This window comes from Neltuma alba, unplaced genomic scaffold (genome assembly GCF_004799145.2).
Source record: "Neltuma alba isolate B1F8T4 unplaced genomic scaffold, ASM479914v2 tig00010519_pilon, whole genome shotgun sequence".
NCBI classification, from domain to species: Eukaryota; Viridiplantae; Streptophyta; class Magnoliopsida; order Fabales; family Fabaceae; genus Neltuma; species Neltuma alba.
The window spans coordinates 475,936-548,024 of NW_021635394.1; the positions used below are offsets into that span (position 1 = coordinate 475,936).

The 72,089-nt window shown below is 36.1% G+C and overlaps 1 protein-coding gene across 2 annotated transcripts; it reads left to right on the forward strand.

The window, feature by feature from the left end:
- Window positions 1–18,298: 18,298 nt before the first annotated feature.
- On the forward strand, window positions 18,299–57,540 carry LOC114756871 (1,4-alpha-glucan-branching enzyme 3, chloroplastic/amyloplastic). 2 transcript variants are annotated; one of them, XM_028945806.1, is made up of 21 exons: window positions 18,300–18,668; window positions 19,009–19,080; window positions 19,356–19,420; window positions 19,862–20,521; window positions 22,013–22,185; window positions 22,279–22,368; window positions 29,525–29,600; window positions 30,025–30,132; window positions 31,043–31,133; window positions 31,312–31,413; window positions 40,640–40,742; window positions 43,252–43,389; window positions 43,513–43,584; window positions 43,689–43,793; window positions 44,013–44,090; window positions 44,161–44,271; window positions 44,611–44,691; window positions 47,954–48,058; window positions 48,311–48,396; window positions 48,526–48,580; window positions 57,138–57,540. In XM_028945806.1, the coding sequence occupies exons 1-21, from the start codon at window positions 18,394–18,396 to the stop codon at window positions 57,168–57,170; spliced, it is 2,679 nt and encodes an 892-aa protein (XP_028801639.1). In that variant the 5' UTR covers window positions 18,300–18,393; the 3' UTR covers window positions 57,171–57,540. The 2 variants fall into 2 exon arrangements, with proteins under 2 accessions (XP_028801640.1, XP_028801639.1); XM_028945807.1 differs by lacking the exon at window positions 44,161–44,271 and having other exon boundaries at window positions 18,299–18,668.
- Window positions 57,541–72,089: the final 14,549 nt, after the last annotated feature.

The following is a 72,089-nucleotide window of genomic DNA, read 5'->3' on the forward strand; positions in this document are numbered from 1 at the left end:
GAGGCTCTCCTATTTTTCTCATATTAAATTTTGACCTATAACTCCTTCTATTTAATTTTTTCCCGAAATTAGCCTTTTACTGATATAATTCAACTTTAAATATTTTAAAGCTAGCCTCTGCACTTCTAGAGGTCAGATATAATTTTAAAATTTATAACAATCTCTCAAATAATTTTTCTCATTTTTGTGTGAATTATTGAGACCTCTATATATTTAAAATAATTCATTTGGCTAATTTTTTTTAATTAGCCAAAATTATCAATAATTACAGAAAATTTGAAAATAAATTATTTTTTCTCTGTCTGCACCTTTCAAGCCTCAAATACTATTCTAGACTTTTTATTCTATTTTTCATAAATTTCATAAATTTTCAAAAATTTCAGGCATAATTTTCAATTTTGCCTTCCCTTGATCTAAACTTTTCAAAATGACAACCTGGTCCTTCCTTAGGTTTTACTTCAAAAGTTGTTCCATTCCTAGTTCTTCTACACTACTTGACCATTTGTTAGTCCTAAATTTATCATTTTTCAGATAATAAATATCAAGATATGACAATATTATTTATACTACGCATGTCATTGATAGTAAATCTTCAATCTATCCTACAGAAAATGATAAGGTTAAAACAAGTTCTGAGCATCTCAATGACAAGTTATGGAGCAAGAAATGACAACAGAAAATAATAACAAGCCTGCTTAAATTTTGGAAATCAAACATTCCAATTGAACTTTAGCACTTGGAATTTTCACTATTATTCAAATTGCATTGATAATGTATTTTGTGGTTTATAGAGCAAGCTACATATAGGATGGAGAGCAACATGACTTGTACTACTCACTTGCACAGACAAAAAGCTAAAAAGAAGCCACTTACATAATGTCTATATATACAAAATCAATATCAGCTTAATCGGTGGGAGACTCTTAAATTAGAATGAACCTAGTCTATCATTTTGTGCCGTGTAAGTGGCTCTTAAAACACTTATCAAAACAAGAAGTAATTAAAACACTAGTTGAATTCAATACTCAAGGTGATTTGCTTCACAAATCCTCTTGCTTTGCTGGTTGCTTAGTAGCTAAAATAACATTTTATCACCATGTAAATTGTTACGATAAGTCACAAGTTACCACAAGCATTTGAGTTAAGGTATAGGAGAAATTGACACCAAAGTCTAGGTCCCCTTCAATTCTCAAAAGCTTTCCACTAGCTAAGAAAGTAACCATATAAATATAAATAATATTACTCATAATGGTAGTAGACCAGATCCTTTTTCTTGCTCCCAAAACATACCAAAAAATACTATATACGGTTTATATAGATTTTCTCATTCCTTTTTATCATCCACCGTCCCATTTGCTTCCTAATAATTGAAGGGCACAGTGACTATGGCCAGTTTGGAAAACGATAGCAATATGGATGCTAACAAGCAAAACTTCATCTTAAATATGATAATTATATAAATAATAAAATGGAAAAATACATTAATAGAATTCAAAAACTCCAATAATCCAATCAGCTTGCCCTTTATATATAAATCCCAAACAACTTCCATTGTCATTACTTTATGGAACTTGAATCGGAATTCTCTCATAGAAAGAATTTCATCATTTAAAAGATGTAATGTCAACGAACAAATTACTCAAGATCATAGCTTAAAGAGAGTGTTAAACTAGATTCTAAGTCCATCTGCAGGCATCCCACACTTATTAAAAAATGAACTTCTGAAATAGAATAATAACAAATAATTATATCTCCTAAACAATGAATCATAGCTTGAATGCTAAAGAATTCAATTCCACTAACCTCCTATACCCATACTTATTTATTTCCCAACAATTAAACAAAAACAACTTCAAACGTTGCAAATCTAATAACATTTCTTTGTGATTAATCAATGAATTTTGAATAGTTTATAAGCTAAAATCGTACAGAACATAGGATCAAATCTGAAATATATTATTTCTATTCTAAATTTAGCTACCTTAAAAAGGTTGGCACATGTTGTTAAATAGATTGAATGCCAATTGGCATGTTAAAATGAGGGCTTCAATTCCCTAACATACAGTTTTTGAAACCATAAATCAAAGTTGGCATTTGAAAAGACTCACAAGTTTCATCGACTCTAGCATCCCATAAAGACACAATTACTTAGAGAGTATAGGCCTAAATAAAGCAAAGGCAATATGAAATCTTAAGTTCCTATCAGTTAATAGAGTTTGAGATAGTAATCATTACCTAAAAAACAGACACATATATAACTAATTAAATCAATTAATGAATAATCAATAAATTTCAAAACACCAATGTTCTACTCTAAATCATTCCATACCTCTTCAACCACTTGCCTGCTGAATTCTTTCCCATAATATGAAATTCTTAAAGTAAAAAGTACTCATTTAAGTTTTAAATCACTCCCCTCTCTACTAAAAACCCACCATAGTTGATAGGATAGCAAATCATTAAAACTTAGGAAACTCCACAATAAGATTGTACATTAATTTATTTTTACAAGACAGCATTTTGCCGGTGTCTAAAAACACTACCGAAGAAGAAACCAAGTCCACACAAACATACAAAAGAATGATACATCACTTCATATTATTTCAAATACACATTAGATTCAGATATTTCCATGTATACAAGTGATAAAGACGATGGTTGAGAGTCAAAGAGAGAAAATAACCTAACTAAACACGATGAGTACAAATCTCAAAGTATGTGAAAAAGCCAACAATCTTACACAAGTGATAAAGGGTCGTGACGAGGACCAATGACTAGAGTGACAAAATGACTGGAGAGCATAACGGCAATAATGAGGGAAGTGATGACAGCAAGTGACTACTAATGGAGAAGTGGAGAATGCAAACTGCAAACCGTAAACCTAGACTTTTTCTTTCATTTTTACCTTTTAAATTAACAAGGGAAAAATGGTAAATGAATAATTAGAATCTCCCTCCCTCATGTCCCACAGGACGTGAGATTAATTTGAGGATTTAGTGGGACCTAACAGTAATAATTTCTCTTGCATAAGACTTGAGTGTAATTTTTCCTTTCTTTTTCGTCTGTAGTAGTTATTGGGTGTGATGGTTATCAGTAGTGCGGCAAGGGCAAATGCATGATTGTACAAAAGATAAAGTATCAAATAGGCTTGGCTTTCCTAATTTGAGAGCTTGGCTGTGAGGTGCAGATCACAAGGATAAGAACAATGCTATATTTAGAAGATAATATAGAATAATTAGATAAATAAATAATAATGTGGTTATTCTTTTTTCTAAAAAAATTATAAAGGAAGGTAAAGCTTAAGAATAAAAAGGAAAAATATTAACTAGGGTTAATATACTTCTAATCAAATATAATCTAATAAGTTCTCAACGCAAAAGAGGAGGGTTTTCTACTATGAACTCGTTATAAGCTTCCTTCACAAGCCAACGGATATACTAGAAACTTTTATTATAAAAATAAAAAAATACTGTGATTTGTCTAAAAGGGTATTTGGAAGCCTTATGAAGCATTTTAAAAAATATTTTTATGCAAGTCAAGATAAAATTCTTTTCATGTATTTACTTCATATTTCATAAAACCATTTCTAAAAAGCTAATATAATCATCCTCTAAACCAATAGTTTAAGACCCAGACGGTTCAAAAGGTCAAACCATCAATTGGAGGATCTGTTAGGCCATTTTATTGGATTCAACCGTTCAGAGCATTTAGCCGTTTTAGACCTTTTTGAGTTGCCCTTTGAGTCAATAGCTGCTATCAACCTGTGAACCAAAGCGATTTTTCAATAACTGGATGGTTCAAACTCTAGTAGAAAAATAGAGCTTACAAAAGAAGAAATAGAGAATAAAATATGTGGATTTAAAGTACTTACAGAAATGATATTAAGTTTTGAAGTCTCAAAAAATGCATCATTGAAAATCCAGTAGCAAAGACAACCAGAAGAGTGCACAAATGAAGATGATGAAGAAGAAGAAGCGAATTTGAGAGTTAAGGGGGGAAAAAAAAGAAAGAAAGAGAAAAGTATGCAAAATGAAGGGATAAAAGCCTAAAATGAAAGGAAATGATGGCAGATATTTTGAGAAGAGACTCTTTATTGAGCAATGAACAAAAAAGTGCATTGTGTTAGTATCCATGAGATAGAAGAACTGAAGGTCGCTTCATTTCTTCTTTGTAGCATGACTTGCTCCTCGTCTAATGTGAATTTTTTTTATTTTTTTTCTTTTATTAATAATTGAGTAAGAATTTGAAAAAATGAAATTATTCTAATTTTTTGGAAAAATTAATTCTAAATTCATAAAGGTAAAAGATTAAAGTATACTTTTAAGGGAAAATTACACACAAGCCCCACAGAAGACAATTAAGTCTGAAAAAGTCCCTAAAGATCCCTAAATACTTTCTAAGTCCCCAGGGACCTCAAAGTAAAACAATTAAAATTGTGAAATTACCTACTTACCCTCACTAATTGAAAAAGAAAAAAACAAACGAAGAAGAGCTGATTGGCTTCAGTTAGTATGCTGGGTTTTTAGCATGCACGAGGAAGAGAATCTTCTAAAAGAAGAAACAGAGGTTTGCGTTGGTGCTTTATTATTGCAAGCAAGCTATATTTTTTCTTCATCTTCTTTGTAGGTCTCATCATTAACAACATTTCTCCTCTTTCATATACAACCAGTCTCAAGTTTAATGTTGGTTTGAAAAGTTAATTAGCTGTGGGTGTATGGGTATTAAGGATGTGATTCAACTCACTACAACTATCAAGGGAGGCTCATTTTAGTCATATTTGGTTTTAATCATCTTAGGTGTAGTTTTGTTATGTGTGGCTAGGGTTATAAAGTAATGCTCTATTTTTTGGTGAATGATGTTCTGTTTGTCAGTCATTGATGCTGTGTTGCTGCTGAAAATGAATGGAAAATAACAAATTTTTATTGTTGTAACCCCTGTAATGCGATGGTTAAATGTGTTTTTAATGGGTAAATCAAAGGTTGTTAATATAGCTATATGACTTGTTATTAACAAGTGATTATGATAGGTTGATATGAAGAATGGCAACATCAAGTGGAAAGCATTTGTTTTGTTACCTCCATATAGGAGGACAATTTATTAATGGTGTGGAAGGTAAAACGTAGTATGTTAGAGGTGATGTGAGAACAAGAATAATAAAGGAAGGCACATCATAATGAAGAATTTATAACAATAGTAGCATCAATTGTGGGAAAAGAAAGTAATAGAATGGTTATGAAATTCACAGTAACCTTTGATGGCTGTACATTTGTGGACCTCGTAGATGATGAAGGAGTGGAACATTTGATTAACTTCAATGGTGAGAGTGGTCATGTATATATAAGAGAAAATAGAGATCAAAATTGACAACTAACAAGGGATGTTCTAATAGAGAGCAACATGTGTAAGTTGTATTATTTAAATTTTGAAGTAATGTTGGCTATTATTAATTGTTGTGCATAAGTTGTTATTACAATGATCGAAGGTTGTCATTAACAACCCTATGACCTATCCTGTTATGTAGGATGGAAGACTTGTTCAGAGGTTCAGATGCATTGTCTATGTCTCCACCCAATGTGGTTAGTAAAGACCCACTATTATTGCCATGTGGTTTAGAAATGATGAAAACCCCAATTCTAGAAATGAATCCAACAAAGTAGAAGGGTTGGGTTATTGGAAAAGGACAAATTTTTTCTAATGCAGTAGCCCTTAGGGAAGCACTATATAGGTACAGCATTACTGAGATGTTTTCATACAAATTTGTGAAGAACAATCAACAAAAGATCATTTTGAAGTGTATGGCGGAGGGATACCCATGGTATATGGGTGCATACTTAATGGGACAAAGACAAGATTCTGAGTTCTTAATAATAAAAACATTAAGAAGTGAGCATGTGCATTATGCACAGGACAGCTTGGTCGTATCTCACTCTAGAAGGTCAAACTTAACAACATCAATCATGATAGATTCTTTGAGGTATAATATAGACAAGAATGCTAATGAAATTAGAAGAGATTTGTACAGAGAATATAGGGTGCAACTGAATTATAGTCAAGCAAATTTCCATTTAAACGATGGGATAATATCACCACTAATATTACAGAGTCGTTTAATGCCTAGATTTTAAAGGAGAAGAAGCACAATGTGTCAGTTCTCATACATGAGCATATGGAAAAATTAGCAAAGAAGATGGTTGCAAGCAAAATGGCAATGGGAAATTGGATAAATGGCGTTGGGCCAAATATTGAGTCCAAGTTGCAAGAAAAAGTAGCAAGAATGGAGAATATACATAGTGTATATTATGGAGATAACTGAGTTCAAGTTCATACTACATCTCCTACTAGAATAATTTGTGTCATTTTGATCTCACGACATACAAATGCACTTGCTTAGTATGGCAAATGAGTAGAGTACCTTGTGTTCATGCATGTGCAGTGATAAAGCTACTTCACAGTAGTATCTATGAATTTGTAGATGATTGTTATAAGTTGTCAGCCCAAGAGAAGATATGTGCAAGTAGTATGAGGCCAGCTGCGACACATAATTGTCCACATCCTAAAGCTTTCACCATTACACAAATAATGACAGGAACATTTTTACAGTCACCAATTACTAAAAGACCCTCAGGGAGGCCAAAGAAAAGAAGGATTGAATCTCAATTTTAAAACAAGAAACTTTACCACTGTGGAAGATGTCATGAGCTAGGCCACACTGTGAAGACTTGCCAAAACCCCAATCCAAGTCGAGCTTTGTTGGTGGCTTGTTTATATTCCTTTTGATGAATGCTTATGACAAAATTGTTTTGCAAATATCATAACCTACACCTCGAGTTCTTCGTCATTATTCACACATGCAACCCATATGCTTTTTTGAATAGGTTGTCAATTTGGTGTAGTTACATTGTACATATATATATCAAGTGGTAAATAATATCAAGTGGTAAATAACATCAAGTGGTAAATAATATCATATATGTATTTTGATGTAGTTGTGAATATATTGTAATGGACCTGTCACCAGACTCCATGGAGGTTGTCATTGGCAGTCTGAATTATGTTACTGATATAAAGTTGTCAGGGGCACTGCCTAAATTGTTAACTACTTGTGTTCAGGTTGTAAACAACCCCCGTTGAGGTTGTAAATGAACTTACATTGTAAAAATTTGGTGTAATCTTATTACCGACAGTTAAAGCTGTTAATGACTTGAATGCTCCAATTTTTTTTTATTGAGGTCGTTATATGTGCTGACATACAATCTATTTAGAAGCTATGGTACCCCACAGAGCGAGTTGTCAGGGGCATTGCCTAGGTTGTTAACCACTTGTGTTCAAGTTGTGAACAACTCTCGTTGAGGTTGTAAATGAACTTATGCAGTAAAAATCTGGTGTAATCCTATTACCAATAGTTAAAGCTGTTAATGACCTAAAAATACTCCAAATATCTTTTTGTTAAGGTCGTTATATGTGCTTACTACTATCTATTTAAAAGTTGTGGTACCCCACAGAGTGAGTTGTCAAGGGCACTGCTCAAGTTAATTGTTAACCCCTTGTGCTCGGGTTGTCAGTAACTCTTGTTGAGCTTGTCAATAGATGTGGCAGAGAGGAATTTCCTGTCTTGTCAAAACACATGAATGCCATTACAAAGACTTTATAACTAGTAAAGGATGTCAATACACATTAGCATATCTTACCATTCAGCTGTCATTATATGGTCAAATAATGAAACAAAATTTGAACTTTACATTCAGCTATCAGTATGCTATCAACTTAAAAAAACTAAATACAATATAATCTATACTTGTCATTTATTTCTTCATCTTGCTTTGGGGTTTTCTCATGGCAAAGACAAAACTTGATCACCATGTAGGTTGTTCCGATGAGTTACGAGCCACCACAAGCACCCAACATTCAAGTTATGGATTTCTTGAGGGGAGTACTTAGGCATTGTGTAGCCGTCATCACCATGCTTTGTACTGTTCCACGTTTGTAACTAGCTCAAAACATGAACCCTACAAGAGTCCCTGCAAATGAAAAACCAGTACTTTAGTCAATGAACATTAGCTCCAAAAAGCTCAAACGCGCCAACTTGCAGTGCACAACAACAACTTATGTGTCAAGTTATGAGGAAGCATTAACAACCTTGACAATAGCCAATGACAAGTAATCAGCAGGCATCAACAACCAGGACAGTTACACAGATAAGCAACCATAACACATTAATAAGTAATAGAATGAATGAAAGTTGTGCATATAATCCCTCTTGCCATGAATTTCTTAGAATCTATCTATCCTTTCCTAAACCCTTGCTTCCTCTTTGGTTTCTTTCCCCATTTTGATTGCATCTTCTTCCTCTCTTTGTATTCTCAACATGATCAAATTATCGACCAATAAATCAAGGGCATAGAAATGCATAGTTCTCACATCTAACACATAACAGAACTAATGGTAATTGAAAAGGATGGGGCCAAATATGAAGTCACTGTCTCTAATGTTATATCCTAAGTGCTCCGGCAAGATTTCATGTTCATGGTTCTCCACGCTCCACCTAAGAGGATTAGTGGCCATTGTTTGCATCAACTCGGGTAAAAATATGTGCCTACTGACACAACCATAGTTCTGTTTCTCATCTCCCACCAAAGTTCTCACCACCATAGACATGAACTATATCACAAACACAAACAATTAGTCATAATCATAATGACATTGCTGCTTCTGTATCTATGTAAACAACTGTCTTACCCTATCATTCATCCATTTCCTGTCTTGTAGGCAACAAAGCTCAGCATGTGTTAGGAAGTACCCATACATTTTACAATGTATGTATACCAAAAGAAACAATCAGCAATTTAGTTGTATGTCTAAAATTATTGTCAGTCTGTTGTTCCAATTAGAATCAGTCCCAACACTTATTTTCCACCTTTATCTTCATCACATCTTGTTGTTAACATCCAAAATAATTCCTCTTTCTCATCAAGTTTTCTCTTGCTCCATGTTTTTTTTCACCTCCTCTAACTAGGCAGATTTGATTGCACAGCTTCTTGCCCGTGTTGATCTTCTTACTTCCATTCCTGTTGTGCTTCCTTGTTCATTTCATCCTTTCCCTCCTCATCATTGCCTTCCCCCTTATCCTCTTCTGCTATGACATCACTAGACTTGTCTTCAGTTTGTTCTTCTCCATCATCCTCTAATCCAGAGTCATTCCCTTCTCTTTTCTCTTCATGTTGATATTGACTGTCTTCTTTAGGCGGAGCACTTTTTTCTTCTTCTTTATCATCTTTTTCTGGTTCACTCCCTTCTCCTTCCTCTTCATGTTGAAATTTACTTTCTTCTTCAAGCGGACCACTTTTTTCCTCTTCCTTATTATCTTTTTCGGGTTTACTCCATTCTTCCTCATATATTGAATCTTTTGGGCTTCCTTTACCTTCTCTACCAGTATCTTCATCTTCATTTGAGTTATCTTCATCATGTTTGCTACTTACTACTTCCACCACATCTTCCTTGTCACTCTCATTCGTTAACCTCAACTGCAGGGAATCTAAATATTCTCCAATTGTCGACGCCAACCCTTCAACTATGGTCACCAACCTTTCACACGTTCTCTTTATTTCCTACAAAATAATAGTAATTAAAGTAATCATTACTCCAAATTGTACACCATGTAGTAAGCCTCTGTCACTACTCTTTTCTGATTTTACTCTTACCTTCACTTTTTCCTGATCCCAATAGATAATGACATTCTCATATTTTAAAGCCTTTTCTTTTCCCAAAGGAAAGTGTTGTAAGCAATAAATCTGCATATCAAGTAAATAATAACTTAGGTATACAATAATCACAACATGCAAAGAGGCCACTAACAACATACACACCAGCCAATTGCAACCTACACAGCATCCAATGGCACCCTATATTTCTGCCATTCACACCATGCACAGAAGCCAATCAAAACCCACACTTAACTAATGACAACATGCTACGCATACAGTCACAAACCAACATATCAGCCAATCACAACCTATATTTGAGCCATTGACAACATGCATAGAAGTCAATCAAAACCCACACTTAACCGAATGACAGCATGCATAGCATACAGTGACAACCTACACAGCAGCCAATCACAATCTACATTTGACCCATGAAGCCAATTAGAACCCACACTTAACCAGAGGATAGCATGCACAACATATAGTGACAACCTATATTTAACCCATTCACAACATGCATAGAAGCCAATCAGAACCCACACTTAACCGAATGACATCATGCATATCATACAATGACAACCTACACAGCAGCCAATCACAATCTACATTTGACCCATTCACAACATGTATAGAACCTAATTAGAACCCACACTTAACCGAGGATAGCATGTACAACATATAGTAACAACCTACACAGCAGCGAATCACAACCTACATTTAACCTATTCACAACATGCATAGAAGCCAATTAGAGCCCACACTTAACCGAATGATAGCATGCACCTCATACACTCAAAACCTACATAGCACCCAATCACAACCTATGTTTGTGCATTCACAACATGCACAGAAGCCAATCAGAACTCATACTTAACTGGCGGACAGCATGCACAGCATACAGTGACAAACTACACAGCAGCCAATCACAACCTACATTTGACCCATTCACAACATGCACAGAAACTAATCACAACTCATCCTTAACAGAATAACAGCATGCACAACATATGCTCACAACCTACATAGCAGCCAATCATAACCTACATTTGTGCATTCACAACATGCATAGAAGCCAATCAAAACCCACATTTAATTGGAGGACAGCGTGCACAGCATACAGTGACAACCTACACAGCAGCCAATCACAACCTACATGTGACCTATTCATAATACACATAGAAGCCAATCACAACTATACTTAACCGAATGATAGCATACACAACATACACTCACAACTTACACAGTAGCCAATCACAAACTACATTTGTGCATTCACAACATGCACAGAAGCTAATTAGAACCCACACTTAACCGAATGACAGCATGCACAATATACAATGACAACCTACATAGCAGCCAATCACAACCTATATTTGTGCATTCACAACATGCATAGAAGCTAATCAAAACCCACACTTAACTAAATGAAAGCATGCATAGCATATAATGACAACCTACATAGCAGCCAATTAAAACCTATATTTGTGCATTCACAACATGCACAGAAGCCAATCAGAACCCACACTTAACCGAATGATAGTATGCACAATATATAATGACAACCTACATAGCAGCCAATCACAACCTCTATTTGTGCCATTGACAACATGCACAATAGCCAATCACAACCCATACTTAATTGAATGACAGCATGCACATCATACAATGACAACCTACATAGCAGCCAATCACAACCTTTATTTGTGCCATTCACAACATGCACAGTAGCCAATCACAACCCATACTTAACCGAATGACAACATGTACAGTATACAGTCACAACCTGTACCTTACCCAATCACAACCTATGTTTATGCCATTAATAGCAGCCAATTACAACATATACATAAGTAACTGATAAACTAATCGAGGCCAATGACATGCACAACAGCCAATTACAACATATACATAAGCAAGTGACAAACCAACAAACGACATTGACAACATGCACATCAATGAATTATAACATATACATCAGCAAGTAATAAAGCAACAGAGTCTACTAATAATATGCACAGTAGCCAATTACAACATATGTAAAACCCTTTATACCAAAACATTATAAACTCGACATAAAATCACTACTATGGTAGAAAAGGAAAGTTGTTACAACAAACTACCATAGTAGAAAAAAATTTACATAATTTTAGAAATTAACATTTAAACTCGGTTCAAACTCAAACTCTGTTGCATGCAACTAAAAATCATTCATGAACATCCACTAGGCTCCGAGCCTCCGGCCCGGATAACAAAAGACATTAACATCAGCCCATCCAAAAGGTTTCCAACAAAATAAATCAAAGTTTCATAAGACACTAGAATTGGCCTCTGGCCAACCAAAATAAGGAGATAACATTCCCTCCAATTTACAATAAGGCCGGGCAATCAAAATATTTCAAAAGGGGCTCTAAATGTGGCAATATACAACTAGCCATACATATACAAGGGCTAGAGGCCTAAAGCGAACCCATAACTTCACCACGGCGAACTAATCCCAAAAGGGATTACTTGCCCAGAAAACCTTCGCCGCGGCATGCCCTAACTTCGCCGCAGCGAGACCTTCCTGAGAGAGAAACCTCGCTCACCTGAACAACTTCGCCACAGCGTCCCTCTGATTTCGCCATGACCAAACCTTCCCGAAAAGACATTCCCTCCTGGAACTCCCAGTTTGTCGCGGCAAACAAACCCTGAGAGGGATTGTTCACCTATTCCTTCAACATACCTCAATCCCAATCCAAACACCAAGATCAAGGTTAAATCACTAATCTATCCTCAAAATCAACCAAAAAGAGGCTATTAAAACCCAATAAAACTCAGAATGTTACAACATATACATCAACAAGTGACAAACCAACAAAGGCCAATGACAACGTGCACACAAGACAATAACAATCTTCACACGAGCCAATCACAACATACACATAGGCACTTAACAAAATGACAACATAAAGAGTAATAAATGATAACATACATAGCACCCATCGATAACAGCACATTGCACATTGACAATACAACTAGCATCAAAGTAAATGAATCATCCCCACACTTACTATTAAAAACTACAAGCAACCTCCCATATTTTTGTCTCATAAGCTTTTCCTTTCTTTTTTTCCTTTCTTGAACTCTGTAATTGAGTTGCAAAATTCTCTGAAAATAAAGCTGCTCCAATCACGCTGTCCTAAACTATCATTTATCGCCACCATGACCTTCAATACTTTATCACTGACCCATACACTAGAGCCAGGACACAAGAGGACTCCTAATGCATACATAACAAAAAGGAATTCAAACTTTTCATCCTCTTTGTCTTCAATCAACCATCTTCCTATTGTTTTATATGGCACTTTCCCATAGTCACTCCTTAATTCCTTAAATGTTTCATCTTCATTCTCCACATTCATTTTAATTTCTTTCCCCTTAAATGGTAGACATTAGTTGATTTACATCTCTGGGCTCTATTTGATGCGTCTTCCCTTGAATCAAAATTTTTTTTCAATTCACCACAAAAATCTCTATAAATTTGTGAGTAGCATATTTCAACCAATTTATCAAAACCAATTCTTTTCAGCCTTTCCATCTTATCTTCACTTTTCTTTAAGTGCTTGCAAACTTCCATAAATTGTCTTGGAGCACACCGTGTGTGGAAGGGAACAATATAATTCTTCCCTTTTGGTGGGACTCTCATTTCTTTAACCCTTTCATTATATTGTTCTCTCTCCTCTTTTGTTAACTCCCCCAAGCCTTTTTCACAGAGTTACTGTCCTCTTCAAAACACTTGAACTTTTTCTTATTCTTCTCATAAAATTCCTCAGTAAATAGTATGTATTCCGAGAAGTTCCTATGCCTTTGTTCATCTTTGCTCTTACTCTTTTTAACCATTTTGTTCAACTGTAAAAAGGAAAATAAATACTGTCATCACATTATAAGTTTCCAACTGCTTGTCACTATCTCAACCAATTACGATGTTCATACTAGATAGAGAAGTTTAGGCTTGACTTTTTTTCATATTTTTATTTCATATTTTCTTTTGTAATAAAATCTAATAATATCTTTTGCAAAATAAAAAGGACAACTATGTTCCACTTTACTTTCAATATACCATGTATTTTTATCTTCAAAATATGATATACAATAACTTGTAACAGCTTACTTCTTACTTCTAAATTATCGATGTTTCACAAATTTTATGATAGCTTTAGGATATCCAGCTTCTTCTACCCATATAACATACTAACTCAATAAACTGAATGTTATCCTTGATATATATATAAGGAATCGAAACATCATTATAAGGAACCCAAAAGAATAATTTCTATAATAAAGCCAAAAATTGCCATCTATCAACACTGGAATACTAAAAGCCAGATACCTAAGCAAAAATTACAAAGCATGGGCAAAAATCGTGGTTGCTACATTTGACATTCTTACCGTGTGGCTTGTTCAAAGCACTGGAGCAGGCTTTTCAGGAAGGTGGGTCGCCGACATTGGTAGGTTTAGGCAATACAAGTGCAGTGAAGATAATGGGGACATACCGAGTTGTGCTCGCCTGTGGTAGCAAAATAAAAGGACTTTGTTATACACTATGTATAAGGGTGAAATTTGAACTCTTAGCACGGGTTTGGCATAGTGTTTGGAGGGGAGAACATGCATTGAAACAGGGGAAACGTGCATTGCTGACTGATGTGGGTTTGAATAATTGTTTGGATTAACTTTTTCTCAAATTGACTTTCAGGGGAAAAAAAACTCATTCAAGGAAAAAACTAATGAGAGCGGCTTTTGCGGTTAGAACGCAGAGAGAGAGAGAGAGAGAACCATGGGAAAATATAAAATTACTCCAACAAACCTAATAATTTGATATGCATAAAAGTATCTAAAGGGGGGAAAATTTAAATAATAAGATTTAGAAAAAATTAGGAAAGAAATATTTATTAGAAATTTAATCAGTAAAAAGAACTTGATAAATTTTTATACATATAGTGCCTATTAGTGCTCTCATTCAGGTCATTTTAAGTATTAAATTTTTCATAAAATTTAAGTATTTTAATATTTTCAAATTTTCTCTCTAATGTCTTAACTATTTTTATTTTCATAAATTTAATTTTAATATTTCTCTTAGAATTATCACAATATATATAATATAAATATGTATTATTTAAAAAAATTTATATCTATTTTAGTCATTTTACATTTAAAATTTTCTTTTTATTAATCATCCAAATAACTTTCAATTTGTCAAACTAACTTTTTTTTAATAAAAATTAATTTAAACATATATTACATCACACTAATTGACTTCTATCCTAATTTAAATTTGTAAAAATTAGATGGAATAAAAATTAATTTTGCTTTCGCTAATCCACACACCCTTAACCACTTTACCCAAGGTGTGTTTAGAGCCCTATTGAAAAGTTCATAGCTTTTTTAGTGAAAAGTTTAGTAGACATATTTTCAACTCGTCTAGCATGGCGTTTTCACAAATGAGCTTTTTGGTTTTGCTATGCATTGGTAGCGTCCGCATTCAATGCTCATCAGGTGATGAGCACCAGGTGCTCATCACCTAATGAGCAATCTGGGTTGTCCAGATCTAATTTGGATGGTCCAGATTTAATATTTTTAAATAATTATTTAAAAATATAAAAAATTATATTTTTAAAGAATGATAGTTAAGAGATTATCTTTATTTTTTATCCTATACCTATTAAAATAATTAATTTAAAAAAATAAAAATAAAAATAAAATTAAATCTGAACCGTCTAGATCAGATCTGGATGGTCCAGATCTAATGAGCATTGGGTGCTCATCAAAACTGATGACCACCCAATGTAAATCCTGCATTAGCATTGGAGTGGAGTTGAATTTTGGCGCGTTCGGACAAAGAACTTTTTAGTATTGTGGAGAGAGAAAAAAAGCCAATTGTTACGTGAAAAGGGACCAAATGAGGTTTTCTTAAATTTAATAAATTATTAATTATGTACATATGATATACTACCTCTAGTTTTTAATATAAAACCCAATGAAGTTAAATAAATTACTTAATTATGTTATATATTATATGATTTTTCTAAAATATTTTTTTGTATCATTAAATTATATATCAATTTATAAGTTAACTAGGCAAATTAGTTTAGAGGAAAAATGACAAATATGAATACTTTAAAGTAATTTATTTAACTCTATTAATCTTTTCAAATTAATCATCTAAGTCTTATATTAAGGACTAGAGGTAGTATATTATAAAACTCAAGCCCTTTTCATTTATTTCATATCTAATCTTACTTTTCTATTATTCATTCAAACAAGTTCAATTTATCAAGTTAACTTTTATAAAAGTTAATTCAAACATAAATTATAATGACGTAGCTGACTTTCCCCTATCTTATGTTTGCAAAAGTCAGATGAGATAAAAGTTACTTTTACTACCGCTAATCCAAACACACCTTTAAAATGTTGAAAGTCCTTATTACTCTTATTAACAATTAAGTTCTTTTTAGACAAACAAGAAAGCAGTAAATACTTCTCTACATTACACGAAGAAAACAAACGAAACTCATGTAAAGGGACTAAGTCAAATGCAGGACTTTCAACAATGAAATTAATATTGAGTTATTTTCCTTTCATATATGTTAGTGCTTGTTTAGAATGGCTTATAAATATCTTATTAGTCATGATTACAAAATATGATGCAAGTATAGGAGGAATTTTTTCTCGATTTACGTAAAATATGCTTATAAGTGTTTCTAAGTACTTACAAACGTGATTCTAAACATGCTCTTCGTTTATTTTTAGCCTCAAGCATGTCCTTAATTGACATGTTTTAAGAACTACCAAAAATTTGTCCTATTAATTACAAAATACTTGAAATTAATAGTTGATTATATTGATCAGAAGAAAATAGAAAAAATGTAGCTCATTTGATATAATAATAAAACATGAAACAATTTTAGTTCAAATTTGGTAAGTTATGAAACTATTTATAAGTGATCTAACTCATTTGTTATATTTGTTAAGTGATCTAACCCAAGTAGTTGTCATTCTGTACAAGGCGTCGCGGCACCCAACCGTTTTAAGAAGTTATTCGGCGAACAACAAGTCACAATGCTACCATTGACAAGTCAGTGTGCCACTATTGATAAGTCATAGTGCCACTATTGACAAGTCATAGTACTACCATTGACAAGTTACAGTGCGACCATTGATAAGTCATAGTGTCACCATTGACACTTCATTAATAATGATTATATATGACAATATAACCAAAATATAATATGATAAAGTAATTGAAAATATCATATGATACTAAAACAGGTTAAGTAATTTGAATTCATATTGTTGATAACTTATATAAGCAAATTAATTGACAAGTCACAGTGCTCTATTGACAAGTCATAACAGCTCTAATGACAATACAGGGTGCAGATAATGACAACTGAAATGATAGCAGAATCTAATATGCCAATTCATAGCCAACTTTTATTTGTACCTTCATATACATAAAACTACACTTATTTCACAATCCATCCCAAAAAAAACACAGGGGTTGCATATAATTACAAAACTAACTATTGGTGTGTATCCATTTACAAAAAATTCCCTTCACACAACTGAGAATTTTAGAAGAAATGAGTTGCTTTCTTTTCCAGCAATTGATAATATAATTTTCTTCAATTCTTCATAACTTGTGCCCTCCTTTACATTGGTTGTTTTTACACTACCTCCCACATATCTCGTATCATCTTCTCCATCATTTATAAACTTTCCCCCCATGTGAACAAAGCAAAATAGATGTTTTCCAGACGTACTCGCCATCAGTAACTTAAACCTGCATCAAGAAGCACGCAACTATCATTGACAACTTAAGGAGCTACATTGACAAGTGTCGTGGCACACATTGACAACAATCGCAGCCTGATTGACAACATAATCCCATTTCGTGCTAAGGGTTTCTACCCTCACTAACCTTCATCTTTTTCTTTCTTTGCCACTAAACTAATGTCAGAACAGAGGAAAACCACCCAAAAACAGAGCACCCATGATCATTCTACACACTCAACTTAAATCAGAACACACACCAATAAAAAACACAGCTTTTCCATTCATTAACTTCTGAATCCTAAACAAAAAACAAAAGCTTTGAAATACCAGAGGCAAAAACTATTTTTTGATTTCCTATTCCCAAACAAATGCACAATCTGTCAAGAAAAGTAGGAGAGGAGAGAAAAGAAAGTTTCACACCTGAAGATTTGTCATATTCCTCGTATTTACAAAGGTTTCAACATCTTCTTCACCCATGGAAATCCTCACATTTACAAAAGCTTCACCATGATAATTTTGTGCGGAAAATCCTCACCCAAAGAACTTCTCTCATCTTTTTTTCTGATGGCAGGGGCAGGGCAAAAGAGTAATTTGTAGATTCTAAAAATTGCATCTAAATCCTTTTGGGACTTCAAAATAATTATGAGATTTCATAAGACCTATTTGATGTATTTTCTTCTTCATGGGACCTCAATGTCATTTTCCCTAAGCATATTGATGCCAAGCTTGGTGACAAACCAAACGCCTAAGGAAGCTTGACTGTATGAAAAACGGAATCGAGTCGACTCATAAACCTCCCCAAAAACACAACCGTTTGAGAACTCGGCCCGCGGTTCTTATCTCAGACTCCCGCTTTCACTTGTCGCTTGTGCTGTTCCCAATGGCGACGCTTCCCATTCCAGTTAAATTTTCGCTACATCCCAGCACTTCCTTTCTCCAATTTCAATTCCAATCCAAGTCTCAAACTATCACTTTTCCCAGAAAAATAAACGTAGTTTGTTCAGCCTCAGAGCAATCCCAGAAACGGCAGAAGCAACAAAATCCGACGAAGAAGAAGGAAAGCATCGACGATGGCGAGAAGGGAATTGACCCAGTTGGGTTTCTCACCAAACGCGGCATTACCCATAAAGCATTTGGCCAGTTCCTTCGTGAAAGGTAACAGTCACATCTGACGACTATAGGGACGAGATCAGAAATGGAAATCTATGGTGGTTTTTCCCCGTTTTGTGAAGCGATTAATGACATTATTCATGAAAAGGAAGTCTAAAGGTATTGTCGTGTGAATTTGCTGAGTGCCTTGAGTTGAACGCCTCTGAAGACGCGTCGGAAGATTGCTACTGGGGGAATAAAGTAACTTGCAACTTTCATTTTCTTTGTTTTTCGGCAAAGATGCAACGTAGCAGCGCGGGGAATAAGCTTATTGGAAACGTTTGTTTCGAAGTAAATTGGATGATATTGTACAAGGAATGGTTATGCACTGTTTTGTATTTTGCAGATATAAATCACTGAAGGACCTGAAAGATGAAATTTTGAACCGCCACATGAACCTCAAGGAGATGTCCTCTGGGTTAGTTCTCTGTGATACAAGTTGAAATTCGTGCCTTTTTAAGGTTACAGTGAAACTCGTGTTTTTAGTTTAATATATATATTTATACTTGTTTTTGTGGCGTCTGAGTGTGTTGGGCTCATTCTTTATTCAAATCTCATGTCCTAATTTCATGTTAACGTTATACTTTTAAATTATTGGTTTCCGTTACTCAATTTTACTTTGCAAAGATTCCCAAGGATTACTGCAATTTGGGCATCTCTGAGTTGCACTTGCTTCTTTTTAATTTTTTCCAGCTTTGAGATACTGGGTATGCATCGTCATCCAGAACATCGGGTGGATTATATGGAATGGGCTCCAGGTTTGTTATTATTCCAGCAGACTACTTTTTTTTTTTTTGGTCATTTTGGCTCGGGAATAAATTTCTTTTGACCATCTTGGGCATGTCACACTCCTGACTATTAAATTTTCAGCTTTTTTTCCCCCCAATCCGTCTTGAGTTATGTATGAGCTCCTTATATATATTGCCGTATTATTGTGATCGAGATGCAAATGAATGTTTTTCTCTTCCACTTTTCTTGGCTTTTTAAGAAGCATAATTAGGTTCAGGAGTTTTCTGTTTAACCATACTTTTCTCTGTATCTCTCACCTCGCATTTGTCAAAGCCCAGCTAAGTTCTTCCTAACGGTCTTGATATGTTGCTATTGGAAAGAGATTCCATAATAATAATATTGTTCTCTTGTGAAGTTTTCTACGGGAGTAGACTGTTTTCCTTGTGTTAATATAACCGTGTGAAATATAGGTGCTCGCTATTGTGCACTTATTGGTGACTTCAATGGGTTGTCACCTACTGAAAATTGTGCAAGAGAAGGTCACTTTGGGCGAGATGATTATGGATACTGGTTTATCATTCTTGAAGATAAGTTAAGGGAGGGTGAAGAGCCAGACAAACTCTATTTTCAACAGTATAATTATGTGGATGATTATGACAAAGGCGACAGTGGTGTCACTATTGAAGAAATCTTCAAGAAAGCAAATGATGAATACTGGGAGCCAGGGGAAGATCGTTACTTAAAAAACCGTTTAGAAGTGCCAGCTAAGTTATATGAGCAAATATTTGGTCCTAATGGACCTCAGACTGAGGAGGAGCTGGAAGACATACCAGATGCAGAGACTAGATACAAGGCATGGACAGCCCACAATGAACCTACCCCTTATGATGTGATTGATAGTGGCAAAGAGTATGACATTTTTAATGTGATAGTGGATCCTGAATGGCCAGAAAAAATTCTAGCAAAGAAGCCTCCTATACCATACTGGTTTGAGACCCGTAAAGGCAGGAAAGCATGGCTGAAAAAATATATTCCTGGCATTCCCCATGGAAGCAAGTATCGAGTTTTCTTTAACACTCCTAATGGGCCATTAGAGCGAGTACCTGCTTGGGCTACATATGTGGAACCAGGTAATGTTATCTGGAATTTGGGAAATCAGTTATTCTTCCACTAATATAAACTATTTTGGAGCTATATGAGGCATCACACTATATGTTGTGGTTATTTCTATCTAAAAGATCTAGCTTATTTAATTTTGAACTAATAAAGGTACCATGCATGTGTATTATTGTTGTGTTCAATTGTTAATTTGAATTTCAGAAGTGTGCCTTTGACGTATTAGTCTTTGCCCTGCTGGTAAATCTTGAGAATCTGCAACCAAAATGCATCTTGAATTTTGAAGATTTTGGTCCCCATGATTGAAGAATGATGCTCAGTGTGCTTGTCCGTGGATACTGTTATGTAAATTATAAATATTTAAAGGTTAGTTATAAGTCAATTAGTTAATATGTCTGTTATGTATTATAGCCGTTAGTAGTTTTCGAGAGTACTATAAATAAGAGGCCCAGAGGTCCATTGTATTCAGGCTTATGTTTACATTTCAATACCACTAGTATATTCGGTTCTCTCCTCTGTTTTCCTCCCTCTCTGCTCTCCTCTCTCTATTTCCTCTTTCTCTCTTCTATTTTATTTTCCCCTCTGAATTTACCACAACTGTGGTATTAGAGCAGCCACCTAATCTGATAAAAATATAAAAAATAATTATACAAGTAATAAATGAAATAAATTAAATGCTATATTGAAAACCAGGCGTAAGTGGTATGGGCATGTACATGGTCCTTATTCTCTTGAAATTCATTTTAACTAAAATATCTCCATCCTAAGAAATAAATTGTTTTTGGATTTTTGGGATAAAAAGGGTAAATTGAGATGAAATCAATGCAATGAAATGGTGGTTCTCTTGAGATTGGGTTTTACATGCTAGGCTTGGGTTTCACTCATTACATAAGCCAGGTTGACCAACTAATCTCTAATTCCTATCCTTCTTCATCTGGAAATTGAGCGATCAATAGATACGCTTGAAGTTACTGCCAAGGAAACTTAATATTGAACATCCAATTTCCCAAAGAACGTGAATAAGAATGAGGGTAATTAAGTGCTAGAATTCACCTAAACTACAATTGTGTAATTAGGATAGGTTAGATGCGTTTTTCCTTCAATGAATGCTACTTGAAGAATGCTTACATGAACATGCCAAACACTCACCGAAATGCACTTCACACTTAACACACACATCAATGCATGAGCTTAATTAAGATGCTTCAATGGATGCCAAGGAACAGTATCAAGTGCAATGTTAAAAAGCCACATACATTGATAATCAAAGTACTTGATACACCAACCAATCTGAATTACACAGAAAATTAGCTCATAAAAATGGAGTCTTAAACTCAAACTCAACACAATACAGCCACAGAGATCTAAAACAGAACACTTAGCTCAATCAGTCCTATTTACTTTTTAGGATTTCATTTCTACTAGGATATGGAGTTCAATTATCTTTTTCGCCCCATCCTTATATCAATCTTGTGCGTGATCCAAATCTTGTTAATTTTAAGCAGATGCTGAGGGAAGGCAAGCTTTTGCAATCCATTGGGAACCAACCCCAGAACATGCATACAAGTGGAAAAACACATGTCCCAGTGTCCCAACTTCCTTGCGGATATATGAGTGTCATGTTGGAATTAGTGGATCTGAGCCAAAGATATCGTCTTTCAATGAATTCACAAAGCAGGTTTTCCCCCCTCTTTCTTTTTGCATTCTCCATTCATTGCTGATTTGCATAGAAATTTGAATCATTATTTACATTTGTTTATGTTCAATGAAGGTTCTTCCTCACATAAAGGAAGCTGGATACAATGCAATTCAGTTATTTGGAGTTATTGAGCACAAGGATTATTTCACTGTGGGCTATAGAGTAAGTTAAATATTCTTGTAATTCATTACTACATTTTTCCTCCTATAACATTTTCTTTTTCTTTTCCCCAATGTAAAACAATATATTTCTCTTGATGGAGATGATTTGAGTTACACAGTATAATTTTAATATGCATTTATATACTCGTGTGATAACCAAGTGACAGAAAACATGGGAGGGAATTCTTTATTAGTCAGAACTTAGTCAATCACACTATTTGGAATATTGCACTAATATCTCCATTAAATAATAGATATGATCCTGCTAATACTCTCCATGACGCAACACACACACACACACACTCACGGATTAACGAAACAGTGATGATTTTGGGAGATGATATAGGAGCAGAGAGAGATTATGGGGGGAGAGAGTTGCAGAAAATAAGAAGAATGGAGAGAGAAACAGAGAGAAACAGAAGGGAGAAATAGCTAGAGGGGAAGGAGAGTGGATAGAAATTGAAGGGAGGGAGAGACAGAAGCACTCAAGATGGGCCCTTTTGTCGTTACTTAGTTTATTGGAAAGGTCGTTCTGATTTGGATGCTACTTGGATCCCAGAAGATGAGTTTCAATGTTTAGATCCTTCCCTGCTAGAAGCTCACAAGCTTTCTATCTCGCCAAAGGAGAGTTTTTTGAAGGCAGGGGGAATTGATAGAAAACATGGGAACAAATATTTAAGGAAGATATGACAGAATATAGGAATTAAAATATTTTAGGGATAGCTTATCATAGAAGAAAGCTTTAATTTATTTATATTATCTTTTATGCAAGTGTTAAGATATTTTGTTGCAAGTTGTACCCAAGTTTCTTCATAGGGAAGGAAGAAGCTTTCTTCACGAGAAGGATAGCTCGTTCTATAAATAGCTAAGCTCTCATATGTAAAAAGTAGACTTTCAATGAATGAAATAATATGGAGCTATGTTATCTCCCCCCCCCCCCCTTCAGTTTCTGATCCTCTCTCCCTTTCTCTCCTTGTTTCTGTCATTCTTTCCCTTCCCCATCTTTGATTTTCATCTCTTCCCCTTAAAATCATTTTAGTTTGCATCTATTCAAGTGTGTGAGTGTGTGTTGCATCACTCCACCTCAAGTTGGATCATTGTGGTTGATATGTAAATGGATATAATTTCTAAATTAATAGGCAGATCTTAAGGGATGAGATGAGATTTAAATTACTCCTAATATCTCTCTTCATTATTCCTTGTAATCTTCCCAAGTCCTCTTGTAATCTCCCTGATACACTCCATGCTCTATATATTGTACAGTATACACTGAATAAAATCATCGGACTATTGAATTTGATCTTTATCGGAAAGAACTGAATATTTCTGTATCTTATTCCACTGATTGCTATATTACATAAATAGGGATCAGATTTCTTACAGAGGGCATGAAATCTGATCATATTAAATGGAAATAATAATGGGTAATAATGGGTAATCAATCTATATTTAATACCCATGATTCTAGGTCTACAAATAAGGAAAGAGCATATAATTAGTGATAAGATTCTAACGGCTAGGAAATCTGTTGCAATCAATTCTTCGATTCTAACACTCCCCCTCAAGCTGGAGAGTAAATATCTAGCATCCCCAGCTTGCTTCGAAGATTTTCAAACTGGACTCTAGCTAGGGGTTTTGTCATTATATCAGCAATTTGGCTTGATGACCTGATGTAAGACAAATTTATGATGCCCTCTTCTACTTTCTCTTTAATGAAGTGTCTGTCAATTTCCACATGTTTGGTTCTATCATGATAGACGGGATTCTTGGTCATTTCTATACTCGCCTTGTTGTCACACCATAAATGTAATGGTCCTTCATAGGTGATTTTCAGTTCCTTTAAGAGTCTAGTGATCCATATCCCTTCACATACACCAAGGGCTACAGCTCTCAACTCTGACTCAGCACTGCTTCTTGACACCACATGCTGTTTCTTGCTTCTCCATGTTACCAAGTTGCCCCACACATAGGTACAATATCCTGTAGTGGACCTCCTATTCTCTAGGGATCTTCCATGGTCAGCATCTGTGTAAACTTCTATGTTTCTCTTCCTGTTCTTTTCAAAGAAGATACCCTTTCCTGGATTGAGTTTTAGGTAGCTTAGAATTCTGAGAACTGCATCCATGTGTTCTTCTTGGGGTTGGTGCATGAATTGACTAACTACTCCTACTGCATAACTTATGTCCGGACGTGTATGGGTCAAGTAGATTAGTTTCCCTACTAGTCTCCTGTATTTTTCAGAGTCAACTGGAGTAGCATTTAACTTGACTTCTAAATTGCACGAGGTTTCCATCGGGGTGTCACTTGGTGCAGCTCCAAGCATTCCTGTTTCGTAGAGAAGGTCCAGTGTATATTTCCGTTGGGATACATTAATTCCTTTCTTAGTTCTAGCCACTTCCATGCCTAGGAAGTATCTCATTTGCCCAAGGTCTTTTACTTGGAATTCATTTGCAAGAGCCTTCTTTAGGGATCCTATTGACTCTTCATCGTTCCCTGTGATCACAATGTCATCCACGTAGACAATAAGGATGGTGACCCCTTTATTTCTGTGTCTTACGAATAGGGTGTGATCAGCTTGGCCTTGTGAGTATCCAATCCTTCTCAACGCCTTTGCAAATCTGTCAAACCAAGCCCTTGGGGATTGTTTTAGCCCATATAGAGCTTTTCTGAGTTTGCACACTTTAGTAGCATTTTCAGGTCTTTGTACCCCTTCTGGTATCTCCATAAACACTTCCTCCTCCAAGTCTCCATTTAGGAAGGCATTCTTCATGTCTAGTTGATGTAGAGGCCAGTCCAGATTGGCAGCCACCGAGAGTAGGATTTTGATAGAGTTGAATTTGGCTACTGGAGCAAAGGTTTCTTGATAGTCTATTCCATAGGTCTGGGTGTACCCTTTTGCTACTAGCCTGGCCTTATATTTGTTCAGGCTTCCGTCAGGGTTGTACTTTGGAGTGAACACCCACTTGCATCCCACTACCTTCTTTCCTGGTGGTAATGTGGTGATATCCCACGTCCGGTTTTCATTAAGGGCTCTCAGTTCTTCTTCCACAGCTTTTCTCCATCCCTGGCTAGCCATAGCTTGCTGGAAAGTTTCTGGTGTCTTTACCTGCGCACTGTTAGCAATAAAGTTTTGCATTCTGGTTGACAAATTACCATAAGAAACAAACCTTTGGATGGGATGTTGGGTGCAGGATCTGACTCCCTTTCTTAGGGCGATTGGCCATCCCATTTCTTCAAGATCTAACCTTGGATTGGAGTCATGGTCATGCCTTGTAGTGGGAGAGTTTTCTTCTAATTCTCCATTAGAGTAATTGCTGTTATTTAATTCTTGATTCTCAAGAGTATGTTCATCTTCGTTGTAGTTGTGGTTTGAGTTTTGTGAAGTTTCATTACTGTCTTGAGGTGCTTCTACTGTATCAGATATTGTTTCAATTCTGTTTGGTATTTCTTCTAGTGTTGTTTCAAGTCTGGTTGTCGGTATTTCAGGTCTGTTTGTTGTCTCTTCAGGTCTGTTTGGTGTCTCTTCAGGTCTGTTTGGTGTTGCTGATATTGTTTCAGGTCTGTTTGGTGTCTCTTCAGTTCTGTTGGGTGTCACTGGTTCTTGGATTAGCCATTCTGCAGCTCCATAGTTCTCCCCCTGAATGGGTAATTTAGGGTAATAAGCATCATCTTCATAAAACACAACATTCTTTGTGATGTGGACCGTTTTGGTAGAGGGAGAGTAGCATTTATATCCCTTTTGGGTTGGAGAGTAGCCTAGGAAAATGCATTTTTCGGCCCTAGAGTTGAGTTTGCCTTCATTTCTGTACACAAACACAACACACCCAAAAATTTTAGGAGGTAACTGATTTATTAGAGGAGAATTTGGGTGATGTTCAAGTAATTTTTGTACTGGTGTTTTAAAGTCTATGACTTTGGAGGGTACTCTATTTATGAGATAAGCTGATGTTAATATTGCATCTCCCCAAAACAGATTGGGGACATTTTTTTCTAACATAATAGCACGGGTTACCTCTAAGATATGCCTATTTTTCCTTTCAGCCACTCCATTTTGCTGTGGGGTATAGACACATGATGTTTGGTGATGTATTCCTTGTTGTTCGAGAAACTCTTTGAAGGCCTTGCTTAAATATTCTTTTGCATTATCACTTCTAAGAACTTTGATTGTGGTTTGAAATTGATTTTTCACAAACATAAAATTTTTTTTGAATGTTTCGAAAACCTCAGATTTTTCCTTTAATAAAAAGATCCAAGTCATTCGTGTGTGATCATCAATAAAAGTAACAAACCAGCGAGCATTAGAGAGGGTCCTTGTCTTAGCTGGACCCCATATGTCACTATGAATAAGTGTGAAGGGGGCAGTGGGTCTGTATGGTTGTTTTGAGTAGGTGGTTCTGGTTTGTTTGGCAAATTGACAAATATCACAGGTAAGAGAAATAGAGCTTTCTTTATTAAAGAGATGTGGAAACAAGTGCTTCATATAATCAAAGCTAGGGTGGCCTAACCTATGATGCCACAGTAAAATATCTCTATTTTGTGTGTTGTGGCTAACCATAGCTTGGTGTGTTTCCTTATTGTTCTTGTGGAAGTAGTAAAGTCCATCCCACTCTTTAGCCTTGCCAATCATCCTCCCCGAGGCTAAATCCTGAAAAATACAGCCACTGTCATCAAATAGGACATGACAAATCTGACCTTTGGTCAGTTTGCTTACAGAAATGAGATTGCAAGTGAGCTCTGGCACATATAACACATTATGTATGGTCAAGTAGTCAGTTAATTCAACAGTTCCTAATCCACACACTTTAGCACTAATTCCATTTGCTACTTTTACTTTCAAGTTTTCATGACAGAGTTTAATATTGCTAAACAGAGATTTGTTACCAGTCATGTGATCTGAGGCCCCAGAATCAACAATCCATACATCATCACTAGTCACCATAGCATTTAGGGCAATTATAGAGTTACCTGATTTTACTAGGTTAACATTTGGAGTACTGGTCTGTTTTTCCAGAATTCGCCTCAATAGCTGAACCTCTTCTAGACTTAATTTCTCTTCCTCTTCCTCCTTCTTCTCTGTATGGTAGCTTCTTCTTTCATTTCTTTGTCTGCTGTTCAGATTGGAAGGTTTCCCATGCAGCTTCCAGCAAATCTCCTTGGTGTGACCTCTTTTGTTACAGTGTTCACACCATTTGTCACCTTTTCGTTTCTGGTCTGTGGTGTTTCCACTTTTGATAGCCATTGCAGAAGCTTCATTTTGGGTCACTGGAGTTTGAGTGAGTTGTTTTCTGCTTTCCTCACATTTCACCATATTAAAGGCTTCGAAAAGTGAGGGTATGGGCTTAAGACCCATGATTCTGCCCCTTACTTCTTCAAATGTGTCATTGAGTCCTAACAAGAACTCATAGGTTCTTTCTGTTTCAACTAGCTTTTTGTAATACTGAGTATCATCTAAACATTTCCATGAGTGAACTTCAAACAAATCTAATTGTTGCCATATTCTCATAAGAGAGCTATAGTATTGGGTTACCGTTAAAGTACCTTGTTTGAGTTCTCTAAGTTGTTTCTTTAGTTGAAACAGTGCTGCAGTGTTGTCCATAGAAGAATAGGTTCGTTTGGCTGCATTCCATATTTCCTGGGCTGTCTGCGCTAATAGGTAGCCTTCACTGATTTCCAGTGTCATGGAATTGCACAGCCAGGTCATCACTTGATTGTTCTCGGCAAACCAAGTATCAAATTTTGGATCATCCGAGGCTGGTTGTGGTGCCTGACCATTGATATACTTCTCTTTGCGTCTTCCACGGAGGTACATTAGGACACTTTGTGACCACTGGAGGTAGTTACTTCCATTGAGCTTGTGCGCTATCACGGTTTGTTGATTTTCATTTGCAGCGGTGAGTTCTGGGCCATGGTTGCTCCCTGGAGGGTCGTGTTCGTCTCAGTGGACGTTGGGTTGGAGTGGGTCGACGTCGACTCACTGGTTGGAGATGATCCGGCCATTAGGGCGATCGAATTTGGCCCTTTCTGTGCCTGGTTCGGTCGACGTCCAGAGAGGAGTGGTGGGAACTCATCACTGTTCATTTTCTCTTTCCGAAAGCTCTGATACCATATCGGAAAGAACTGAATATTTCTGTATCTTATTCCACTGATTGCTATATTACATAAATAGGGATCAGATTTCTTACAGAGGGCATGAAATCTGATCATATTAAATGGAAATAATAATGGGTAATAATGGGTAATCAATCTATATTTAATACCCATGATTCTAGGTCTACAAATAAGGAAAGAGCATATAATTAGTGATAAGATTCTAACGGCTAGGAAATCTGTTGCAATCAATTCTTCGATTCTAACAATCTTGGCTCTACATGGCATTAGAGCCAGGTTCCGATCCTGGGACTTGTGGGTTATAGGCCCACCACACTTATCATGTCCAACTTACCAATACAATCCTCAAAACTATCTTGAAAGCCAGCATGTGGGAATATCTGTAGTTGATCCTTAAGAGGTATATAGATCATATGCATAATGCTTTCCCCTTGCTTAGAACCACCATGATGGGTGGGCCATGACCATCCACCTAGCCATGACTAAGGCGGTATTAGGAGCAATTGAAGGCTCTGATGGTAGATTCTTAGTTTGCATTGCCTGAGAAAAGGTTTCATAAAGATTAGAGATCTTGGATCAGACAAGATTTGTGAAAGAACTGTTTCTTATTCATACAGAAGGCCAGTAAACCAGAAGCCACACTGAAGACCAAAGAATCTATGATGCTCCATGGGAAAAAAAATCCTTTAAATTGCTCTTCCTCAGGGTTTTCCCCATTCCTTTTACTGACAATATCATGGATTGATCATCAGAGAAAGTAAATGCCAACGAGAATTGCCATATGATTCATAAAACAACCTTTCTTATAGTAATTGATAGGTACGAATTGTGTTGGATTCATACATGCGTAATTTTATAAATTATGATAAAAGTATAAATGTGTTCCTTCTAATTGCAATTGATATCTCTATGTTAGTTTCATCAGTAAAGAATGTTATTAAATAGAAAGCCATGCTACTTTGATGTTCATTGGCATATTTATTTCCATGTTGAGACTCTAATAATGTATATTATTTGAAGTTCACTGTAAAATTTCCTTGTGAGTGCAGGTTACCAATTTTTTTGCTGTTAGTAGTCGCTATGGCACTCCTGAAGATTTCAAGCAATTAGTTGATGAAGCCCATGGTTAGCATTCTCCGCCTCATAGTGATGAGTTTGCCCCCTTTTTGTTTCAATGAGAAAATTTGGAGTGATCATGAACTACTTTATTGAGTCACTGTAGCTAATTGAAATGCTCTGTACTTGCAAAGGGTTTCTTGATTTAATATTACATGCCTAATAAAAAGATGATAACTTGGAGAAGTGCAATAAAATGGTGATGTAAATTGCTGTAATGTATGGATTTGATAATTGATGGTATTAATGGCGACTTGAACACAAATATACTAGGAATTAAACTGGCTTCAATGCACAATTTCAATTTTTTCTTCTTTGTATAAAATGATATTTATGTACTCATTTATTTTCAGTTATGATTTTTGTCTCTTTCATTGTCTTGTGCGAAAGTCCATTTTGCTTACCTTTTTTTTTTTTTTGGTGGTCTTCTCAGGGCTGGGACTGCTTGTCTTCTTAGAAATTGTCCATTCCTATGCAGCTGCTGATGAAATGGTTGGATTGTCACTTTTTGATGGGTCGAATGACTGCTATTTTCATACTGGTATCTGTTAATGCTGGTGTATTCTCTCTAGCTTAATAACACTTCTGAGTTGTGTGATTGGATTCCTCCCTCGTCTAAGTCATGCAGTCGAGTATTACACTGATTTTGGTCAGAAACGATCATAATGTGTTATCCTTTGTTTAATTCATCAAAAGTAGTTATTTTCAGCATGCTGAACATCGTATCTATCTTCTAAGACAAAGCTACAAATGGCTACTCTAAAATGGTGATAAGTTCTGGGATGAAGGTATGAGTCAGAATCTTACATTTATAAACCAACAAATTGACCAGGCGAGTCTCCCATAATACATCTGAATAATATTTTAAATCCACAAATTAATACTGATACATTTATTACAGCACAACACACATGGATAACTCATCAACATATAACATCTATTGCTTGACAACACATGACAATACATAACTAATTTTAACCGCAAATCTACAAATTGGAAGTTGTTTTATGCTGCTGGGATGTTAAGTTTTGAGTTAGATATTCAGTGCTCCTTAAAAATTAGTTTAGTGGAAAAAAAATGCCTTTACCTCTAAACGCTAAGGAACTTCCTTTAGCCATTATCACAAAGCCTGGAATTTACAAATTTTTTAGCGTCTAATGGTATTTCTTAGATTTCCAATGAGGCAAAGATAAAATTGCTCTTACTAAATAATCTTGTGGATGCTTTTCTGAAGTATGACTATTTTAATGACTCAAAAATTCATGAAGTGACATGTTTCTGTGTATACAACTATACATGCTCTATGCTGTTGTTTGTTATATCTTCCACTGGAAAGCTGTGACGTTCATAATAAAAATAATCATGCAAGGGAATTGGCTGGTGAGTGGTCAATACTCTTAGATAAAACTTTTACAATGCTGGCTATGATCCCAAATTCATTTGTTTAATAGGTAAACGAGGACAACACAAATATTGGGGCACCAGAATGTTTAATTATGGGGACCCTGATGTTCTGCATTTCCTTCTCTCAAACTTGAATTGGTATGTGCCTAGAAAATACTTCAGCTGCTACTGTCTCCGAGTTATTCCTTCTATATGGGATTGAACTATTGAATTACAAGATTTTTGCTAGACATAATAGTGGTTCTTTCTTTTTCTTTTCCCACTATCATTTGACAGGCAGTGCTGGTATATGCTAATGAAATTATGTTTTGAACAGGTGGATTGTTGAGTATAAGATTGATGGTTTCCAGTTCCATTCCCTGTCTTCTATGATATATACTCACAACGGTTTTGCTTCTTTCACTGGAGATCTGGAGGAGTAAGGCCTTTTTCTTCCTTATTTTATGTATACATGAAACCATTTGTATTTATGAATTTATGGCATGGCTATCAGTTGGCTTTATAGTGGCAGTTTAGTTCCAAATATATGGCTTGAGTGTCCTAATGCTGTTAAGAAGGTATCCGTATAATATTTACCACCCTCTAAAATGGTTCTTGAAGGCATTTTGTACCATTTTTCAAAGAGTGAAGAGGGGGGAGGGAGAGAACCTGGACTGATAGTGCAATTTGATTATTGCTAATTGAAGACGATACAGAGTATGAAATATATAGTAAGCATAATGGAGGAATTTTGACCTTCAATCTTGGGAGAGAACAATGCTGCAAAGATAAAAATGAATATCATATATCTAGTTGACTTTAATGACAGCCAAAAAAGGGCAAAAAGTCTTTATAAAATAAAACGTAGAAAATGAAACAACAACAACAACAAACCCTATCTCATTAGGTGGGGTGGGCTACATGAATCGTACGACGCTAATGTGCTCTATCAACAATCAAGTTCTTAGGTATGTTGTTGACCAGGAGGTCCCATTTAATGATCTCGTTGCGCGTTCTTCTTGGCCTTCCTTTGTCTTTTTTTATAGGACTCCAAACTATCTGATCTACCCTTCTCACTGGGGTCTCCAATGTCCTTTGCACATGCTTGAACCACTTCAGGCAATGTTCAACCATTTTCTTTTCGATCGGCGCCATACCTACTTTTGCTTAGATAATTTCATATCGAACCTTATCTTTTCTTGTATGGCCACATATTCATCTCAACATTCTCATTTTTGCTATCCTAATTTATGCTCTTGTTTTCCTTTTAATGCCCAACATTTACTACCATACAACATAGCTGGTCTTATAGCAGTTCGGTAAAATTTTCCTTTAAGCTTCTCAGGTACCTTCTTATCACAAATAACTCTAGTAGTCTTCCTCCATTTTAACCAACTAGCTTGTGTTCTATGCGATACGTTGCCATCAATTTCACCATCCTCATGTATAATGGATCCTAGATATTTGAATTTTGACACTTGAGAAATGATTTGATCTCCCATCTTTACCTCCAAATCACCATTGCCTTTTTTCTCTCCAAAATTAGAATGCATATATTCCATCTTGCTCTTGCTTAAGCGAAAACCTTTCGACTCCAAGGTCATTCGCCATAACTCCAATTGACAATTAATCTCTTCTTTTGATTCAGCCATAAGGACTACGTCATCTGTGAAAAACATGTGTTTAGGGATTTTTTCTTAAATAAGCTCAGTTAGAACGTCTAGAGTAATGTTAAAGAAGTAAGGACTTAAAGAAGATCCCTGATGTCGGCTAATCTTGATGGGAAAGTTTTTTGTCTCACCTTCCAGCGTTGTTACATTAGTAGTTACCTTCTCATACATATCTTGTATGGCTTTGATATAAGCAACCTGTACACTTTTTTTTTTTTCCCAACCCAAAAGCCTTCCAAAGTACTTCTCTTGACACATGATCATAAGCTTTTTCCAAACCGATAAAAACCATATGTAAATCCTTTCCTTTACTCTTATATCTTTCCATTAACCCCCTTAATAAATAAATTGCTTCTGTTGTGGATCTTCCTGGCATAAATCCAAATTGATTCTCCGAAATAGAAGTCTTCAACCTTAACTTATATTCAACCACTTTTTCCCACAATTTCATTGTATGGCTTATAAGTTTTATCCTTCTATAGCTTGCATAATTTTGAATGTCTCCTTTATTTTTGTAAATAGGAACTAAAGTGCTTTTCTTTCATTCACCTGGCATATTCTTGGAGTGGAAAATTTTATTAAAAAGCTTGATCAACCATCTTTCTCCTCCTCGCCTAAACATTTCCAAAGTTCAATAGGAATACCATCAGGTCCAACGGCATTACAATTATCCATTTTTTTAAGAGCTGCCTTAACCTGTCCAATGCGGATCTTGTGGTAAAAAGCTAAATTCCATCATCTTTGCTAATTAGCAAATCCTCCATGTTTCGAGTCACACATTTGCTTTCCTCATTGAACAGCTTGTAAAAGTAAGCCTCCCATCTATCCTTAATATCTTTCCTAGTAACTAGAACTTTACCTTCTTCATCCTTTATATACCTCACTTGGTCCAAATCTTTCTTTTTCCTCTCCTTTTACTTCGCAATCTTGTAAATATTTCTTTCCTCCGCCTTTGTTTCTAACTCCTTATAAAACTCCTCATATGCTCTCTTCATCTCTTTTTTAACCACGGTACTTTTCCCAGTTTTCCTCACTATTGCACAAATTTATAGCCCTAAAACATTCTCTTTTCTGCCTGACTTTCTCTTGTACGCTCCTGTATGCTCTTGTTGCACAAAACATGGAAAAGGAAAGAAATTGTAAATTTCCGGGGGCTCAATCCATTCTTACTTTACCTGACTTTTATCATGGAAGTAATATGAGACAATAGACGTGCTCAAATACCTCTAAATTCCACTGTCAAAGTAATCAATTGGCTACTTTTTGCTGTTATTTAGTTGGACTATTCATAAACTGACATGTCAAACTTATATTTCTTTGCCAAGCCCCAAGAGTCCCTTTGTCAACTTGGACGCAATTTTCTCTCCCCACAATTTTGGTAGATGAGCCATCAGAGTATTAGCTCACTGACTACTGCACATACTAATTTCTGTTGATAATCTTGGGGTATATCTTCTTGGGGATATACAAATCTCCTTGCCAAGCCATGCCACTTTTAATATTATAAACTATTTTAGGACTACCAAGTATTTAATAGCCTTAGTTAATCAGTTAATATTTCAAACTGTGTTTTTGTCAATTGCTTTAACTCACTTTGAGATGTTTGCAATTTGCACAGTAGGTTGTCATCGAGATTTTTCAACCTTGGAGTTAACTTACGTAAACTTTCTTATTTAAATTGTCATTGAAGAATGCATTCTTGATGTTAAACTGATGCAAGTTCCGGTCAAGAGTGACAATTATAGTTAGAAGCACATGGGTTGGTGTTAGCGCCGAACTCTAATGGGCTTTGGGCCCAAAACCCTAGACTTAACCCTAGGTTTAGACCTAGTTAATCTAGTTATCTAGTCTGCCGCAATTAGAGAGCTTATTTAGGGATTTAGTATATTTTGAATTTTGATTTCTGATTCTCCTACTATTTCGGCTAGGATCTCTCTAGATTCTTCTCTCTCTACCCTCTCATGTATTCAGGTTTTTCCTATTTATTCCGCTGTACCATTCTGATGAGATCAATAAGAATTATTATTCACAAACCCACATGGTATCAGAGCCATGGTCATTTTCGGCTCAATACAAGAAGCTGATGAAATGCAGCAGTCAATGACTAATCCTCTAGGGTTAGCAGCAACCTCGGCACCCTCAGCAACTCAACCTGCGACAGAAGCAAGCCCTGTGTCTATTACTATTCATAGACTCAATGGACAAAACTACATCCAGTGGGCTGCAAGTGTACGCTTGTTTATAATGGGAAAGGGCAAATTTGGCTATCTCACGGATTCCATAAAGAAACCAGAAGTAACAGACCAGAAATATGTAGCATGGGAAGCCAAAAACTCCATGGTTCAGGCATGGCTAATCAATTCAATGACTACAGAAATTAGTTGTCATTTTTCCTTCCAAATGGCTCAGGAGGTGTGGGAAGCAGCAAAAGATATGTTCACTTCCCTCAAAAACAAATCTGCAATTCTGGAACTTGAAAGTTTTCTTCACAATTTTAAGAAGGGTAATCTTTCTGTAACCCAGTATTACACTAACTTGTTTGTTAAGTGGCAACAGCTTGACATGTATGACACCTATGAGTGGAAGTGTTCAGGGGATGCTGCCCTATATGAAAAAATAAAAGAAGAAAAGAGGATTTTTAAGTTCCTCTTATGTCTGGATGCAGCATTCGAGGATGTAAGAGGCAGAATTATGAGTCTGGAAAATCTGCCCCCCTTGAGAGAAGTATTCTTCATGGTAAGGAGTGAAGAATCCAGAAAGAAACTCACCATAAATGAAGGCATAAACCTGGCAGAATCTCAACCTAATGCTCTCTTCTCACGTGACACCTCCAAAGAAGAGGACAAACCTAAATCAGGAAGGTGGTGTGATCATTGCAAAAAGAAAGGCCATACACGAGAGGTATGCTGGAAACTGCACGGTAAACCTAAAAGAGGAGGGAAGCAGGAGAACAAAGGTTACACTGGAACTGTTGAAAGTACTCCTGAATTAGCAACTGAATTGAATAGAGAGGAAGTTGAACTACTCAAGAGAATACTGGAGAAACACGAATTTAAAGGGAAGTCTATATCATCAGGATACATTGCTCACACAGGTAAAACAATCCTAGCCTTAAAAACTGATGTGCATCGTCAGGACTTATGGATTGTAGATTCAGGAGCAACAGACCACATGACTGGTAATGCAGCCTGTTGACTGATATAAGACCTTGTACATTGAATATTCACATCAGTATGGCTGATGGGAAACCTGTCAAAGAAATGGGTTTTGGGACAGCATACATAAATGAAAAATTGATCCTGTATAATGTTTTCTATGCTCCTGATTTAAATTGTAGTCTCCTCTCTGTTCGAACTATAACTGAAAGCCAGAAATGTAATGTGTATTTTTCTGCTACTGTTTGTGTTTTTCAGGATCTGGAGTGGAAGGAGACGATTGGCACAGCTAAGATCCTAGAAGGTCTCTATTGCTTGGAAACCACCAAACAGAAGAACTATGCTCTATCCAGCACAAAGATCATTTCTGCTTTCACTAGTGTTCTGTCTAATAAAGACCTATTGTTGTGGCATTATAGGTTAGGCCATCCCAATTTCAATTATATGTTCAAACTTTTTCCTCAATTCAATAAAAGCTCCTTTCATTTGACTTGTGAAATTTGTCAATTAGCCAAACACACAAGAGCATCCTATAAAAGTAATCCTCACAAGCTATCTCAACCCTTTAACTTGATCCATAGTGATATTTGGGGGCCAGCTCGTATAACTTCCATGACAAATGCCAAGTGGTTTGTAACCTTCATAGATGATCATACAAGGGTTACCTGGGTATACCTTATGAAAGAAAAATCAGATCTTGCATCTACATTCATTTCATTTCACAAAATGGTGTCCACACAATTTCAAACCCAGATCCGAACCTTGAGGAGTGATAATGGGAGGGAATATGTGAGTAACACATTACAATCTTACCTGAAAGACCATGGGATTCTTCATCAAACTAGTTGTGTCAATACCCCACAGCAAAACGGTACTGCAGAACGCAAAAATAGACACCTACTTGACATTACTCGTGCCATTATGCTAACCCACCATGTCCCAAATCATTTTTGGGGAGAGGCAGTACTTACTGCTACCCACCTTATCAATAGAGTACCATCCAAAATCCTGGATTTCCAAACTCCCATGGGCCTACTCAGTAATTTATATCCACATGCCAACCTCACCTCCCATATTCAACCAAAAGTCTTTGGGTGTGTATCCTATGTTCATATGTCTACCGGGAGCAAGTTTGAACCTAGAGCTATAAAATGTATCTTTCTTGGTTACTCCACCTCTCAAAAGGGATACAAGTGCTATTCTCCTACGCTTAGGAAATTTTTTGTTACCCTAGATGTAACCTTTGATGAACACCAATCCTACTACCCGAAATCTCCCATTCAGGGGGAGAACAGGAGTGAATGGGAGCTTTTAGACACTTCAAACCAACCTGTTTCAACCCACTACCAAACAGACAGCCCAGAAACCACCTCACAAAGTCCAGAAACCACCTCACACAGCCCAGAAACCGTCTCACACGACCTGAAACTGTACCAGAAATTGAACCTGACAACATACCTACCCCTATTACAGAACCTACCCTGGAAACCAGAACAGACAGCCCTGAAACTGGTCATAACAGAGAAATTAGTGAGGAAGAAGAAGAAGAAGACAACGAAGAGGATAGAGATGTGCAATCACCAAGTAATAGAGATCCTTCTAGCTCACAGCAAAGCCAGGAGTCCACCCAAACTCCAGAATCTGATGACACAGGATGGCCAATTGCTTTGAGAAAGGGGGTAAGGCAATGTACTCTACATCCTATAGGTCGTTATGTCTCTTATGACCATTTATCTACTGATATGAAAGGTTTTGTGACTAAAATTGATGAGGAGAAAATTCCATCAACATTTGAAGAGGCATACAGTGATCCAAGATGGCGAGAGGCTATTAAGGAGGAGTTAGAAGCTCTATTGAAGAATCAAACATGGACTGTAAAAAAGTTACCCACAAGAAAAAAGGCTGTTGGGTGCAAATGGGTGTTTACTATCAAGTATAATTCTGATGGTACTGTGAACAAATTCAAAGCCCGGCTTGTAGCAAAGGGCTACTCACAAACACAAGGTATTGACTACCAAGAAACATTTGCCCCAGTAGCAAAACTAAATACAATAAGGATTTTATTATCCTTAGCTGCAAATCTCGAATGGCCTCTATACCAATTAGATGTGAAGAATGCCTTCCTAAATGGAGACCTTGAGGAGGAGGTATACATGAAAATTCCAGAAGGAGTTGTAGAATTTGGGAGTAAAAATCTGGCATGTAAACTACACAAATCCTTATATGGGTTGAAGCAGTCTCCTAGGGCCTGGTTTGAGCGATTTACTAAGGTGGTAAAAGACTCGGGCTACACTCATTGTCAGGCAGATCATACACTTTTTGTGAAGCACTCAGGAAGCAAAGTGTCTATTCTAATTGTATATGTAGACGACATAGTGGTGACAGGAGATGATTTGGAGGAAATCAAACAACTCAAGAAAGCATTGGCAACTGCATTTGAAGTAAAAGATCTTGGCAATCTTAGATATTTTCTGGGAATGGAGGTTGCTCGGTCAAAAGAGGGGATTTCTGTATCTCAGAGAAAATATACTCTTGACTTGCTTAAAGAAATTGGAATGCTTGGAGCAAAACCATCCTCTACTCCTATGGATTCATCAGCCAACCTAGAGTACAAGAAGGATGGAGTACCTGTAGATGCTGAAAGGTACAAAAGGCTAGTTGGGAAACTAATTTATCTATCTCATACTAGACCTGGTATAAGCTATGCTGTAGGAGTGGTTAGTCAATTTGCATCAAAACCACAAGAACAGCATATGGAAGCAATATACACCATACTGAGATACTTGAAGTTGACACCAGGAAGGGGAATTTTCTTCACAAAAGGAGCAGCAAGAGATATTGTAGTTTATACAGATGCAGACCATGGAAGAGATCTAGTTGATAGAAGATCCACAGGAGGCTACTTTACATTTGTTTGGGGTAACTTAGTGACATGGAGAAGCAAGAAGCAGACTGTTGTATCAAGAAGTAGTGCTGAAGCAGAACTAAGAGCCCTAGCAAATGGAGTGTGTGAAGGAATATGGCTAACTCGAGTTTTAACAGAATTGAAGATTACTACAGACTCACCTATGAAGTTATGGTGTGATAGCAAATCAGCTTTGCAAATGGTCCACAACCCAGTCCATCACGATAGAACCAAACATGTGGACATTGACCGACACTTCATAAAGGAAAAGGTTGAAGCAAAGATAATTGATTTGAGTTTTATAAGATCAAAGTTACAAGTGGCAGATGTTCTCACTAAACCACTTGATCGAGGTCAGTTTGAGTTCTTCAGAAGCAAGCTGGGCATGAAGGATATCTACTCACCAGCTTGAGGGGGAGTGTTAGCGTCGAACTCTAATGGGCTTTGGGCCCAAAACCCTAGACTTAACCCTAGGTTTAGACCTAGTTAACCTAGTTATCTAGTCTGCCGCAATTAGAGAGCTTATTTAGGGATTTAGTATATTTTGAATTTTGATTTCTGATTCTCCTACTATTTCGGCTAGGATCTCTCTAGATTCTTCTCTCTCTACCCTCTCATGTATTCAGGTTTTTCCTATTTATTCCGCTGTACCATTCTGATGAGATCAATAAGAATTATTATTCACAAGCCCACAGTTGGAAACTAGAGGCTTAGGTTGAAGTAGGGAAGTTGGCATAGAGTTCGGTGTTGGTGAGTTATGGGACTAAAACTTACATGCTTCCTCTTGTATCTCTCCTAAATATGAGTTTTGTGGAGCACACCATTTACTAAGAGGCTAATGTCCATGGAAACTTGTAGGGAATTGAGGTGAAGTGCACCTCTAATTCTATTATTGGTTACTTCAGAAAGTTACTTAAGGTTGAAATATATTGACAAGAGACATAGGAGCTATTGAAAAATAAACCTAAACCTAAACCTTAACCTAGTATCTGAATTTATCTTATCATATCTAATCTAGATATCTAAGATATATACATAATTGAGGAATAATGAACTACATAACTACTTGGGTTTTTCACTAATTGCTAATGGGCCTAGTTGGGCTTGGGTCCACAACTCAACAAAACTTTTGAATGAGAGTAACGACACCTGCAACTTTCAATGTGGGAATACTCATGAAGAGCTGTGAGAAGAGAAAACAGTGACTTTATATCGTGATTATGTTATTGAAGACGATATAAAACGCAATATATAGGAAGAAAGGCAAACATTTTGGAGCTTTAATCCCTAAAGAAAGCAACAATTTAGAGACATGAGTAGCACAAAGTTAATCATCTTTAGGGACTGCTAAAATGGAAAGAGGACATTGGGAAATGAATTATAAAAACATGAGGATATTATCAGTAAAGCCATGAGACTAGGGCAAGAACAGCATATGTTATTTTAACGTTTTGATTTCTTTTCACAGTTTTTGATACAACTTCAAATTTACCATACATTTTCGTAGAGATAATTGAAGAGTCCTCATATGAGAAGGCATATATTTATTAGTTTCTTTTTTCACAAGGCTTCTTGAAGATTCTCGCTGCCATTTTTCATTTGTTTCAGGTTATGATACATCAGATATTTATATTGCAATCTGCTTTATGTAAATTGATTTCAATTAGCTATATTAGGTGTTGGAGAAAATTTTCTGCATATATGTGATTTCTTGTTGGGAAAAAAAGAAGAAACGTGTGTGATTTCTCTTCTGCTCTGCAACCTTTTTTTAATGACGGGAACCATTATTCTGTTGTGCCAAGAGACTAGATGGTTTGTCTTGAAGAAATATTTGTGTAATGTAATTTCTTGTTTGAAGATTCGTTATTCTCACTATTTAGAGAGTTTAAAAATATAAGACTTAAAATCCATGCATTGAATTCTACTTTCTCGCAGGTACTGCAATCAATATGTTGACAAGGATGCACTATTATATCTCATATTGGCCAATGAAATACTGCACGCACTTTATCCTAATATAATTACTATAGCAGAAGATGTAAGTATAATTGCATCTTTGATTTAGTTAGATATTCTTGACCACTTGTGCATTATGTCTTTGCAAAAATTATTGAACAAAAAGTAGTATGACCATTTATTTTGGAATTGAAATGTGGGCCATATTTCATCAGGACTGCTTTTGTTATTCCCAAACTACAACATTTATTCATTCATGTTTGTTAATGTTATGATTAAATTATAATTTAGAGAATTTTAGCCCTAGAATTTGGGGATCTATAATTCCAAATCTCTCCCTTATCCATGCATCTCTCTTCTTCGTTGTACATTTTCCTCTTTCTGCATGCATATCATTGTTATGTTTTCCATTAAACTTTATTCAAAGCTTATTGCTTCCTTAAATTCCTTTTTTTTTTTTTTAGTGGTTGGGTCGCTGCCATAGACCTTTGTTGCTACTTCCTTTTCTGTTTCCTTCACCTAATTCAACTGTAACACCCTGCCACTGCCCTAATGGCCAATTGGCATAATTTTGCCAATCAGAGCATTTCCCTAGAAGCCGCACACTGCTTGCCATTTTCTATTATAGAGCCCACACATCAGTGCATGAGGGCATGTGACCCTCTCTCCATCACCAACCAATCTAGGTCATGTTGTCTGCCATTTCACCAACCAATCTATGGCTCTTGAAGTCAGTTAAACATGCTTGTTCCTGCCTTTGGTGAAGGAAATTTGGTGCACTGCATCAATCATACTCAAAGGGCGTGCTTTGGGAGTTTTACATGATCCATGGTTCACATGGGATACAAACAGAGACATGCTGATATGTGGTAATAATATTAGTAAGGGAAAGAAGGTAAATAGAAAGGGGTAGTGATCTATAAATGGCACACTAGAAGTTGTATTTGGTGTCAATTGAATACATATCTTTACTGTTTTGCCCTATTGCCCTTACTAATACCATTGCTACATATCACATGGTGACCATACTTTGTTTATTGAACAATCAGCTTCAAGGGGAGTGACAATCTTACTTGTCTATGTTGATGATATCATAGTGACAAGAGATGATCTGGAAGGGATTAATTATCTGCAAAGATAGTTGATGAGAAAATTTGTGCTAAGGATTTAGGAAGGCTCAAATACTTTTTGGGCATTGAGGTTGCTCATTCAAAACATAGTATTTTAATATCTTAACAAAATTACGTTCGTGACCTCCTAGCTGAGATAGGGAAGCTAGGTTGCAAACTATTGGATACACCACAAAATCACAGACTTTGTGATGCAAGGAAGCGAGCTCCTAGACCAAAGCCAAATAAAAAACTGTGTAAACCACCAAAAGATTCTTCGGTCAACAAGGAATTCCACAAAAAAGCTTGTTGGGAAGTTTATGTTATTGCATATGCAATAAGTATGGTGAGTTGATTTATGCATGATCCTAAAGGATCACTTCTGAGGGCAGTATACAGAATACTTCATTACTTGAAGGGTACTCTAGGCAAAGGGATTCTGTTGCGAAGGGGGAGGAGATTGACAATTGAAGTAAATTGATGGAGACCATGGAGGGACCCTTGATGATAGGAGATCTATAGCTGCTTGTTGTACTTGGTTTAAATCTCATTAGATGGAGAAGCCAGAAGTAGAATGTGGTTTCTAGATCTAATACTAAAACTGAGTTTTGAGCCATGGCACTTGGAATTTGTGAATTATTGTGGATTAAAATTATTCTATTAGACCCGAAGTTCAAATGGGAAGGCCCAATGAAGCTTTATTGTGACAACACGTCAGCTATCAATATTGCTCATAATCCAGTTCATCATGATCAAACAAAGCATGTTTAGACTAATCGACAATTTATCAAGGAAGAAATGGAAAGTAGCCTAATCTATATTCCACTTGTTCCTTTGGGTGATCAATAGGTAGATATTCTCACAAAGGGACTCTAGTGAAAAAATTCAGAACTTAGTTTCTTAGTTGGGAATGGATGATATCCACTCTCCAGCTTGACAGGGGTTGTTAAATGGTGTACATGGTAGTGAGTGTTAGCAGCAGCTGGTAGTTGGGGGTTAGAAGTTAATTCTCTTTGATTTATTAGTATTGTGAAAGGCTCCTTGTATAAATACCCTTGTAACCTATGGAATGAATCTATCAAACATTTTCCCCTCAACATCCAGGCATCACTGTCATGCCTTCAATGGTAGGTTGGTTCCCTACAAAAGCTTTAGTCTCTGATCAGCCTCAGTGGGTACATATGGGCTTTTGGGGCCAGAGGGGAAAATGAGAGTGAGTTTGGCTCAAAAGGCTTTTTTTTTTTTTAAATATCTATGAAACATTTTATACGAATATTCCATCTAGTCTTTCTTACATACATAACATACGTCTAAAATTCACTTCCAATCTCTTTCCTGTTCCACTTCCTATTCATTTTTACATGCGTATTTTTTTTTCCTTACAAAACTGATCTATTAGGGTTTTTATTGGAAAAAGGATTCATTTTCTTGAGATCATCAGCTTTCTCTATTTGTGTATAATTGTTATATCTATTTGTTCAGGCGACATTTTATCCAGGATTATGTGAGGCAACTTCTCAAGGTGGATTAGGATTTGATTATTATGTTAACCTTTCAGTATCTGAGATGTGGTCGTCTTTACTTGAGAATGTTCCTGATCATGAGTGGAGCATGAGTAAGGTTGTACTTTAATGTATTTGATCTATTTCATAGTTAAACGGGATGTTCTGGACGGCTCTAAAATTTTTCTCTGAAGCTTATTATAATTATATGCTTCCGTTTTTGTTGCTTTTCACTCTTCAGATTGTTGACACATTAATGTCCAATAGAGAATATGCTGATAAGAGGCTTGTGTATGCAGAAAATCACAATCAGGTATATTAGTCTTAAATTATAGCTTCTCTCTTGTACATACAAGGACTATTTTGGTTGAAGGCTTAGCTTTTAATCTATTCATGTCTTCTTATTTTGCCTGCCAGTCCATATCAGGTGGGCGGTCATTTGCAGAGATATTGTTTGGTGAATTGAATGAGCATTCACCTAACTATAAAGACTCCCTGACGAGAGGATCTTCATTATATAAAGTATGTTACTACAATTGAGATTCAACATAATTATATTTTCTCCAATAAGCTTCTGTTGTGGGTTCTGCCGGTTTTTTCTTCCAAATTTCTGTTTCTCTATATCTCATATTTTGGCTGTAGGAGTAGGCTGAATTTAAAAAAAAAAACTATGAATAACATGGATGGTTCTCTTACAAGTTTCAATGCATTGTTTTATTAATTTTGTTGACCTTGAGCCAGATGATTAGATTATCAACATTTGCAATTGGAGGCCGTGCCTTTCTGAATTTCATGGGCAATGAATTTGGCCATCCAAAGGTAGAGTTACACACTTTAAGAATTCTTAAAACTTAATTATTTTAAACTTAGGATGTTTTACTTGTGCCAGAGGGTTGAGTTTCCGACACCAAGCAACGAGTTCTCATATTCACTGGCCAATCGTCAGTGGGATCTGTTGGCAAAAGATGGAGTTAATCGTGATTTAATTTCCTTTGATAAGGTGTTATTCGAGTCCTTTTCTATAAAACTTGTGTTGCTGATTACATTGTAGGACTCTTTTTTGAAAGTAACTGACATTGTAAGTAACCCGACTCCGTTTTGTGTTATGTGCCAGATTGTGTGTCTTTTTCATAGTGATCATAAATGTTTATACAGTATGTACTGGTAGGAGGTTGTTTATTCTATTTTTAGTTTTCTTTTGACGTTTGACTTGAACCTACTATCAAGGTCCACACTTGACGTTTTGAAAAGCCTCCTAGCAATCTGAAATGACATGCTTAAAGTGGCAGATGATGAATTTGCTTGTGCGTCTTTTATTTATTTATTTATTTTTTGCCAGGACATGATGGTTCTAGATGAAAATGAGAGAGTACTTTCTCGAGGGTTTTCAAACATTCACCACGTGAATGAAAATTCAATGGTATACTGAATTTTCACTTCTTCCATTTGCTGTTTTGTTAATTGGTGGCTACTTTTCTGTTTTGATTTGTTGATGACCTTTCCTTTTGATCCGTAATTACTGATATAAACGGGTCTGTTCTGTTTTAGGTAAGCTTCTATTCACTTGATTAACAAGTAGCTTGTTAGATCCTGAGAAAATTGAGAGAGAAATAGGAGAGAGGAAGAAAGAAGAGGAGGGAGAGAGAGAGATAGAGAAAGAGACTAGAGTCAGAATCTGAACTCTAGAGAAGGAGAGAATATCTTGTCTGAATAATACTTGTCATAGCCCCATAGTCTGATAGTACAATACTTAAAAGACTAACATCAATAACTGATGGCATAACTGTCTTAAACAAACTCATAATTAAAAGCACTTAAAATAAGACAACACACATAAAACATAAACTGACGTAAACTACCCTTAGTCCTTGTGTTTCTTTCTAGAATAAACCAGCACAGGACGCTGGACCCTAACATAGCTAGCAGTAATTGTGGATGCATATCTTGGACCGTGAGGCAAGCAAGGAACAAAAAACCGGACCGGATAATGAACCGGTCGAGACACTGGTTTAAGGGTTAATGGGTCAGATCGGGGTCAAACCGTATCAAACCGGTAATAATTAAAATAATATAATTTAGTTAAATTAGTGAAAATATTCATATTCTAATTATACAAAATAATATTTAAATTTTTAATGGGTAATCTGCAAAATGTCCACGTATATGAAATTCTTTTACTTCTTTTTTTATTTTTTTTTTCCTTTTTTTCCTTTCACTTCACCCAATAAAATTTTCCTCTCTCTCCCTCCTTTTTCTCTCTCCCACGTGCACTCCTTGCTCCACTTTTGCATTTTTCTGTCACGCATCACTGAACAAGCAGACCAGTAGGCGGTGGAGCAGAGCATGTTGCCTCTTTGAACACGCATGGTTGTTTCTCTGTTCGTCCTCTCAAATTACTTCCTACCTTTCTCACTTCTTTCTTTCTCAAATTGAGAAGCAACGAGCAATAGCACCATTTGTTCTCTCTGCACTCTATTCGTTCATTCACTCTCTATTTTCTTTCTACTTGCCTTCTAGTCTTTCACAAGTATGCTTCAAAGCGACACAAAGTAAGTTCTGTCTTCCTTCATCTCAATGATCTCCTCTACTTCTACCACTTGTTTCTGTAGTGTTCATGGTCTCTACAAACGGCAAGACGTCCGGCGAACGGTGAAAACAAGAAAGAAGTGGGGAAAAAACCAATCGGCCAACCCAGTCAAGCCAGCGGTTTGTTCGGTTTTTGCCGGTTTATTACGGTTCATTCCGAGTTGTTCCGGTTTAACTGGAGACCGGTTTTTAAGCTAAACCAGACCGGACCTCAGACCGGTTCACCGGTTTTCCGGTTGAACCGTCCGGTCTGATCCGGTTTTTTTCTCCTTGATGGCAAGGTAATAGGAGTGTAAATGAAAATGACCCGTGTATCATTAATTAAAAAAAACAAGGGAATAAAAGCGGACAGATGATGGACATGATGGGCTGTGGGGCAACAACCTAGAAGCCAGGGGTTGTATTAAGGAGAAGCAAAAGGAAGGCTACCTTGGCAGGTAGTGCATGTATGTCAAGGAATTAAGAATAGCGATTAGGGGACATGGCATGATACAGAAAGTTTGTGCGTATGAGGGAGGGATAGGCATCTAAATAAATGGCAAGGTAATAGGAGTGTAAATGAAAATGACCCTTGTATCAGAAACTAGTGTTTGAGATGCTTTTATGCTTTTTCTTTCATGTTTAATTATGTTTCTGTATCTTCAGGCCAACCTTGAGCTAATTTTTCATTATTAAATGGCATATAGAACCAGAGCTTGAACTCAACACTTGATATTAGAGCAGGTAATGTTGGTGCATTGTTAGTTTTAGAATGGAGAACAGAATGCATGTACTAGAGAAGATTGTTGGTGAGCTACAAAAAGGGGACCGAGGCAATAAGAGAGCTGGGGGAGGAGCTTGAGGACTTAGAAGCTGCTTTCAACGTCAGAAGTCAAGCTAGACAATGTGATGGTTAGCTAGAACATAGTAGCTGAACTCAGAATACAATGGTTGAAGCCTAGAATGCTGTGAAGCAGGCTACTGACGTGGAAACAGCAGAAGAAAGGACCAAAATATTTGGGTAGAAGGGCTTGGGGGGTTTTGGAATGTCACAGCTCCCTACTTGAGATGGGAAGATCCGGTTGGTTGCTTGTTCAAAGCACTATTTTACTTCTCGGTCAATTTTTTCGGGGATTGGTGGAGCATTTTCATTGTTATCAGCTTGGGACGCCTATCAGAGGTTAATAAGTCTTAAGCAAGAAGGAATTGTCACTCAGTTGAGAGAGAAGTTTGAGCTCCTGTGTTATATGACTGTAAAATGGAATAGAAAAGGGGGGGGGGCAGAGAAGAAGGTAAAAGAGAGGAAGAGTTAGGAGAACAAGAGAGATGAGAGAAGCAAGAGAGGATCCCTGAATAGGGCGATCTAAGTCTGTTCAATCAGTGCTGCCTTATCTATAGACTTAGGCCTCATACCCTTAGACTAACGACTATAACAGCTAGTACCCTAACTACGCTGACAACCTTTCAAATTTATTTATTTTTACACAACATTCTATTAGCACTTCTTCATGATTTACCTGATGAAGTGCGTGTGTGCATTCAAGAATGTCTTAATTAATTGGGCAACAGCTGAAAGGAAGAGGATTTTTCAACTCTGAACTAAAAGCATACCTAGCTATCCATAGAATTATCCACTAAAGCTCCTGTGTCAGTACCACTCAACAAAATGAGGTAGCAGAGAGGATGAATAGACTTTAGACACCACCATGAAGGGGCTAGGTCGCTTTGCCTAATATGAAATCTTTCTGACTATATTGGACAGAGGCTAACTTCACTTATTTAATCAATATGATGCCTCGAAGAGTCTTATAGAAATGTAAAGCATGTTTTAGGAAGTATTATAGTCTTAATGTCATTTTGATTCATTCTAGCTTCCTTTCCCCAATTAAATTTCATTTTTTATGCCAAGGGTTAAGAAGTATGTGAAGAGCTAGTCAAGTGTTCTTGATACTTTGCTTTTCTCCAGTTTACGTGGAGCCCCCTATCATTTTTTAATTCTTTATTTTGAAAAGGTGTTATGGTATTGTGTCTCCTGTCGCTGGTTGTTGTATATAGCAGAATGTTTTCTTTTTCTGTTTTCCATACGCACTACTCCTATATGAATTCATGTTTTTCAGGTCATATCTTACATTAGAGGCCCCCTTCTCTTTATTTTCAATTTCCATCCGACAAATTCATATGGTAGCTACTCTGTAGGTGCAGATGAAGCAGGAGAGTATCAAGTAAGTATCGTTCTCTTCTGATTCTTTTCTTAGTATCGAGTAAGTATCGTTCTCTTTGATCCTTTTCTCATGTGGTGTTGTTGTTCTTCTTTTTCTTCTTTTCCTGTATTATCATTGTTGTTTATATGATTACTATTACTGCTGCTGCTGCTATTAGTCTTGATGTGTTTGGAAAACCTGTGCTTTATAAGCTTTCTTTTCTTTCCCCCTCCTATAAAGGAGTAGGCTCTAATTTTTATCTTGATGGCACAGATCATTCTGAACACAGATGAAGTAAAGTATGGAGGTCAGGGGTGCATCAAAGAAGACCAGTATATTCATAAAACTATCAGCAGAAGGTAGGCTCACGCCTCTCCTGTCTCTTGTCATTGTGCCATAACCTCCCACACCCCCACCCCAACCAAAAAAAAGAGGGAAGGGAGGAAAAAAGACTGTCTCTAAAATTTTTGATACGGTGAACTTGGCAGAGTTGATGGCCTTCGAAACTGCTTAGAGGTACCATTGCCCAGCAGAACTGCACAGGTTGGTAACTTGTGGTGCTCTTGCATTTTATTTTGTTCCCGAATGGGCATCAATCTCCATAGTTACTGCAAACAAAGCCTTAAAATCTGTCAATCTTAAATCCATTGTTCCAAATTACGGCTAACTTCATCAGCATCAACTAAAAATCACATCATATTTGTGAAAACGTAGCGCAATATGTTTTATTCCATTCAAGAGATAGGTACCTATAGGAGAGGGAGATGATTTCTCATATCATATCGTATCCTATCTAAATAAATGATAAGAGATAAACAGGAAATAGTGTTTTGATATCCCTAAGGTAATGCAACAATAAAAACTAATTAAAAGATTAAAGTGAAATCTTGTGGCAGCTGCACTAAGGTAGAAGAGTAAATTAGGGTTAAGTGGGCTTGAGATTTAGGCCCACTTCCAACACTCCCCCTCAAGCTGGCGAATAGATGTTGATCATTCCCAGCTTGCTCAGTAGTTCATCGAATTTGGATCTAGCCAGTGGTTTAGTCATCATATCAGCTATTTGCTTCCCAGAAGCAATGTAGGAGAGATCTATCACCTTAGCATCAATCTTCTCCTTAATGAAATGTCTGTCAATCCAACATGTTTGGTACGGTCATGTTGAACTGGGTTATTAGCTATCTTGAGGTTAGCCATACTATCACACCACATTTTAATCGGTAATACTTGTGAGTAGGGAGACCAGATTGAATAATTCGTATTATTCGTATATATTCCCAGAGCACATGTACACAGCTTTATATGAATTATACAGAGCAAGAAAAGGAAACATAATAAAAGCCTATAACAGCTATATACAACAGTAAAAGAATCAAGGAATAATGAGTAATAAATGATGGAATAAAAGGCAGAAAATCAGGAGGAAATAATGAGCATTATCTCGGGGATTTCACACTCCCCCTCAAGTTGGACCATAGATATCAATCATGTCCAACTTGTGCACAAAACCTTCAAATTTTTCTCTGTGTAATCCTTTTGTAAAGATATCAGCTGTTTGATCCCATGTTGGCACACGTATGAGAGTAACAAGCCCTCCATCTAATTTTTCTCGGATAAAGTGTCTGCTACTTCAACATGTTTGGTTCTATCATGTTGCACCGGGTTGTGAGATAGGCTTATGGCAGCCATACTGTCAGTGTATAACTTCATGGGGAACTCCATGTCCATCTTTAGTTCTTCTAGGACCCTCTTTATCCAGATTAGCTCACATATTCCTTGTGCAACTGCCCTATACTCTGATTTTGCACTACTTCGGGATACTACATTTTGTTTCTTACTCCTCCACGAAACCAGGTTTCCCCAAACATATGTGCAATAACCTGTTGTAGATCTTCTGTCTCCTTGAGAACCCGCATAATCTGCATCTGTGAAAATCTCCACCCTTCAATTGGTACCCTTCTTGTATAATATACCTTTACCTGGGTTGCCCTTTAAGTATTTCAAGATTTTGTAGACAGCTTTGAGATGTTTTTCTTTGGTGCATGTGCATGTTGGCTTGCTACATTAACCGCAAACGCTATATCTGGTCTTGTGTGGGAGAGGTAGATTAACCTTCCCACAAGTCTTTGGTATCTTCCTTTGTCAACATCATTCTCTTCACTCGCTTCTTCTTCTTCTTCTTCTTCTTCTTCTTCGTCTTCGCTCTCTTCGGTTTCTTTTTTATCCTCTAATTCTTCTTTGTTTGCTTCGTTCTTTTTCTTTTTTCTTTTAGTTGTGACCTCAATTGGGGTAGAGCTTGGTCTACAACCTAGCATTCCTGTTTCTTTGAGTAGGTCAAGTACATATTTCCGTTGGGATATATATAGTCCTTTCTTTGATCGAGCCACTTCCATCCTAAGGAAGTACTTCATTTCCCCCAAGTCTTTCACTTGAAATTCTTTTGCCATAGCTGCCTTTATTTTCTCAATTTCTTCTTAGTCGTCTCCTGTGAGTACTATGTCATCCACATAGACACTTAAGATGGTTTTCTTGTTATGTCTATGTTTGAAGAATAGTGTGTGATCACTTTGTCCCTGAGTGTAGCCCTCATTCTTTAGGACTCGGGTGAACCTTTCAAACCACGCCCGTGGTGATTGTTTCAGGCCGTACAATGATTTCTTCAGTTTGCACACCATGTTTGGTTTTGTGGTAGGGAACCCTAGTGGTGGTGTCATGTACACTTCTTCCTTGAGGTCACCGTTTAGAAATGCATTTTTTACGTCTAATTGGTAGATGGGCCAGTCTAGATTGGTTGCCAATGACATCAGAACTCTCACCGTGTTGAGTTTAGCTACCAGAGCAAATGTCTCTGTGTAATCTATTCCATAGATTTGTGAGAAACCTTTTGCCACAAGTCTTGCTTTGAACTTCTCAATGGTTCCATCAGCTTTGTACTTTACTGTGAATATCCATTTGCATCCAATAGCTTTCTTGCCTCGTGGTAGGATAGCTTCTTCCCAAGTTCCATTCCTCCTTAACGCGTTCATCTCTTCCATGATAGCTTCTCTCCAATTAGGAGATGTTAGAGCTTCTTCAATGGTAGTGGGAGTTCTTGTAGCATCTAAGTTGCTTATAAATGCTCCATATTGTGATGATAGGGCTTTGTAAGATATGGAGTTTTCTATTGGGTGTTGAGTCCAGCTTCTAGGTTTCTTTCTTAGAGCGATTGGAAGGTCTAGATCTGATCTTGTGCTCTCCATAGGTTCTGCATCATCTACACCAGATTCATCAGATTCCTTGTTGGCAGGATCTGTCAACTGTTCAGTCGCTTGGTTTTGTTGGGAGCTTGATGGCCTGTGAGGAGGTTTTATTTTCCTGTTGTAAACTTTGTTAAATTCCTTATGTTTTCTTTTGGTATGGTTTTCTCCCTCAGGTTGATTGTGTCTTTCTTCCTTAGAACTTTGCTGTTCATTTGAAAGGGTGAGAGGAGGCTCATGTTCTAGGTAGGGTTGATCAGGTGACTCATATTCTAGGTAAGACTGATTTTCATTCGGGTCCTTTTCTAAAGGTAGCAATTCACCTAGACTCTCCCCCTGAATTGTGGTCTTGGGATAAAAGGATTCTGACTCATGAAAGGTAGCATCACACGTGACATAGAGTTGCTTCTTAATTGGGTCGTAGCACTTGTACCCTTTGTGGGAGGCAGAGTATCCTAGGAAGATACATTTGACTGCCCTAGGATCTAGTTTACTATGATGGTGGATGTGAACAAAGACGGTGCTCCCAAAGACTTTTAAGGGAAGATTGTTTTGGAGATATGGGACATAATGAGTGGATTGAAGGACTTCTAGAGGGGTTTTGAAGGAGAGGGGTTTACTTGGCATTCGATTAATAAGAAAGGTGGCTGTGAGAATAGCATCTCCCCAATAGTATTTCGGAACATTATGTGTGAGAAGAAGAGTCCTGGCTACTTCAAGGATGTGTCTGTTTTTCTTTTCGGCAATGCCGTTTTGTTGAGGGGTGTAAGGGCAAGAATTTTTGTGGATGATACTGTTTAGTTGGAGGAAGTGAGTCAGGTTTTTGTTAATGTATTCTGTGCCATTATCAGTGTGTAAGACTTTTATGGAGGTTTGAAACTGATTTTTGATCATGTGATAAAAATTAGAAAAGACTGAATAGACATCTGTTTTGTCTTTTAGTAAATATGTCCAACAAACCCGCGTATGGTCATCAATAAAAGTTATAAACCATTTTTGAAGAGTTGGGCTAGGGGTACGACTTGGTCCCCAAAGGTCACTATGGATAACTGAAAACGGAGAAGAAGGTTGGTAAATGTTTCGATGAAAACTAGTGCGTTGGTGTTTAGCAACCTCACAAATATCACAATAAGTATCTGAAATTTCTTTATTTGAAAAACTAGAAGGAAACATTTGAAGCATATACTGAAAGTTTGGATGACCCGACGCTTATGCCATAAAAGAAAATCACTTGATTTAAAGGACACTTTATTTCCAATGCTAGGTTTTATTGAGGCTTCATCAAAGTAGTAAAGACCATCAAACCCTTTAGCATAACCAATCGTCTTCTTTGTTGACAGGTCTTGAAATAAACAGTGTGTCATAAAAATCAGCATGACATTTTTCATATTTGGTGAGTTTATGGACAGAAAGTAAATTGCATTTTAGATTTGGAACATGTAGTACAGCATAAGAGTTATCTGGTTTGACAAGCGAATACTACCTATACCAATCACTGGTGATAAAGAAGCATCAGCAATTTTTACTTTTAATGAGCCATCACACGGAGTATAGGTAGTAAGTAAAGTCCGGTTATCAGTCATGTGGTCAGAGGCACCAGAGTCAATTATCTAACATCTACTTGAACATAAGCCCTGGATGGTATTTAAGGCATATATAAAGTTACCTCTATGGACCACAGTGGCAGTGGGTTGAGCTCGTGCTGGTTGCCCAGAAGGTTGAAGGTTAGTTAGGAGCTCCATTAATTTTGAAACCTGTTCGGTCAATGTATTCTGAGATGTGGAAGCCTTTTCCTCACTTTTCTTAGCAACATATCCACGGCCTCTTCCTCTCTTGGGCTTCCAATCTACTGGTTTCCCATGAATATCCCAACAAGTTTCTTTTGTGTGTCCTGTTTTCTTACAATGCTCACACAAAAGTTTAGTCATTTGACTTTTAAGGTCAGTTCCACAAGAAATGAGGGCAGATGATTCAGATTTATTTATTGGGGTATCTAATAAAGGCTGTAACATAACCTTCCGGCGTGACTTCTCCCTCCTAACTTCCTCAAAAGCCTCTCGAACGATAGGAAGAGGCACACGACTCAAGATGCATCCTCGTACTGCATCCAGATTCGAGTTGACACCAGCGAGGAACTCAAATAAGCGCTCCTTTTCGACCTTCTTTTTGTACTGGGCTGCATCCTCAGAGCACTTCCAGTTTTCTTCGTTCTGGAGGTCTAATTCCTGCCATAAAGCAAACATGTTTAGATAATATTCGTTTAGGCTTCCTGTACCTTGTTTCATCTGCCACAGCTTCGTTTTAATTTCAAACATTTGAGAGACATTTTCTCCATCAGAATAAGCTTTGCGGATCGCCTCCCAAATCTCTCCGCCTGTTGGGAGAAACATGAAGCTGCGTTTAATGGTGGGTTGCATTGCGTTGATCAACCAAGAAGCTACCAGTGAGTTTTCAATTTGCCAAACGCGTACAGCTTGCGAATTTATGTTGGGGGGATGCGCGACATCACTGGTGAGGTACCCGAGCTTCCCTCGTCCTTCAACAGCGAGGCGGATTGACTGGGCCCACTCTCTGTAATTATCACTGGTGAGTCACGATCAACACTGCATTTCCTTCGAAGGGTTCAGCGCAACTGGCTTCGAGGTAGCGGCAGAGCCGTCAGGTTCCATAGTCGACTTTGTCGACTCGTTGAGATCGTTAGGCATGACACGATACGGTCAACAGGTCAGATCTCCCCCTCTTGCTCTGATACCATGTGAGTAGGGAGACCAGATTGAATAATTCGTATTATTCGTATATATTCCCAGAGCACATGTACACATCTTTATATGAATTATACAGAGCAAGAAAAGGAAACATAATAAAAGCCTATAACAGCTATATACAACGGTAAAAGAATCAAGGAATAATGAGTAATAAATGATGGAATAAAAGGCAGAAAATAAATCAGGAGGAAATAATGAGCATTATCTCGGGGATTTCACAATACTTCTATACCAAGCTCTTTTAGGAGCCGTACTACCTATATTCCTTCACAAATCCCAAGGACTAAAGCCCTATATTTAGATTTAGCAGAGCTCCTTGACATCACAGGTTGTTTTTTTCCTCCTCCATGTCACCGGATTGCCCCAAACAAAAGTACAATATCCTGTGGTAGAGTGCCTATCGGTGCTGGAAGTGCAGAAATAGGACCAGTGTTAAAGATCTGAGATAGTGGGTGGTGATGGGGACCTAACTATAGGGATATTTGCTTGCTGTCTTTTACTTAAATTATCACACTTAGGAGCACAAATTAACCATTCACTATCACTCTCCCCTTGAATGGGTAATTTGGGGTAGAATGGTAGTGTCTCAACAAACTATAACGGGAGTGTACCACGAACCCTTTATTGGTAGGAGTTGCCTTGTAGATAATAGAGCCCATTACACTCCTTATAGCCTTGCCAATCGCCTTCCCCAAAGCTAAGTCCAGAAAATCATAGTGAAATTGGTCAAAGATAGCAAGACACTTTAATTGATAGGCTATACATTTTACAGACAATAAATTGCACTTAATATTTGGCATATAGAGAACATTAGATAAGGTTATGTTTGCTGAAACAACAACAGTGCCTAAACCCATAACCTTCGCATAGGTATTATTTGCAACTTGAACCCGTGGATGCTCTGAATAAGTTGTAAATTTAGTGAACAATTCTTTAAAACTTGTAACATGGTTTGTGGCCCCCAAATCAACTACCCATGTGTTCTTTGAGTTAATTTTGAATGTTGTGAAAAATCCAATACCTGTGTGGGCTAAAGTAACAGAAGGGGTTGCTGTTCCACTAGGTTTCTCTTGGGAGTACTTATCAAGAATCTTGCATACAATAGTGAGTTCATCAGGGTTCAGTATGTCACTGTCTGTAGCACTGCTAGTCATCATACCCTTGCTGTCTCTATCACCCTTTGGTCGTTGCTTCATGTTTGTAGGCCTGCCATGAAGTTTCCAATAGAAATCATGTGTATGACCATTTTTGTAGCAATGATCACACCTTTTTTCCCCTTTTTGATCGACCTCTGAATTGCCACGAGTTACCATAGCTGAGGTTTCAACAATTGGTAAGGGAGAAACATTTGAAGGACCTTGAATTAGTGCTTTGTGACTTTCCTCGTATTTAATTGTGTTGAAGGCATCATCTAGAGATGGGAAAGGTTTAATCCCCATAATTCTTCCACGAATATCCTCATATACATCAGACAAACCAAGTAGAAAATCATGACAGCATTCACGTTCAATATGTTGTTTAAAATATACCTCGTCCTTATGACAAGTCCACTGGTGAACCTCATACAAATCGATTTGCTGCCATGAGCGCATAAGAGCATTGAAGTACTACGTCACAGATTTCTCTCCTTGAGTCAAGTTTTGTAATTGTCACTAAACCTCATAGATGGTTGCTGTATTTTCCCGGATAGAGTATGCATGTTTTGCTAACTCCCAAATTTCTTGAGCAGAAGTAGCGAGTAGGTAGTTCTCACTAATTTCTTTAGTCATTGAGTGAACAAGCCAGTCATTGCCAAATTGTCCTCTGCACACCAAGCTGAATATTGCGAGTTGTCGGTAGCTGGAGGCTCAGGAGTCTAGGTGAGATATCTCTCTTTGTCCTTACCACGTACGAACATAAGGGCATTTCTTGACCATTGAAGATAATTGTTCCCATTCAATTTATGGGAAATCATGATTTGTGAGGTAGAATTGGACGCAGAACTGATCGTAATGGTTTGGTTCACACCATTCCCAGAGTCGGCCATCTTGTTTGATCCCTCTCCTGTCTCCGGCGATGATTGGGTTTCGTCACCGATGATAGTGAAGGCTCTGGTTTGGCCCTTCAACACTGACTTGAACGACATGTGTCACTCTAATACCATGTGAAAACGCAGCGCAATATGTTTTATTCCATTCAAAGATAGGTACATATAGGAAAGGGAGGTGATTTCCCATATCATATCGTATCTTATCTAAATAAATGATAAGAGATAAACAGGAAATAATGTTCTGATATCCTTAAGATAATGTAACAATAAAAACTAATTAAAAGATTGTGGCAGCTGCACTAAGGTAGAAGAGTAAATTAGGGTTAAGTGGGCTTGAGATTTAGGCCCACTTCCAACAATTTTTTTTTTTTGGTGAAAATATCACATCATATTTTTGAGTACCTCATTTAATGCATACTTTGATGTATTACGCATCTTTTGATTTTGTATTTTTATATCTTTTTTGGTCAAATTTTGGTCTTTTGTTGTTGTTTGGGCTCATAGTCTCGTATTGAATTAGATGAATGGCCTACATCAGTTTGCAGAAACTGGGATGTTTTTGAATACTGACACCCAATTGTGTGCTTAAAGCCTGACCTATGGTTTCCTTACCGTCTTAATTTCTATGGATTCTGAGTCATTTGTGAGACATATTAACTATGCAAAATTTGGACACGAGCTTGTCAAAATTATGTAAAGCATAAGACTTGGCAATTGTACGTGGAAAGTAAATCATAAGGGACTTTAATCTGTGCAAGTGATAAGGCGTGAACAAAAGCATCACAGATGTGCTTTCAAGCACTCAATTCTTACGAAACTCTAGTAGTAAATTCACTGGGATCTTATGTCTCCGTACACAGAACCCTTTTGGTATATTAAGGGGGTGTTTGGATACTCTGAAAAGTGCTTCTCAGAAGAACTTTTCCGCAAATCGAGATAAACTCTTCCACATATTTACCTTGTAGACTGTAAAATCACTTCTGAAACCATGGTTTGGTTTCAATCCAAACACCCTCTAAATATGATATGATTGACAGGACTGAGTATGAGTATGAAAATTTTCTATTTATCAGGTTTACAAATTAAAGCGGATTTTGAGGATATAAGACAGACTGCTTTGCTGCATCTCCGAGTTAGAGTATGAGCACTGTGCAGAAATAACAGTATTGTGATGGCAAGCCATGTTAGGAGTGGAGCCCTTGAAGTGCAGAACAGGACAACCTAAATGGTAGAGTAAACGAATTTTCTCAAGCCTATGCAGGTGATGATTTCATTTTCCAATTCGAACGCTAGGTTTGTAAATCTGTGTGAATTTGTGTTTTCTGTTATTAAGAGTTATCTCCAAATTTATAACTCCTCCGTGGTGATCGTTGGTGGTTTATGAGAGGCTTTGTGTAAATAGTGACTTGAGAGAAGTGATTGTTGGAACAGAAGTATTTTTTTGGGCTAAAAACAAGTCAGTTTTATTAATCTCAACGAGAACAGAGCAAAGAAAGCCAAAAACACTCAACGACAAATACAATATTAAACGGACAAGCTGCTAATGCTGAGCAAACAAAGATACAATTCCGTAACCTATGCCTTTCTTGAAGACCTGTGCTCTAAAGAGTCGTCATGCAGAATGGCAATCAAAGGGGATGTGAGCACCATTAACTTACAGACCGTGGCTACTGAAAAATCAGTAGCTCCATTCCCTTAGCGATCAACCAGAGGGACACACATCAGTTGGATCGTCTCCTCTTACAGCAAATTACTACATTGTCATTCATAGTAATTAATTCCATAATATGTCATAGCATTGAAATACTCGCTAGCGATAGTTTCAAAGGAACTGTGAAAGGATCCAAATCTCCCCTTGAAGTCTTCTCCTCTTGCAAGACATTCAGCCATAAAACCTAATGAGGCATTCACTTGTGTTGACCCCATCCACAAAATCAGCACCTTCATTTCTGCATAACCCTCCAATTCCAGCCACCTTACCCCCCCGGGGAGATGCTCGTTCTCGTCCAGTGAGCTTAAACCAACACTTTGTTGTTAGACTCAATATTTTGATAATAACAAAATTAGAGAAGAATTTGTTTTGTAGATGAAATGTTTTCCAAAACAGTTTGTTATCTTTAAATATGTTTTGAAGAGCCGTTTGATTGGTTCATAAGATTTTAAACATTTTCGCTGATGTTGAGCATTGGACTCTTGTACAAATATATACTGCTCGCCTTTTTAATTATCTGACTTGTATATATTGAATATATATTGAAAGTCATTTTTTAAGTCATCTTTGACTCTATCCGAGTTCTCAATTGAAAAATCATTCTACCGGATTTGAAAAAGTTCTTTAAATATTTTAAAAAGAGTGTCTTGTCAAAATTATTTGAGATTATATCTTATAACATTCTTCACAGGATATCTAAGGTCCAAAAGGAAGATTAAGAGCAAAAGAACAATGTCAGACAGCATTAGATTGAGCCAACTACTATAGACTTAAGCTTCAATAGGAAGTTTCATTTAATATTCTCGTTTAAGACACAAGCCTCAATGCAAACAAATACTGTGTCTAATAGATATTATTGGAGATAGACTACAAATAGAAGATACATTCAATGAAGAAGTAGAGAACAAGCAGAAAAACAATATTTCACAAGGTACCACAAGAACATTCTTTGCCAACATTCTCTGAGAAATTTATTGAGCCTTTGTGTTCAACATTTACTCTGTTGAGAGAGAAAAATACTTTATTGTTATAAATTCTCATTTATTGCTTAGAACCCTAAGATTCTAATTAGGGTTACTCTTATATAGTGTAAGGGGAAATGAGGTAGGTGTTGCCTCATGTATAGAGATGGCTATTGTATGGTGACACCCTAAATCTTAGGGATATGGTAAAAACTCTCAAGTGGAGTCTAAGGACTAAGTGTAAGTTAGGTTGTATTGAACTAGTATAAATCTCTATGTATTTTTCTCATACTCTTCTTTCAAGCGATAGGTGACATCTTGTCCTCTTTGCTCTGGATGTATTAATCAAGTTTAATTATTGTATTATTTACAAATTTTTATAGCACCCAATTCACCCAAGAATCCATACTAACATTCTTAAGCCATGTGCCAAAAATCAAGAGATGCTCAATGGTCTTAGCTTCGGCATTGCACGTAGGGCAAACCATATTTTCAAAGCGTTTTCTTCTAAACAAAGCTTCCTTGGTCGCCATAGAACTATTAAGAGGTCTCCAAACAAAATGCTAACGCCTTGGGAGGGACTATCAATCTCTATACATTTTTCCAAAGCTCCCTTGGCACACAAGATGAAGAACTATGATCTTTTTGTTAGGACCTTTCTCAGTTTTAGCCACACAATACCCATACTTGACATTGAAAGTTCCATTCTTTGCATCTAAAGAGTTTAATAAAATTTCACTATATGGTTATCATATATGTATATATCTATAATTCTGTATTTAACTAAATGCTAATTATATGGATTTGCCAAATCTGAATGTAAAATTTTATTTTTCTATATGTAATGAACACTAGTAGAGGTTATTTACACCGCTACTAAGTACAAAAAGGGCATTAGCTTTTGTTAAATTTCATTTTTGTAGTGGTTTCAAAACAGTTATAAATGTTGGCGCCAAATTCAAGACTGGTCCACTAAATCAACATTTCACCCAAATATTAGTAGCAGTTCCGTACACCGCTACTAGTTTTCAAATTTTCATTTCCACCGAAGGAAACCTCTCGTTACTTTTATAACCGTTGCAAACACAAATCATATTCCACCACTTCTTTTTTTTTTTTTTTTGCAGTGATTGATAAACTGCTACTAATGTCTTTTATAGTGTCCTTATCTCCTTTTGCCATTGGTTATAGCATGTTAGAGTGCTACATGTATGAGGTAAAGTAGTTCCCTATTAATAGCAAAAGGTTGAAATGCTTGTAATTGATGCATGTTAATGTTTTGGTTGATTGATCTTGCTACTGGGATTTCTTAAAATCTCATCCCCCAAATATAATCTAACATTTTAGGGCCTGAAACTCCCAAGAGCAAGCTGCAGATTTGAGGCTAAATTATGGTATCACACCATAAAAATTCGTGGACATTTGGTTATGTATAAGTATCAATGGTTGGTGCTGTAGTCTCTAAGCAGGACGTTAGTTTAGAGCGAAGTTTTATTAAGTTAGCGAACTAATTTCTGTACGAAATTTAGTATGCTTAAATTTGACATCTTGAGCTTCAAATTGATAGGCAGCCTGTTAAAAATGGCCAACTACACGATTTATAATGATTTTTCAAAGTTAAGGTTTAGAATTTGAAAAAATGATTTTTGCCAAATAGACAGAGGTGAATTTCACAAAAAGCTGACACTTTTTCAAATGGAATTAGTTCATAAGATTATTTTTTCTTGAAAAAGAATTCAAAGATTTTTTTTATAGAATTTTGAACCACTTAACTTTGATGTTTCTATATTAAGTTATGAATTTTTGAAGTTGGGCCAGAAAACTGGATTTTTACCCGGTGAACAATAAAAATCTAAAAATCATCGTTTTTCATAAATTTTTGAGCCCAAGACCATCCAATGTGGTCTAAAATGGTTTTAATTAAACCCTAAGTGGATCCGATAGTAAGGTGCGACACTACTTGGCCTAGGAATCTTTTATTTGCAGTTTGGTCCCTCCTTAGGCCTAACCTTCGGAACCATTTCTTGCAAGTTTCTAGCATAACCTCTGGCCCTTAGTTGTTTCCAGTTCATCATTCTTTAGTGTCCAAAAGCTATTGTTTTACACATTTGCCCTTGAAAAATCTCTTTTTCCTTCCGAGGGATCTCTGGGACTTTTATTGTATTGGGCTTAGTAATCATCATTTCCTTGTGCTATTACTTGTATCTATGAGCCAAAATTTGGGATGTTACACACGTAATACCTTCTCCTCCCATCTAACTATACACATAATCCCTTACATGTCCCTTCATGATTTTAGCATTAAAATATGAGGAAATTAATAGGAATTTCGTGCAAACTGCAACCCTAGGTATTCCTCCTCCTATCTTGGCATTCTGTACTATATTGGGTGCTTTTTCGGGTCCTAACTTACCTGGGACTATTGGAACATGTTCTGGCACCCATTTTTCATCTCAAATAAGTACACATATAGCGCCATCTTAGAGGATCATAGAAAAAAATAGTTATCTCCACTGACATGCTAATTAGCCTTATTGAGTCACACAATAAAGATTTGACTATATTGTGTAGATAGAGGACTGTTTAAAACATACCTGGACTGCATTTTGATTTTTCTACTATCCATAAATATCCCCTAGTGACTCGGCATGATGACTCGTAGGCTCATTAATGGGATCACGATTCATTTGCTAACTCAGTGTGCTAACTCGTATGCTGACTCAATGTCACATCCTAATTTTTAGGCCTAGGAGCCCTAGGAGTAGCCCAAAATAGATAGGCTACTAAGCCCCGCAGATCAAAAGTCCCAAAAATAGGAAATGAAGTCAAAGTAGTTTTAGGGACTAAACTGCAAAGTAAGAAAGTTGTTAGGTGGCAAATGTGTAAGTAATATTGAGATTCCAAGAGAGTCTCAAGGGCTCAAAAAGAGAAAAGAGGCTAGATAGAAGTCAAAAGTTAAGTTAGATACCTTAAAGACATGTTTTATGAGGTTAAGTCTAAACAGGGACTAAATCGTAATTTTAGAAAGTTACAATCAATAGGGGTAAAAATAGAAAGTATACAGAAAATTCTAGAAAAATCCTAAAAAACAGAAAACAATATTCTAAGACACTTTTGTGAAGAGAAATGACAAAAATACCCCTGAGACAACCTAAATGAAATTTATAATATTATGACCTGGTAAAAAGTATACCGATTAAGGTAATTATTTGAGATAGTAAGAGATCTAAAAAATATACATAAAAATGAGGTTAGGAAGCTTAAAGATATGATAATTTATAAAATTAGTCTCCCTTCCAGAAGATTAGCAGAATGGTTGGAATAAAATAGAAGGGTCAATTGTGCTGGTTAAGGGCATTTTAGTAAATGATTTTTATGTGAGGTTTAAAGGAAGTGGTATGGCCTGAGAAAATTCATAGATCTTCTCTAGAACTAAATAAAATTTATGGAGTAGACAAAAGAATTTTCTGAGTTCCAGAAGGCCATTAAGAAAGTCAAATAAATGTGAACCTGGTAAATTATAAAGAAACTTGGAGATTAAGTTTGATCTAAGGGCCAAGATCTATTCTTCCATTTCCCTTCATTAGATTTGTACCACCTAGCTCTCTTCTAGAAGGATGATGTAAGGGATGATGTAAGAAGATGATGTATTGATGATGTAAAAGTGCACTTGAAGTTCCAAGTTTGCCCTTACAATTTCTACTAACTTTTAAGGGCATAATAGTCTATTTAAGGCAAAAGTTTTGGCTATAAATACCCCCCTGGAAGAGCATTTTGGCAAGATTTTTCAAAGGAGAAACTCTACCAAAAATTAGAGAGAAAATGTGGGGGTGAAGGCTAAGAAGAAGGAACAAGATTCAAGCTTCAAAATCAAGGTAGTGATGATTCTAGCACTTTTCTTAATGCCTCGATTAAGTTATTGTTTGTATCTGATTCTGAAATTTGGCATGGTTAAAGTAAACTCTCTAAGATTTAAATCCATATGTAGAACACTTCATTTAGATATGTGTACAATTTATGGTGATTTTTTAAAGTTAGGTTTAAAGTCTGGAAACAATTTTGATCACTGGTGCAGTAGGAAACTTCCACACAATTCTGGTACTGTTCTAGACTGAATTGGTCCTGAAACTAGTTTTTCTTTAAAGATCACTTAAGGAGATTTTAGTAGGACTTGGAACTACTTGGTTTCAATTTTTTTGGAATTAATTATGAATTTTCAAAATTGAGTAAAAATTCTAAAATTTTTGTGTGAACAATACCCATGAAGCAAAAATTCTAGACTTGATCTTCTTGATCTAAGACCATCTAAAATGATCTCAATTGACAAGAAATGGACCTTAAGGATGGAAAATGATGAAATTTGTGTTAGAAAAGCTAGAAAGAAAACCCTAAAATCAAGAGAAAGGATTGCGGTTTAAGAGAGCAAGTCTTGACCTCTGTGTGATTTCTTGGTCCTAATGAGTTATATGAACCTTATGGCTGTGTTTAGGACCTTGGAACATCCAAGAGGATGTCTTGATGTTGTTGACCAAAAGCTTTTATGGTTAGGAAGTCAAGGGAGTTAAAGGAAAAGCAAGAGGAAAGCTTATGGTATAGGGTAATGAACTTACTTATCTTATATGCTTGATGTTTATGCTTGTTGTGTTAATTTGCATAATGCTAATTGTGATGATATGAGCTATGTATGAATGATGTATGTTCTGTCTCTTAATAATTTTATGGCCATACATGTAGTTGGGGACATTGAGCATAAGGTTAGATCACTAAATTGGCATAAAGATAATCAAGAAAGCATATCATACACTTGCATTCATCTTGCATATATTGATGGTATTGTTTGCTACTGAGATTCCTCTAAATCTCACCCCTCCCTAACCAACCATTTAGGTCAATCAATGATGGGCAATGATTGCATGAAGAAGAGCATGAGAAGGAAGGAGAAGAAAGTGGAGAATTATTAATGTTAATAAATAAGACTAAGAATTAACGTATAATTCTTCTCTTATGTAAATTATGATTATGGATGCCAACGTAGCAATATAATTGATTAGAATGTTCATGGCAAGAATGGAAATGTATGAGAATGAATGAGAAAGAGTAAGCCCAAGTTATACATACCAAAATAATAAAAAGAATTAAAGCAAGAAAAAGTAAAGAGAAAAACATAGGTTCTGGAGCAGTTAGCTAATTAGTGAACGAATTAAGCTACAAATTTTGGTAGGCATGTAGTACATATCCCAATCTTTAAAATGATAGGTAGAACACCTCAATCGGATATGTACAAAAGGAGATATGAATTTCCAAAGTTGAGGCAAGCAATCTGAAAGTTCTAGAATTTACTAAATAGACAGGAATCTTTACAGATTAAACTGTATGAATTGGCCAGAGATAAATCTTGTTTGACATTTTTTCCTTAAAGAGCATTGAAAAAGCTTCAAGTAGAAATTTAGAGCACCTTCATATGATTTTTGTAGAATTAGTTATGATTTTTCAAAATTAGACCTGTAATTTAGAAAAATACATAATGAACAGTACTAAAGAACTTAAGGAAAAAATTTAATTTTTGGGCCTAAGTAAAATTTCTGCATATTCAATTTGCTTTTGCACATGTATTCTAAGAGGTAAAAATATGGACGTTTCACTCAGCGCTTTCATAAATACGTCATCATTTCTTTTAGATATTTTCTCCTTTTTTTGTTATAATAATTTCTCTGGCTTATTTAAAACAATCTAAAGCTCCAAAAATTTATCTGTCCATACCATAACTTTATTTAATTTTAGAGAAAATATGTGAATTTTCTCTGGCCATAACTCGATCCATAAGTATTTATTTTTTAATTTTTCATAAATTTCTCTTTTTAGCATAAATAGGGTTTAAATATTTTTAAAGCCATACTACTAGTCTTCTAGGAATGAGATTGATTTTATAATTTTCTACAGCATCCTAACTTCTAAATCCCCATTTTCGCTCATTTTTCTGAGGCCTTCTTATAGCTTAAATAGTCAAATCCATCTATATACCTCAAAATAAGTCATAATCTTTAAAATTTATTTAAAGTCAACCCAAGAGCATTTTTTTCATTTTCACCTCAAATAAGTCTTAGAATCTCATTTCCCATTTTGAGCTTATTTTTCAGTATTGCCTTTTTTGACCTGAAGCCTTTTGACTTTACGATTTAGTTTATGCGAGGACTTCATCTCAAGAATCATTCCTTTGAGGTCTCTAGTACAACTTTTTGCTCTCATTCATCTCCATTTTTCATTCATGGGCCTTAAGACTTCTCCGAAGTCTCTAACTTTATTTAGATTTTAGTCCCCAGAACTTTCTCAATTTACAGTTTAGTCCCTGAAAATCCTGTTGCTTTCCTTTCATTTGCCCTTTTCAAGTTAATTCTCATACTTTTAGACCCAAAATTTTGGATGTTACAAACACAATTGATTTATGCTGGTGTAGTTTATCACTTGATCTATATCCAGTTCTTAGAGCACCTTTAAGAGTTCTATTGTAATCTTCAGGATTAAACAAGCTCTCAGTGATTCAATACAGTAATTGCAACTCTTAATTGCTCCCTCTTACTTCTCTCAAGGTACTTCTAATTTTTTTGAATAAGTCACTATATATTCACTGAATAACATCTTACACCATATATAGGAGAAGGAACAATTCTAATTAATATGCATCTAATTTTGTTCCCTAAATTGCTCCTCGAATCACAAAATAAGGATAATAGTTAGATTTTATCTCAATCTGACTATTACAAGATGTACACCTAAATGATTCTAGAAGATTAGGTTAAGCACTAGCTCATAGGTCTTTGATGGTAGGCTTACCTTCTTACACTCTCTCTCAATCTAGTGAGTAGATATTAATCATTCTCGTCTTGTTTCTAAATCTTTCAAATTTCTCTTGAATCAAGGATTTCGTCATTACATTTGCAATTCCATATCTTGAAGGAATACAGGATGCCATACCTTGTTAACTTTAATTAGGAAAATAAGAAAACTAGAATTGATCAAGGGCCAAGTAGTGTAGTAGAAACTTAGATGGAATAACTTTTGAACTAAACTGGTTGTCATTTTTAAAATATCATGTCAATATTGATCAGAGTAGGAAGGTACATCTAGAATTCTAAAAAATTCTCAGAAAATCATGAAAAATAGAATAAAGGCTAAAGAACAATATTTGATGCTTGAATGATGAAAATGAAATAAAAATAATCTATTTTGAAATTTTCAGTATTTTCTTGGAATTTTGGTTAATTAAGAAAAAATTGGCCAAATTGAATTATTTAAAATATATAGGGGCCTCAATAATTCATGAAAAATTTAGTAAAATTTCTTGGGAAATTATCATGAATCTTAAAATTATTTTCAACCTCAGAAAGTGCAAAGAATAGCTTTAAAATTATTTAAGCTTAATTTCTATTGGTAGAAGGCTGATTTTGAAAAAATTTTAATTTAATGAGTTAGAGGTTGAAATAAATCTGGAAAAAAATTTAGGAAATCTCTCCTCATCTAAAGGAAGCTATTGATGTAAAGAAATGAAGTTTTAAAAGTAGTGGAGTTCACAAGATCCAAGAAAAATTCAACCGATAGCAAGAAATTACACTGTAATAAATATAAGCTTGGTGAGACAAAATTTCTCCCTAATTTACTGGTGGAATTAGTGCCAAATAGAGAGAGGAAGAACCTAAGTGGAATAATACAAATTGTCAAAAGAGTAAACTTGAAAAAATCAATTATGGAATAAAATATGACAATTCTTGCATGTGTTAGAGTAGATATCCTTATGAGGTGCCTTCTTGCATTTAATTAAGGGATACATAAGTAGGGTTATGTGGCTAAATCATGGAGGAAGAGGAGTCAAAATCTTGCCATGTGTCAAGGTGAAATCATATGGTAAAAGAGATATTTACTAACAGGTGAAATGTAGCCCTTCTATAAATATGACCACCCCTTCCTTCATGATACATTTTCAGCCAAATCCAAAGAGTGAGAGGGAGAGAACATTTCGGCCAACAAGGGAGGAAGAGGAGAAGAGGATCAAGCTATACTTAGGTCAAATTAGGTGCTAAACTAAGGTAAAAGCTTAGATTTCTCTTCTAATTTAAGTTGCCTAGTAGTTTGGTAGTTTAAATTGTAGTTTTGATGGAGTTTGAAGCATGAATTGGTTAGGGTTTGATGCTGTCCAATCTAAGATATGTTGAGCTATGAATGATTTAAATGTTGTTTATGGTTTAGGAGGTAGAAAATGTATAGATTATGGTGTTTAAACTTTGTTTTGGAAACAATTCCAACTTGTGGAACCAAGGGAGTTGTTTCGGCCAACTAGGGTTTTTCATGCTAGGATTTGATTTTTGTTAATTTGATGCTTCCAATGAGTTTAGGAGGTGAAATTGTGTAGGAATATATGAAGTGTATGTGTTTGGAAGCATTAAAACTGAAAATGAAAATTTTGAACCCCAAACACACCATTCAGCCCAGCAGAGAAATAACAGGGGGAATTAAATTTTGATAAATCTAAGTTCATATTTGGATTCTATGTAAAAAAAACCATGTAGGAAAGTCATATGGAAGTTAAATTGAAAAGGATAATGCTAAAACCCTAAAATAAAGGTTAAAAGGTTAGAATTTTAGGTTAAAGTGTTAATGAGGATTGTTGAAGTTAATAGTAATGCCATTATTTTCTTGATTGTTAGACTTTGGTATTGAGCAAAAGGGAGTTCAAGAGAAAGAGAAAGAAACTAAGGATCAAAGCTAACAAGAGGTAGTAAGAACTTTTAATTTTAGTGTTAAATGGTTTTGGTTGTTTATGTTATGCGTATGTGCCATGATGTCGTTGAGTTATGTATGTGGATATGTGGTTAACTCCTTGCATTAATGCCTTGGAAAATGTGTTTAGTTGAGTTGTTGATTGGTATGATTTATGCTCCTTCCTGGCATATTGATGGTATGTTTATGGCTTGATTAATGTTTGCATATAACATAAATTTACCTTACATTTTAATGCTTAAATTGATATTCTTTGCTACCAGGATTCTTTGGAATCTCACCCATCATATTTGAATTACAATCATTAAGAGATGGAAGCTCTAAGGGAAAAAACAAGGAGGTAGCATAAAATAGAAGACCTTAAATTTATTTAGTATTTTGGAAACTTTGCTATGTATAACTTGTAATATGGGATGGTTGACTTCTTAACAAGTATGTGCTGTATAGCTTGGTTAAAGTATGAATTCTAGTTGATTAGTATGCTAGATAATGGTCTTGAGTTGATAAAATGCCATGATGCAAGAATTGGCATTAAATGATTGAAGTTTGACCAAGTGGTACCTAAACTTTGACCTCTAAGATTTTGGGCAATTGGATGAGCTAAAATATGAAACTTAACAGTCTAATAGATCTCATTCTTAGCTTAAAATGAATGGTAATTCATTGAATTTGGAGCTTTGTACAAAAGGTTATGCTTTCTCAAAATTAGGCACAAATTTTGAAATATTGGAGAAAGGACCAATGAACAGTGCACATTTCCATGAAAATTGGAAACACATGAGAGGGAATTATAACCTGGAATTATTTTTTCCTTAAATATCTCTTTGCAAGCTTGAAATAGAACTTAGACCACTTTATTTAGATTTTTCTAGAATTAGTTAAGATTTTTCAAAGTTGATTAAATTTTAGGGTTATGTGAATAGTAACCTAAGAAGAAATGTTTTAAAAATTGAAATCTACCAACTTAAAAGCTTAATGAATAGTTCCATTTGCTTCTATTTGCTATAAAATGGGTTTAAAGTTAAGTTGTTACACAGGCTAGATCAATCACTTTGTATGATCATAATAGTCTATTTAATAAAGTGATCATCTATTTTCACATGCTTTGCATGATCATAGTGAATAGGACTGTTGACAATTTTTATTATTCAGAGATTATCACACCATATCCTTAAAACCTTACCCTTCATCTTTAATTCCTTAGGAAATATTACAAGCCATATCCCTTCACAAATAACTAGAGCTAAAGCCCCATATTCTGATTTTTCTAAGCTTTTTCAAACTACTAATTGCTTTTTGCTCCTCCAGGTCACCGGCTTTTTCTATACATAACAGCAATAACCAGTGGTAGAAGCTTTACCTCTCTAGAGTTACCTTTTTAAAGAACAATCCTTATCATAGCATTTTTTTTTGCAGGTATCTTAGAATTCTGTAGACTGTTGTTATATTTTCCCTTTGGGGACTACTTGAGAATTGGCTTACTACACTAATTGGATAACAAATATCAGGTCTTGTGTGGGATAGGTAGATAAGTTTTCCCACTAGCCTTTGACATTTTTTCTTGTTCATTGCTTCTGCATCAGGCTTAATTGTTAGTGTCTTATCCTGAAAATTCTAACACGGTAAATGATGAATTTAGAATTGACCAAGGGTCAAACAGTATAGTAGAGACAAAGACAGAATAACCTTTAAAGTGAAACCCAAGCAAGGATCGGAGTGTCATTTTGAAAAGTTCCAGTCAAGGAAGGACAAAATTAGAAACTATGCCCAAAATTTCTAAAATTTTTTGAAAATTCATGAAAAATATAATAAAGAATCTAGAATAGTATCTAAGGCCTAAAAGGTAAAAACAAAATAAAAATAATTTATTTTAGAATTTTTTGTAATTATTGGTATTTTTGGGTAATTAATAAAAAATTGGCTAAAATAAATTATTTTAAATATACAGAGGCCTCAATAATTCACATAAAAATGAGAAAAATTTGTTAAGAGGTTATTATAGATTGTAAAATTATTCTCAAACTCTAAAAGTGCAGATGTTAGCTTTAAAATATTTAAAGCCAATTATGTTGGCAGAAGGTTGATTTCAGGAAAAATTGAATAGAAGGAGTTATAGGTCAAATTTTGAGCTAAAAAATTAGGGAATTTCTCCTTAATAAAAAGAAGTTATTAGCATAGAGGGACGAGTTGAAACATCCTACTTTTAACCCCTCAGAGTGCGCATTAGTAAGTGTTATGGTTCAAGCAAATCATGACACAAGCCCGTGGATTTAAAATTTCAACATAACTGCTCAGATTACTATTCACTATTTAAATTCAGATTTTAAGTCCAATTTTGAAAAATCCTAACTAATTCTATAAAAATCGTATCTCCTTGTGTACACATCCGATTGGGCCGATCTACCTCTCATTTTAAAGCTTGGGATGTGTACTATGAATAGGCCAAAGTTTGTGGCTTAACTCATTCATTTGATAGGTCAAACTGGAGCTACAAACTCACTGCTTCATGACCTACGTTTTATCCCTTAACCTCTTTTTACTTTAATTCTTTCTATTTCTTTAGCATACATAAATTGGGTTTATGCTTTCCTAATCATCCTCATACATTTCTATTCATTCCATAAACATTGTAATTAAATACATGGCATCATTGGCATCCATAACATAGATTACAAAATAGGAGAATTATACATTGAATAATAACATCATTCATTAACATTAATAATTCTCCACTTTCTTCTCCCTGCCTCTCGTGCCATTATTGCCCACCATTGATTGACCTAAATGATTGGTTAGGGAGGGGTGAGATTCGGGAGAATCTCAGTAGCAAATGCTACTCATAAGCATACAAGACATAATGCATATGCATGACATGTTATAACATTAACAAATGAATGCCATGGAAAGTAAGCTAAAGCATTTCATGCTTCCATAACATATTGCCAAGGCAAAACATAACATAAACTTGTAAACATAACTTTACAAACATCTCATCATAGCTTAGTCACATCATGGCAACACAACCACATCATGCAAGCATACATATCAAGCACACAATATAGGTAAGTTTACTACCTTGTAACATAGCTTTCCTCTTGCTTTTCCTTTGATTCCCTTGTCTTTCCAACCTATGGATTTTCGGTAAACACCATTAAACATCCTCTTGGATGTTCCAAGATCCTAAACACATCAATACATGATGCAAAATGATTATTAGAATCAAGCTATCAACTTATCTCTACTTGATTCTTTCTTGAACATACTTGAACTCTAACTTTTGAGTTTCAATTCCAACATTCCTAAAATTATTTTCACATACTATCCCCACATAATTTTGCATGTAGAATCCATTTCCAAACTCAAAACAATTAAAATTCAATCCTAACCATTCAGAACAGTCAAGGCCGAACAGAATCTCAAACTAAGGAAAAGTTAGATTTCTTGCAAAATCAACACAGAACCACTTGATTCTTGTTGTTTCCAAGCCTTTAAACATGCTTTTAACATCCATATCATCTTCTCCTATTCCAATAAATTTTGCGCAGCACCTCCCTATAGGAATTCAATCATAAAAAATCCAATCAAACCAACCACCAGCTCAAAAATAACAAGGGAGGTAGAAACAACATCAAAAATGACACACATACCTTGTTTTAGAGCTTGATCTGGCTTGGAACCACTTGGCCTTTCTTTCTCCCTCTTCTTTCTCTCTCTAGAAACCATTTTGCAAGAGCTTCTCCAAGGTTTTCATGGCTTAGGACGAAATGAGAGGGAGGGGAGGGGTATTTATAAAAAACAAGACCGAATCTCGGCCGTTGATCTTAAAAATACGTGGCTTGATCTGGACCGTCCATTTTCTCTTTTTATCCTATGATGACACGTGTCCCATGACATCATGCTTACCTCATCTTGATGACATCATGCTTACATCATCAAGCCACATGTCTTTAATCCAACCGCACACGTGTCTTACATTCGACCGTACACGTGTCTTGCATCCAACCGTACACATAATACCTTCTTTTCCCATCTAACCGTACAATTGTCACTTTCATATTTCTTCATCACTTTGGCATTAAAATAGGGAGGAAATTAATATAAAATTCGTGTAAAATATAACCTTTAGGTATTCCTCTACCTATTTTGCCATTTTGCACCGTATCGGATACTTTTTTGAGTCCTGACTGACCCAGTACCACTGGGACATGTTCTGGCACTATTTTCTCATTTTAATTAAGTACATATATGGCGCTATCTTAGAGGAGCATAGATGAAAATAATTAGCTCTACTGACAGGCTACTTAACCTTACTAAGTCACGTAGTGGAGATTTCACTATAACGGGTAGACAAAGGACTGTCTAAAATATACCCGTACTGCGTTCTGATTTTTTATGCTGTCCATAAATATCTTCTGCTGACTCAGCATGATGACTTGTAGGTGTCATGATTGCATTTGGTGACTCAGCATGCTGACTCAGCATTGTCATGATTGCATTTGGTGACTCAGCATGCTGACTTAGCATTGTCATGATTGCATTTGGTGACTCAGCATGCTAACTCAGTGCCGTCATGATGGTTT

Bases quoted from the DNA above. Each gene is read 5' to 3' on its own strand.
- LOC114756871 (XM_028945806.1), top strand. From the start codon at position 18,394: ATGGCGACGCTTCCCATTCCAGTTAAATTTTCGCTACATCCCAGCACT. The intron at 44,692-47,953 runs GTATACTGAATT...CATGTTTTTCAG, and splicing joins ACGTGAATGAAAATTCAATG to GTCATATCTTACATTAGAGG. The intron at 48,397-48,525 runs GTAGGCTCACGC...TGAACTTGGCAG, and splicing joins CATAAAACTATCAGCAGAAG to AGTTGATGGCCTTCGAAACT.